Source organism: Triticum dicoccoides, chromosome 7A, assembly GCF_002162155.2.
Source record: "Triticum dicoccoides isolate Atlit2015 ecotype Zavitan chromosome 7A, WEW_v2.0, whole genome shotgun sequence".
In the NCBI taxonomy this organism is placed as follows: Eukaryota; Viridiplantae; Streptophyta; class Magnoliopsida; order Poales; family Poaceae; genus Triticum; species Triticum dicoccoides.
This window is the reverse complement of record NC_041392.1, coordinates 332,391,563-332,463,651: the sequence shown is the minus strand read 5'-3', so window position 1 is coordinate 332,463,651 and position 72,089 is coordinate 332,391,563.

The window sequence follows — 72,089 nt, the reverse complement described above, 5'->3', positions numbered from 1 at the left end:
TAGAGTATCTTTGTCATCAAGGCGATAGCACTTGTACTTGGGTTGGCTCCTGGCAATCCCAATCTTCACCTTCTTCACCATGGCATCAAGAAGTTGAGCCTCAGGAATCTGATCTTCCAAAGTAGGAGAGACTTGGAGGTTGGCAAGGAATCCTTGAGGAACAACTTGGATATTAAGTTTGCGGAAAGCTTCACAAAGATCCGGTTGGAAGGGCTTAAGAATCAAACTTTGTAGTAAGCCTTCCTGCTCAAAGCGTCAGCAATGACATTGGCCTTGCCTGGAGTATATTCAATACTCGGATTATACTCTTGAATTATTTCAACCCAACGAGTCTGCCTGAGGTTGAGGTTGGGCTGAGTGAAGATGTACTTGAGACTCTTATGAGCAGTGAAGATGTCCACTTTCCTTCCCAACAAGAGATGACTCCATGTTAAAAGAGCATGGACAACTGCCGCTAACTCGAGGTCATGCGTGGGGTAGTTCTTTTCGTTGGTCTTCAACTGGAGAGAGGTATATGCCACAACTTTCTTCTCTTGCATTAACACCGCACCGAGACCTTGATGGGAAGCATCACAGAAAACCTCGAATGGTTTGGATTCATCAGGAGGAGTCAGAACCGGAGCTGTGACTAACTTCTCTTTGAGGGTGTTGAAAGCGATGTCACATTCAGGCGTCCAGACATACCTCACATGATTTTGGAGAAGGTTGGAAAGAGGCTTCGCGATCTTAGAGAAATTCTCAATGAATCTTCGACAATAGCTTGCGAGCCCAAGAAAGCTGCGGAGCTACTTCACATTCTGAGGTGGTTCCCAATTCACAATTGCAGACACCTTCTCAGGATTAATAGCTATTCCCTTGGCGGAGATGATATGCCCAAGGTAGAGAACCTCATCGAGCAAAAACTCGCACTTTGAAAACTTCGCATAGAACTGATGTTCTCTGAGTTTGTCCAGCACCAATCTCAAGTGCTTGGCATGATCCTCTTTGTTCTTGGAAAAGACCAAAATGTCATCGAGATAGACCAAGACGAAGTCATTTGTGTTAGGGTTGAAGATGAAGTTCATCATGCGAGAGAATGTTGGAGGAGCGTTGACAAGGCCGAAAGACATGACAGTGTATTCATAAGAACCATAGCTTGTTCTAAATGTTGTCTTGGGGATATCTTGTTCACGAATGTGAATCTGATGATAGCCCATACAAAGGTCAAGCTTGGAGAATACTTGAGCACCCTTGAGTTGTTCGAAAAGCTCATTGACGTTGGGAAGTGGGTACTTGTTCTTTATGGTCTTCTTGTTCAATGGACGGTAGTCGACACAATGCCAGTCCGTGCCATCCTTCTTCTTGACAAAAAGAACACCACAACCCCAGGGAGAAGAACTTGGTTAGATCAGACCCATACGCTCTTGTTCATCGAGTTGTTTCTTTAGCTCCTTCAACTCTTTCGATCCAAGCTTGTAAGGACGTTTACAAACAGGTTCCGTGCCAGGCTCAAGATCAATGACGAATTCAACTGGCCGGTGAGGAGGCATTCCTGGAAGCTCTTTTGGAAAGACGTCTTGATATTCACAAACGACTGGAATCTGAGAGATGGCATCCAACTCGCCCTTCTCGTTGAGAGAAAACAGTTGAATGGTATCATCACGAGCGGCAAAGACGATCACATCCTCAGAGGAGTGTGTCAATTGAATCTTCCTGGCAGCACAATCAAGCTGAGCCTTGTGCTTAGAAAGCCAGTCCATGCCAAGAATTGGATCAATATCCGAGTCACCAAGAACAATTGGAGAGGATAGAAACTTATAGTCGCCCATCATGATAGAAACATCCGGGACGCAATTGTTAGATGTCATTTGCTTGCCCGGGGACACAATATTCAACGGGAAAGGAATCTTTTCGGTCACAAACTCATGCTTGGCAACAAAAGGTCTTGAAATGAAAGAAAGCGATGCACCGGTATCAAAAAGAACTTCTGCAGGAGTATCGTTAACAGGAAGGTTACCCATGATCACTTCTGAAGAGTCCTCTGCCTGAGCTGTGTTGATCATGTTGACCTTTGCAAACTTGGGATTATGCTTGACCACAGCATTACTGGCAGATCTCACAGGAGGAGGAGGTGGAAGGCGCCTTTGGTTGAAGCATTTGTTTGCATAGTGACCCTTCTGCTGACACTTGTTGCACGTAACCTTTGAGAGCGGGTGGTGATATGGAGCACTTGATCTTGGAGCATGAGACGAAGCTTTGTTCTGAAAGCCTGGGTTGGGTGGGTTGGAAGATCCATTGCCACCTTAGCTCTTCTGCTGATAAGGCTGACGGAACGGAGGAGGAGGAGGCAACCAGTACTTTTGCTGCTTAGCCGCCACTTGAGTTGAAGAAGAAGGAGTTGCATCCCTAACTCTCTTCTTGGAAGCATCGCACTTGGAAGCATCATACTTTTTCGGCTCAAAAAGCACGAGGGCTAGTTGCATATCTTCTCTGAGGCCACCTATGAACTGATAAATCATACTCTTCTCGTCAGGGATGTCTTGCTTGGCGAAGCGAGCGAGCCTCTGGAACATGATGTTGTATTGGTAAACAGACAAGCTGCCTTGCTTCAGATTGCGGAACTCCTCATGCTTACTCTCAACAACACTCTGAGGAATGTGGTGAGCTTTGAAGTCTTGGCGGAAATCATCCCAAGTAATCACACGACCTCCTCTGGAATCTTTGTATTGTTGATGCCACTCAGCAGCTTGGTCTTTGAATTGGAACGAAGCAAACTTGACAAAGTCCTCAGGCCTGACGTTGCTACACTCAAAATGTTTACAGATATCTACGAGCCAATCGTCAGCGTCTGTGGCCTCGACACAGTTACTGAAGGACTTCGGCTGGTTTGCGAGGAACTGGTTGAGGGTAGCAAAGTGAGATTGATTGTTGCCATGGCCTTGATTTCCTTGGTTGCGCTCTTGCAAGAGTTGCATAATCATCTGTGTGCTGGCATTGGTAGCGGCCATCACAGCTTGCCATGCCTCCGGAGGTGGAGGTGGTGGCGGAGGTTCCGGATTCTGACGCGTTGGAGGAGCCATCCTGAAGAGGGTGACATCCGTTAGCATCTTGAAACACATATATTCAAGCTGAATCAAATGGATCGAAATTGCAACATGTAGCCTTAACATTCGAACAAGAATGAACGAATGAATTCCAAATTAAATGATCACACTTCCATAAATTGAGAAGCCACTTAGATAGAGATAGATGAATAACACAACAAGGTATGGATATGAAAAAATAATTGGTAAGGATTACCCAATCACAAACCAAATATTTGCGGGAAGAAATACTAGAGCTACATGAATTCCCACGTATGAAACTCCTGAAACTTTCTGGTTATGCAATCAGGTGTTGGGGATACATGGGAAGCATAATATCTCACCCAAAACTAGCAAATCCTACATCCAGTTGTATCCATCCTTCAACACATAACCAAGAAACCTTTGGAAATCATTTACCTCAACCTTCGAAAAGCATCCGTTATACGAGTTATGGCAATACTCCCGAACTCCCGCCCCAGTACTGGGTGGCGTCGAGGTTATCTCACCAACAACTCCATAAAAGAGATTTTCGATGTCGGCGAAACTCAGGTATTCCAGAACTGCAACGATAAAATTGTGTCACACCCTAGCTAGTCATGCATTAGAGTGTTGCATCATGTTTACTCTTTCATCAGAAACCTGAAATGGGGATGACAGAACTCCCAAGTCCCCTCTGAAACCAACTAGGGTTTACTAAAAACTTTTTCAATGAACCTGAAATGCCCTTCTAAAATGCCCATCATTTTTGTCTTGGTTCAGAACCTCTGCCAAAAGTGGTGCACATTTTCCTAGGCCATCCTAGGGTTTTTGAATTAAATCATAAGTATTTGAATTTGGGCATTTAAAATTATATAAAATATTTAAATGCTCAAATAACTCCAAACTAAAGTGATTCATGTTGGAAATAATCCAACTATGGACCAGGAGTAGTTTGGTGATTTTAGGAGTAGCCTAAGTATTTTATTTAATTCAACAAAGTGGCAGAAATATTAATAAAAACAGAAAACAGAAAAAAAAATGGGAAAAGGCTTACCTGTCGCCCAGCACCGGCCCACCTGCCGGCCCAGCCCAGCACCGCGCCAGCGAGCTGCTTGCCGGCCAGGCAGGCAGGCAGGTGCTCGACGGCGAGCACCGCATGGGTGCCACGCACCTGCTCGCCGCCTCGCCGCCTCCCTCGCCCGGCTAACGCCGTGAATCGGCTTCCCTCTCTCCCCCGAACCTCCCAGACACCCCCTCTCCCCTCCAGCTCCTCCCCTTCGCTCTCCCACGCCATGGCCGACGCCATCGCCGCCACCCCCTCGCCGTAGCCACGCCCTCCGTCAACTCCACGCCGTGTCGCCGTGTCCAGGGGCTTCGCCGCCGTCCACTTCATCGAGCTAGCCGAGCCCCGTGTGCTCGAGCGGCCCGAGACCACCGCACCGACCTCGCTCGAGCTCGTCGTCGCCGGAGATCCCCTTCAACGCCGTCGCCGCCTCAGCTCGTCCCCGACCCTGCCGGTGGCCTCTACGGGAGCGCTGTGAGCCCAGCTATCTCTCCGACCCTCTCTCTCTCATTCCCGAGCCGTGTAGCCACCGCACGAAGATCACACGCACGCACCGCCGCGGATCTCGTCGCCGACGTGCTTCCGGCCATCCTCCGGCCAACCCGCGGTGTCCAACGCACTCACCACACTGCGTTAGGACCCAACCGTGCACTCCCCGCACATCACCGATCCCCCTAGCGACAAGTTCGACTTTGGCCGAACTCCGGTGGCCGCCAAAGTCGTCGCCGGCGCCAACTCCGGCCACCCCGACCCCAACGGACTCCACCAAGAGCTGCGGCTCGACCTCAGCTCCGCTCCGGTGCCCTCCGCGGCTCGTTTGGTTGCCGGAACGGCAAATATCACTTCCGCCGCCGCGTCGGGCTCGCCGGCGGCTAAACGCCGGTGCAGCCGACCCGGGTTTGACCACGGGTGGGCCCTGGTTGACTCCCCTGAGTCAATGACAGGTGGGGCCCAGCCCTGTTAATTAAACATGTTTAGTTTTAATTAAACTTTAATTAAAATAATCACCCTGACATGCGGGACCCACTGTCAGGTTTGACCCTGACGTGTTCCGTTGACCTGCTGATGTCACACTGACGTCAGGCTGACGCAATAATTGATTTTCTGGAATTATTCTAATATAGGAAATTCCAGAATATAATTTAAACTTCAAAAATTCATAACTTTTATTCTGTAACTCCAAATCAGACAAATTATATATGAAAAATGATCAGAAAAATCCAATCTATCCATCTGTACTATTTTCATGCATGATTAAACAAGTTAACTTGATGTTTAATGCAGAACAAGGAAAAGCACTTTAAAAGGCCATGTTTGAGTTTGAAATTTGAATCTTGATTCAAATTGGTGCAAACCCTTCTGGTCTTAGTTGCATTAGCCCAACACACTCATATTGCTATGTTTCATGCATGCATCATATTGTTGCACATTGTTTGGTGATGGTTGTGTATCGGTGTTCTTTGCGGAAGGATCTGCCTCCGAGGAGTACCGTGATTACCCTAACGAAGAACCGTATCAGTGCATCGAACCATCAGGCAAGCAACCAACCATTTGATCATATCGATACAATCCCATGTTCTCGCTCCTGCTCTCTTTTACTGCATTAAGACAACACGTTTCAAACTGCTGTATGCTACGGTAGTTGAACCCATTTCCTCTGCATGACCTGTCATTGCCACAGTAACTAGATGAAACCCACTAGCATGTGTAGGAGTTGATTGAGCCATATGTATGTGTTGTTCCTACCTTGCTATGCCTGCTATGCTTAGAGTCGTGTCAGGTCTGGTTCATCTGGGTGATGGGCTAGAGTGAAATGATTATGTCGGTAATGAGAGTGGTGTGGTGAACACGATTTGGTAAAGGTATCGATGAGAGGCCATGTAGGAGTACATGGCGGGTTGTTTCATTGAAGCCGACCTTAAGCACTGAGATCTGTATGTGTGATTTAAGATACAGCTACTACCATGCATTGGGCCCTGAAATATGACCCCCCTCGACTTCTTATTCACCCTAGCTCTCTGTCCAGGAGTTGCAAGTAGTTTCTGGTGTTTGTAGCCTACTGGAGGCCGCGGACAGCGCTGACCGTAGGGGTGGGCTGTGATGCGGTAGGTACGTGGCCGGGTGTACCGAATACCCGTTAGGTATTTCGGGAACCCTGTTCACATCGTTCGGGGCCGTATGGGAAACCTCGGCCGGACTCCCTGCGGATGGAACCTGGATAGGCGATAAACCTGGACTAGAGGCTTAGGTGTTTAGGTAGGTCGTGGTCTACACCCACGTCGGCTTTCGCTTGAAGTCTGCCGAGCACATGTCGTGTGCAGACGCTAAGTGGTGGAAACATGTATGAAGAAGTACACCCCTGCAGGGTTATCATGATCTATTCGAATAGCCGCGTCCGCGGTAAAGGACTACTTGGTTGCCTATACAGTTCATAGACAAGTAAATGAAAACTACTAAAAGCCTCAAGATAAGTGTGAGTGCCGAGGATGGCTCTTCCGTAGGAAGACGGAGGTGGATCCTCGGTAGTGTATTGAAGTGGTGATTAGTGGACTCGTGTGCGAAAAACCATTTCAAGTTGGAGTCTCGTAGGTTAGCCTAGCCAAGAGTCAAAGCTGGCTTGCTGCAATAACTCCACCAACCCTTCTTGATAATATGCATGTATGTAGGATCTGATGTAAGTCTTGCTGAGTACCTTTGTACTCATGTTGCTATAATTTACATTTTTACAGAAGATGCTGCAACCCCTTCTGATGGGTTCTACGTAGACGTTGACATCAACGAGTAGGCTAAAGGCCCAGGTGGTGATCCTGAGCTTGTGAAGGACCACGTAGTATAGCTAGGCTTTCCAAGCCTCTTTTACCTTTCTAGTTGTCTGTACTCAGACAAGTTACTTCCGCTGCTGGTTTGTATGACTGTATGACTTGAATGCTGGGTCGTGAGACCCGTACCTTTGTGTATGTTATGTATGGCTCTCTGAGCCTTAAATAAAGTACTTGTGTCGTAGAGTCATGTTGTGATGCCTTGTTGTATTTGCACATATCGAGCATATTGTGTGTATGATTGAAATGCTTGGTATGTGTGGGATCTGACTATCTAGTTGTTTATCTTTAGTAGCCTCTCTTACCGGGAAATGTCTCCTAGTGTTACCGCTGAGCCATGGTAGCTTGCTACTGCTCTGGAACACTTAGGCTGGCCGGCATGTGTCCTTCTTCGTTCCGGTGTCTGTCCCTTCGGGGAAATGTCACGCATTGAGTACCGGAGTCCTGTTAGCCCGCTACAGCCCGGTTTACCGGAGTCCTGCTAGCCCAGTGCTACAGCCCGGACCCACTTGCTGATGACCGACACGTTCAAAGCTGGGTCATGGATGCCTGTCCCTGTAAGTCTGTGCCACTTTGGGTTTACGACTAGTCATGTCAGCCCGGGCTCCTTATCACATGGATGCTAGCGACACTATCATATACGTGAGCCAAAAGGCGCAAACGGTCCCGGGCAAAGGTAAGGAGACACCCGTGGGGATACCGTGCGTGAGGCCGCAAAGTGATATGAGGTGTTACCGGCTAGATCGATGTGACATCGAGTCGGGGTCCTGACAGCGTTGGCATCAAAGCCGGACTGCCTGTAGGTTCTCCAAGCCAAACTGGTCGATGTTGAGTCTAGAAATTCTCTAGTTATATGTAGGGGAATTGTTTGTGGGTTGGAACGTAAGGCTCTTTTTACTCCTTTATCTTATGACATTCTGATCTGAGTCAGTCTATTCTTCCACCGGGGGTTAAGGAATTAGGATCTATTCTCTCTATCAGGATCACGCGTTACTAATCAGTAGTACCTTATAGGGTTGATGGATACAAGCCTAGTTCAATTCTACTATCACATTATTTTGCTAGGATGGACTCAGAACTTGATATGATGATGTTGAGTGTGTATGTAATCCTTTGTCAAATGTCTCAAAATCCTTCTTGAGCATTTACAACTGTTATGCTGCCGAAATTTTGCTAGAAATTCTAATGCCTTTGCATTATGATTGTGCTTTCAGATGGCCACTCGCGACCTCAATCAAGTGGTTCGCCTGACTCGATGCCTAGATGTACCCGGCCATACTGCCATGTTGGTCAGGGTAATGACTGAGGCTGGATACCGTTGGTATCCTGAGTACATGGTCGAAGAGCAATTCCGAGACTTTAATCAAAGCCAGTATCTCTGCACTGTCAGGATATTTCCATCTTATCCTGGGTCCACCGAGCCCCTTCACTGCTCCTATGGACTCGGGGTTACTATTGAGATGGCTGTGCAGGACGCCGCCTACTCTATGATGACCATCATGCGAGTCAGATCTGGTCTATTTTGGGACTCTGATTTCCGGTATATGCCAGGATCACTTCCAGGAGCACAAGGGTATCTCCAGGCTATCTATGCTGACCCCACCCAGGAGGATTCACGGACTCGCACCACTGCTGAGATGCTCGAGGATAAGGACCGTGAAAATCGGGCCTTGAGGTTAGAGCTCTTCAATACCCGTGCTGACCACTGGGCCACATTGACTCGGTTTGCACCGGCGGTGCAAGCCGGATATTCGGATATGCGCGATCTCTATCCTGTGAGATCTGCTCTGCCAGACGTGATGGGTTGGCGTGATGTAGGAGGCATCACCCCACCTCGCGGTCCCCGCAGGCCACCGTCTGTTGGTCCAAGACCTCATCCTAGTCCCTATGGTCCACAAGCTCCGCGAGATCGTCTGTTTCTGGATGATCATGTTGAGCTTCCAGGCTATGGAGGTGACTTCTACAAGGACTACTATGGATCGGTCTGAGTTAGTGGTAGTATCACTAGTTCACACTAGCTGTGTCGTCTATCGTTCCGCGTGACTCATGGGATATGACCTAGTTTGTACTTTCCGGAGGTGTAGAAAAATAATGTATAGGAGCTTGGAATGCCTCTAATGAGATGTAATCCTCTTTTCACCGTAATAGTACTTTGTTTGGTCTTGTACTAAACCCTGTATGGTGTGTATGACGATGGAATAACGAAGCAATCTCTGTATCTACCATGTCATACGGATGATCATCTTGCATTTCGAGTTATTCCTTACATGTTGTATCCTATGTCGGAATTTTATCATTCTGACTAAATCATTGTCTTGTTTACCTAGGATGGTCAACACGCGCACTAACCCTGCTCCTCAAGAGCAGGCCGAAGGCAGCGAAGTCAGGAATGCAAATCTGCCTCATCCTCCTTCCCTAGCCGAGGTTATGATGGAAGCCGAAAGAAACAAGCGGGAGACCAACCGTTTGTTGGAGCGTATTGAACAGAACACAGCACACCATCAGAGGACTAACGTGGTGTCACTCAGTGATTTTATCAAATTACATCCACCCACGTTCCACCACTCCGTCGAGCCTCTCGACGCTGATGACTGGCTTCGCAGTATCTCTCACAAGCTGCGTTCCGCGCTAGTAGCTGAGGCTGACAAGGTCACCTTTGCTGCATATCATCTTGAAGGCCCCGCCAGTCTATGGTGGGAAAATTATGGAGCTATGCGCCCAGCAGGCCATGTCACTACTTGGGCTGAATTCAGTGAGGCTTTCCGTGAACATCACATTCCGGAGGGTCTCATGGACCGTAAACGTGAGGAATTTTGCAATTTCACCCAAGGCCGACTCTCTGTGGATGCTTACAGCAGAGAGTTTGGTAACCTCGCACGATATGCAACTGAGGAAGTTTCTACTGATGCCAAGAAGCAAGCAAGGTTCCGTAAGGGGCTTAGTCCTGAGCTTCGCCGCGACCTCCGTCTGCATGAGTGCACATCTTTTCGGAAGCTTGTTAACAAGGCCATCAGTGCTGAAACTGGTCAGACTGATTATGACGCAACACGCAAGCATGGCCGTGACATGGGTTCCTCATCCGGTGCTGGTCCTCAGAAGCGCCGCGTGTGGGTGCCCAACACCGCCCTGCCACCCAGGTTCACACCGAGGCCATCTTTCCAGGCGCCTCGCCCCGTTCAACAGTCCGCACCAGCCAAGCCCTATGGGGGTCCAACCAACAATGCTCCTCCACGTACCAGTTCCGTGACTTGTTTCAAGTGTGGGGAATCTGGTCACTATATGCGTGAGTGTCCCCAGACCAACCCCAACCAATCTGCTAAAGCTGTTGGTCGTGGCAAGCCGACAGGGAAAGTGTTCCACGCCAAGCCGGCCACCGCCTCACGTGGCCATGTCAACTGTATCTCTGCCGAAGAAGCTCAAGAAGATCCCAACGTCGTTCTCAGTACGCTCCTTGTTAATTGCCACCCGGCATCTGTTCTTTTCGATACAGGAGCCTCTCATTCATTTATATCCGAGAACTATGCTCGTTTGCATAACATCGCATTCTGTGACATGCCAACCTCTATGGTAATTCAAACTCCGGGATCCAAATGGCAAACTTCTAGAGTAAGCCATGGAAATGAAATCCAAGTCGACAGACTAGTTTTCCTCGCATCTTTGATAGCCCTTAAATCTTCAGATATTAATATCATTTTGGGTATGGACTGGATGTCAGCTCATCAAGCCAAAATTGATTGCTTCTCTAGGACTGTTCAACTCACCCATCCTTCGAGGAAGATAGTCAATGTCTTGACCCGAATAGCCAAGCGACAGTTATATTCTCTTAACGCCAGCCCTTTGCCAGACCTTGAGGACGTTCCGGTAGTCCGTGACTTCCCGGATGTCTTCCCAGAGGAATTGCCGGGTGTTCCACCTGACAGGGATGTTGAGTTCGTAATAGACCTCATTCCAGGAACCGTTCCGATTGCTAGAAGACCCTATAAGATGGCACCACTAGAACTAGCCGAGCTTAAGAAACAACTCGATGAGTCCTTGAAAAAGGGTTTCATCCGACCTAGTTCATCTCCGTGGGCTTGCCCCGTCCTCTTCGTCAAGAAGAAGGATGGTACGGACCGGATGGTTGTAGATTATCGACCTGTCAATTTGGTCACAATCAAGAACAAATATCCGCTCCCTAGGATCAACGACCTGTATGATCAGCTCGCTGGATCCTCAGTCTTCTCCAAGATGGATTTGAGGTTGGGCTACCATCAAATCAAAATCAGAAACGGGGACATCCCTAAAACGGCCTTTGTTACTCGTTATGGGCAATACGAGTACACTGTCATGTCCTTCGGATTAACCAACGCTCCAGCCACCTTTTCTCGGTTAATGAACTCAATCTTCATGGAGTATTTGGATAAATTCGTCGTAGTTTATCTCGATGATATACTCATCTACTCTAAGAACGAGGAAGAACATGCCGAACATCTAAGGCTAGTGTTGAAGAAACTTCGAGAGCATCGCCTTTATGCCAAGTTTTCCAAATGTGAATTTTGGTTGTCAGAAGTGACCTATCTGGGTCATGTAATATCTGGTAAAGGTATTGCTGTTAACCCTGAGCGAGTTCAAGCTGTCCTTAATTGGACTCCACCTGAATCGGTCAAGCAAGTTCGGAGTTTTCTAGGCTTAGCGAGCTATTGTCGTCGCTTTGTCGAGAACTTCTCCAAAATTGCCAAACCTCTAACCGAACTCCTCAAGAAAGATAAAAAGTTCGAATGGACTCCACAATGTGAGCACAGCTTTCAGGAACTGAAAAGACGCCTGACTTCTGCTCCCGTACTGGTACCGCCAGACTTCTCCAAGGAATTTGTTATCTACTGCGACACCTCGCGACAAGGACTAGGCTGTATTCTCATGCAAGATCGACACGTAATTGCTTACGCTTCACGGCAATTGCACCCACATGAGGAGAATTATCCTACTCATGATTTAGAGCTTGCAGCTGTAGTCTATGCACTTAAAACCTGGCGACATTACCTCCTCGGTAATCGTTGCGAAATATTCACTGATCACCAAAGTCTGAAGTACATCTTCACCCAACCGGATTTGAATCTCAGGCAAAGACGTTGGGTCGAGTTGATCACAGATTTCGACTTAGGAATAACTTATACCCCAGGGAAAGCCAACGTCATGGCTGATGCGCTAAGTCGTAAATCTTATTGTAACAACCTGATGTTACAACAAAGTCAACCGCTTCTCCATGAGGAATTTCGGAAGCTTAACCTTCACATTGTTCCTCAAGGATTTCTTTCCACCTTGGTGGCGAAACCTACTCTTACGGATCAAATAATCGCTGCCCAAAAGCGAGATAAGGGAATATCTAAAATCAAGGAGAACATTGCTAGCGGAGGTGCTAGTTGTTTCTCCACAAATGATCATGGTGTTGTATATTTTGAGAACCGTTTAGTGGTTCCCAAGAACCAGCATCTACGGCAGTTGATCCTTAAGGAGGCTCATGAATCTCCTCTCACCATTCATCCCGGTAGTACCAAGATGTATCAGGACCTACGCCAGAGGTTCTGGTGGACTAGGATGAAGAGAGAAATTGCTCAATATATTGCTAATTGCGATGTCTGTCGTCGTGTAAAAGCAGAGCATCAACAGCCTGCTGGCACCCTTCAACCCTTAGCTATTCCTGAATGGAAATGGGATAAAATTGGTATGGATTTCATTACCGGGTTTCCCAGGACCAAGAGAGGGAATAATGCTATCTTCGTCGTTGTCGATCGTCTTTCCAAAGTAGCCCATTTCCTACCTGTTCGTGAGAGTATAACCGCTAGTCAATTGGCGGACTTATACATCTCCCGGATAGTGTCTCTCCATGGTGTTCCTTTGGAAATTAATTTGGATCGAGGAAGTCTTTTCACCTCTCGATTTTGGGAAAGTTTCCAAAATGCTATGGGAACCCGTCTCTCCTTTAGCACCGCTTTCCACCCTCAGTCGAGTGGTCAAGTGGAACGCGTCAACCAGATTCTAGAAGACATGCTTCGAGCCTCTGTTATCTCATTCGGAATGGATTGGGAGAAGTGCCTTCTATTTGCCGAATTCGCTTACAACAACAGCTATCAATCTAGCTTGGGTAAAGCCCCTTTTGAAGTTCTCTATGGACGACGGTGTCGAACACCCCTTAACTGGTCAGAGACCGGGGAAAGACAATTCTTTGGCCCGGATATGATTCAGGAAGCAGAAGAACAAGTTCGCATCGTTCGTGAAAAGTTGAAAACAGCCCAATCTCGTCAAAAGAGTCAATATGACCGAAAACATAAGGCTATGACTTTCGAGGTTAACGAGAAGGCTTATCTTCGGGTCACCCCTGGAACCCATCGTTTCGGTATTAAAGGCAAATTGGCTCCTCGTTACATTGGACCTTTTCGCATTCTCGCCAAACGAGGAGAAGTTGCCTACCAGTTGGAACTACCTCCGCACCTCTCCAGAGTCCACGATGTCTTCCACGTTTCTCAACTCAGGCGTTGCTTCTAGGATCCTATCCGTGGAGTGGACCACAAAACGCTTGATCTCCAAGATAATCTTACATATCGGGAGTACCCCATTCGTATCCTCGATCGGGCCGAGCGTACCACTCGACGTCATAATATCAAGTTTCTCAAAGTTCAATGGTCGCACCATTCTGAGGATGAAGCAACTTGGGAAAGGGAGGATCGTCTTCGACTCGAGTATCCCGCCTTCTTCCCGGGGGAACCCAAATCTCGGGACGAGATTCTTTTGAGTGGGGGTGAGTTGTCACACCCTAGCTAGTCATGCATTAGAGTGTTGCATCATGTTTACTCTTTCATCAGAAACCTGAAATGGGGATGACAGAACTCCCAAGTCCCCTCTGAAACCAACTAGGGTTTACTAAATACTTTTCCAATGAACCTGAAATGCCCTTCTAAAATGCCCATCATTTTTGTCTTGGTTCAGAACCTCTGCCAAATGTGGTGCACATTTTCCTAGGCCATCCTAGGGTTTTTGAATTAAATCATAAGTATTTGAATTTGGGCATTTAAAATTATATAAAATATTTAAATGCTCAAATAACTCCAAACTAAAATGTTTCATGTTGGAAATAATCCAACTATGGACCAGGAGTAGTTTGGTGATTTTAGGAGTAGCCTAAGTATTTTATTTAATTCAACAAAGTGGCAAAAGTATTAATAAAAACAGAAAACAGAAAAAAATGGGAAAAGGCTTACCTGTCGCCCAGCACCGGCCCACCTGCCGGCCCAGCCCAGCACCGCGCCAGCGAGCTGCTTGCCGGCCAGGCAGGCAGGCAGGTGCTCGACGGCGAGCACCGCATGGGTGCCACGCACCTGCTCGCCGCCTCGCCGCCTCCCTCGCCCGGCTAACGCCGTGAATCGGCTTCCCTCTCTCCCCCGAACCTCCCAGACACCCCCTCTCCCCTCCAGCTCCTCCCCTTCGCTCTCCCACGCCATGGCCGACGCCATCGCCGCCACCCCCTCGCCGTAGCCACGCCCTCCGTCAACCCCACGCCGTGCCGCCGTGTCCAGGAGCTTCGCCGCCGTCCACTTCATCGAGCTAGCCGAGCCCCGTGTGCTCGAGCGGCCCGAGACCACCGCACCGACCTCGCCCGAGCTCGCCGTCGCCGGAGATCCCCTTCAACGCCGTCGCCGCCTCAGCTCGTCCCCGACCCCGCCGGTGGCCTCTACGGGAGCGCTGTGAGCCCAGCTATCTCTCCGACCCTCTCTCTCTCTCATTCCCGAGCCGTGTAGCCACCGCACGAAGATCACACGCACGCACCGCCGCGGATCTCGTCGCCGACGTGCTTCCGGCCATCCTCCGGCCAACCCGCGGTGTCCAATGCACTCACCACACTGCGTTAGGACCCAACCGTGCACTCCCCGCACCTCACCGATCCCCCTAGCGACAAGTTTGACTTTGGCCGAACTCCGGTGGCCGCCAAAGTCGTCGCCGGCGCCAACTTCGGCCACCCTGACCCCAACGGACTCCACCAAGAGCTGCGGCTCGACCTCAGCTCCGCTCCGGTGCCCTCCGCGGCTCGTTTGGTTGCCGGAACGGCAAATATCACTTCCGCCGCCGCGTCGGGCTCGCCGGCGGCTAAACGCCGGTGCAGCCGACCCGGGTTTGACCACGGGTGGGCCCTGGTTGACTCCCCTGAGTCAATGACAGGTGGGGCCCAGCCCTGTTAATTAAACAGGTTTAGTTTTAATTAAACTTTAATTAAAATAATCACCCTGACATGCGGGACCCACTGTCAGGTTTGACCCTGACGTGTTCCGTTGACCTGCTGACGTCACACTGACGTCAGGCTGACGCAATAATTGATTTTCTGGAATTATTCTAATATAGGAAATTCCAGAATATAATTTAAACTTCAAAAATTCATAACTTTTATTCTGTAACTCCAAATCAGACAAATTATATATGAAAAATGATCAGAAAAATCCAATCTATCCATCTGTACTATTTTCATGCATGATTAAACAAGTTAACTTGATGTTTAATGCAGAACAAGGAAAAGCACTTTAAAAGGCCATGTTTGAGTTTCAAATTTGAATCTTGATTCAAATTGGTGCAAACCCTTCTGGTCTTAGTTGCATTAGCCCAACACACTCATATTGCTATGTTTCATGCATGCATCATATTGTTGCACATTGTTTGGTGATGGTTGTGTACCGGTGTTCTTTGCGGCAGGATCTGCCTCCGAGGAGTACCGTGATTACCCTAACGAAGAACCGTATCAGTGCATCGAACCATCAGGCAAGCAACCAACCATTTGATCATATCGATACAATCCCATGTTCTCGCTCCTGCTCTCTTTTACTGCATTAAGACAACATGTTTCAAACTGCTGTATGCTACGGTAGTTGAACCCATTTCCTCTGCATGACCTGTCATTGCCACAGTAACTAGATGAAACCCACTAGCATGTGTAGGAGTTGATTGAGCCATATGTATGTGTTGTTCCTACCTTGCTATGCCTGCTATGCTTAGAGTCGTGTCAGGTCTGGTTCATCTGGGTGATGGGCTAGAGTGAAATGATTATGTCGGTAATGAGAGTGGTGTGGTGAACACGATTTGGTAAAGGTATCGATGAGAGGCCATGTAGGAGTACATGGTGGGTTGTTTCATTGAAGCCGACCTTAAGCACTGAGATCTGTATGTGTGATTTAAGATACAGCTACTACCATGCATTGGGCCCTGAAATATGACCTCGCTCGACTTCTTATTCACCCTAGCTCTCTGTCCAGGAGTTGCAAGTAGTTTCTGGTGTTTGTAGCCTACTGGAGGCCGCGGACAGCGCTGACCGTAGGGGTGGGCTGTGATGCGGTAGGTACGTGGCCGGGTGTACCGAATACCCGTTAGGTATTTCGGGAACCCTGTTCACATCGTTCGGGGCCGTATGGGAAACCTCGGCCGGACTCCCTGCGGATGGAACCTGGATAGGCGATAAACCTGGACTAGAGGCTTAGGTGTTTAGGTAGGTCGTGGTCTACACCCACGTCGGCTTTCGCTTGAAGTCTACCGAGCACATGTCGTGTGCAGACGCTAAGTGGTGGAAACATGTATGTAGAAGTACACCCCTGCAGGGTTATCATGATCTATTCGAATAGCCGCGTCCGCGGTAAAGGACTACTTGGTTGCCTATACAGTTCATAGACAAGTAAATGAAAACTACTAAAAGCCTCAAGATAAGTGTGAGTGCCGAGGATGGCTCTTCCGTAGGAAGACGGAGGTGGATCCTCGGTAGTGTATTGAAGTGGTGATTAGTGGACTCGTGTGCGAAAAACCATTTCAAGTTGGAGTCTCGTAGGTTAGCCTAGCCAAGAGTCAAAGCTGGCTTGCTGCAATAACTCCACCAACCCTTCTTGATAATATGCATGTATGTAGGATCTGATGTAAGTCTTGCTGAGTACCTTTGTACTCATGTTGCTATAATTTACATTTTTACAGAAGACGCTGCAACCCCTTCTGATGGGTTCTACGTAGACGTTGACATCAACGAGTAGGCTAAAGGCCCAGGTGGTGATCCTGAGCTTGTGAAGGACCACGTAGTATAGCTAGGCTTTCCAAGCCTCTTTTACCTTTCTAGTTGTCTGTACTCAGCCAAGTTACTTCCGCTGCTGGTTTGTATGACTGTATGACTTGAATGCTGGGTCGTGAGACCCGTACCTTTGTGTATGTTATGTATGGCTCTCTGAGCCTTAAATAAAGTACTTGTGTCATAGAGTCATGTTGTGATGCCTTGTTGTATTTGCACATATCGAGCATATTGTGTGTATGATTGAAATGCTTGGTATGTGTGGGATCTGACTATCTAGTTGTTTATCTTTAGTAGCCTCTCTTACCGGGAAATGTCTCCTAGTGTTACCGCTGAGCCATGGTAGCTTGCTACTGCTCTGGAACACTTAGGCTGGCCGGCATGTGTCCTTCTTCGTTCCGGTGTCTGTCCCTTCGGGGAAATGTCACGCATTGAGTACCGGAGTCCTGTTAGCCCGCTACAGCCCGGTTTACCGGAGTCCTGCTAGCCCAGTGCTACAGCCCGGACCCACTTGCTGATGACCGACATGTTCGAAGCTGGGTCATGGATGCCTGTCCCTGTAAGTATGTGCCACTTTGGGTTTACGACTAGTCATGTCAGCCCGGGCTCCTTATCATATGGATGCTAGCGACACTATCATATACGTGAGCCAAAAGGCGCAAACGGTCCTGGGCAAAGGTAAGGCGACACCCGTGGGGATACCGTGCGTGAGGCCGCAAAGTGATATGAGGTGTTACCGGCTAGATCGATGTGACATCGAGTCGGGGTCCTGACAAATTGTGATGACAACACCTCGGAGCTCAACTCCCCGGGACACTGCCACAACCCCTAAATGTTAGGAGGCACCAAGAACAAATGTTCTCGTCACGAAACCATTGGAATGATTCCAAGATACCTGCGTGATCCTAAAAAAAATTTAGTGAAAATTTGAGAAGAGAAGAGTCAAAACTCTACGTCAGGATGCCTCACCAGAGCGATGAAGGGACTGAGGAGTAAAAAGAATCCTACTCTCCGATATATATAATCCTAAAAGACTCAAAACCTTTTTCTAGACTCAACAACGCCAGCGATTCGATCAAGCAGGGGGCTCCTAAGTCGGGGAAGGCTCCGATACCAACTTGTAACACCCATGATGCGGCTATATGTCACACGTGTCGGAGCACGACTTAGAGGCATAACCGCATTGTAGGCATGTCGCAAGAGGGGTAATCTTTACACGTCCCATATATTGAATAAGAAAGAGGTACAGAGTTGGCTTACAATCGCCACTTCACACAATACATAAATATAGCATTACATCATTCAAAATACAATCAAGGTCCGACTACGGAACCAATAAAGACAACCCCAAATGCATAAGATCCCCGATCGCCCCAACTGGGCTCCACTACTGATCTTCTGGAAAGGAAACATAGTAACGTCCTGAGTCCTCATCGAACTCCCACTTGAGTTCAGTCGCATCCCCTGGAATGGTATCATCGGCACCTGCATCTGGTTTTGGAAGTAATCTGTGAGTCACGGGGACTCAGCAATCTCAAACCCTCGCGATCAAGACTATTTAAGCTTATTGGTAGGCAAAGGTAGTGAGGTGGAGCTGCAGCAAGCACTAGCATATATGGTGGCTAAAATACGCAAATGAGAGCGAGAAGAGAAGGCAAAGCACGGTCGAGAAACTACAAAGATCAAGAAGTGATCCTAGAAATACATACGTTCAAGCATAACACGAGACCCTGTTCTCTTCCCGGACTCCACCGAAAAGAGACCATCACGGCTACACACATGGTTGATTCATTTTAGTTAAGTTAAGTGTCAGGTTTTCTACAACTGGATATTAACAAATTCCGATCTACCCATAAACGTGGGCACGGCTTTCAAAAGTTCAAAACCCTGCAGGGGTGTCCCAACTTAGCCCATCACAAGCTCTCATGGTCAACAAAGGATATTGCTTCTCCCAGGACGACCCGATCAAAGTCGGAATCCCGGTTACAAGACATATCAACAATTGTAAAACAAGACCAGCAAAGCCGCCCGATGTGCCGACAAATCCCGATAGGAGTCGCACGTATCTCATTCTCAGGGCACAATTGAAGAACACTACGTACAACTAAAACCAACCCTCAAGTTTCCCCGAGGTGTCGCTGCAAGTGGCTCTATTCTGGACCAACACTCAGAGGAGCACTGGCCCGGGGGTTTAAAATAAAGATGACCCTTGAGTCCGCGGAACCCAAGGAAAAAAAGGCTTAGGTGGAAAATGGTAAAACCAAGATTGGGCCTTGCTGGAGGAGTTTTATTCAAGGCGAACTGTCAAGAGGTTCCCATTATAACCCAACCGCGCAAGGAACACAAAATCAAGGAACATAACACCGGTATGACGGAAAACTAAGGCGGCAAGAGTGGAACAAAACGCCAGGCATAAGGCCGAGCCTTCCACCCTTTACCAAGTATATAGATGCATTAAAGTAAACAAGATATAATAATGATATCCCAACAATAATCATGTTCCAACAAGGAACAAACTCCAATCTTCACCTGCAACTAGCAACGCTATAAGAGGGGCTGAGCAAAGCGGTAACATAGCCAAACAACGGTTTGCTAGGACAAGGTGGGTTAGAGGTTTGACATGGCAATATGGGAGGCATGATATAGCAAGTGGTAGGTATCACGGCATAGGCATAGCAATAGAGTGAGCAACTAGCAAGCAAAGATAGAAGTGATTTCGAGGGTATGGTCATCTTGCCTGCAAAGTTCTCCGAGTTGACATAAGCTTGATCCTCGTAAGCGTACTCAACGGGTTCCTGATCACGTACTCGTCTCCCGGCTCTACCGAAGGCAAGAACACAAGCAAGGGAAACACAATCAACCATGGTGCAATGCGCAAGTAACATGATGCAAAACATGGCATGATATGCGGGATGCCATATGCAATGCATATGCGTGCTCCGGAAGGAAAAGATTGAACCAGGCCTCAACTTAGCAAACCAAGAGCGCCGCTGTAAATATGAGTTGATTTCGGTCAAAATCGATATAAAGATCGCCGGAATCGGATGCGCGGTTTGCAAATGGCGAGCAAAACAATAATGGCACTATTCTGCGATTAACAGCACGATGCCATATAAAATGCAACAAGAAACTAAGCTACTGCACTCTAACATAGCAAGAAAGCACATGGCAGTGATCTACTCAAGATGCTTGACAAAATATGAACACTGAGCTAAAGCTATAAACCACTAGAGCATGACTAAAACAGCATGGCAATAATGCAAAAACATGTCATTTTACATAGACATAGCAGAAACAGATTCAACATGGCATCTTTACAAGCTTGATTAACTCACTCCAAGGCATGTCATGGCATGGAACAAAATCTAGCATGAAGTAGACATGAAAATGAAGCTATCCACGTGCAAAGCAACCTCATGGCATGATTGAATTAAATCACACGAAAATGGCAAAACAAATTCATGATGTAAAATGACATGTTTATGAAATTTCTCAAATGCAGAAACTAATGCCACAACAGAATTGGTGGGATTTTTCTACCCCAAAAACATATATAATATGTTGGGGTTGCTGTAGAAAAATCATCACAAGTGCAATAAGTTAAAAACTGCCCTAAATGGAATAAGACAGAAATGGCACTTCCTTGTTTGGAATACGTCCAGAAATGGACTTGCCCGAAATGGATTGTTGCATATTTCCAGAAATGGGAATTCACTGGAGAAAAATATAAAGAAAAGGGACAAGGGCTGTATGTATGGCAGGTGGGGCCACCCTGTCATACTCAGACTTGCTTGCAAAAACAATGGTGATTTAAACCGCGCCCGCGGGGATCGAACCCGGGTGTCCCCGGTGCGGGCATGCATGGTTAACCACTGCGCTAGAGAGTGTGTGTGTGTGTGTTGAGATGGGCGCCTGGCTCCTTTTGAACCAGAACAAGAAGGTCGAGCCTTTGGCCATGGTTGCCCGATGCTGGAGGCGAGCGACAAACTAGGAGGCATGGTGATAACCCACAAGTATAGGGGATCGATTGTAGCCTCTTTCGATAAGTAAGAGTGTTGATCCCAACGAGGAGCTAAAGGTAGAACAAATATTCCCTCAAGTTCTATCGACCACCGATACAACTCTACGCACGCTTGATGTTCGCTTTACCGGAAACAAGTATGAAACTAGAAGTACTTTGTAGGTGTTTTTTGGTAAGCTTGCAAGGAAGTAAATAGCATGTAAATAAAAGCTAAGGGCTGTTTAGATAAAGGCACAACTAAATTAGTTTTAGTAAAGAGCTTTTGTCAACAAGAAGGTTATTTGTCCCTAGGCAATCGGTAACTAGACCGGTAATCATTATTGCAATTTTATTTGAGGGAGAGGCATAAGCTAACATACTTTCTCTACTTGGATCGTATGCACTTATGATAGGAACTCTAGCAAGCATCCGCAACTACTAAAGATTCATTAAGGTAAAACCCAACCATAGCATTAAAGTATCAAGTCCCCTTTATCCCATACGCAAACAACCTACTTACTCGGGTATGTGCTTCTGTCACTCATGCCACCCACCATAAGCAAATCATAAGCGTATTGCAAACCCTACATCGGGAATCCCTCACGCTTGCGCGTCACCGAGAGCACCATAGGACAGCACCAATAATAAAACATACAACTCAAACCAATCACGATCATCAAATAGCCATTAGGACAAAACAGATCTACTCAAACATCATAGGATAGCCATACATCATTGGGAAATAATATATAGCGTTGAGAACCTTTTTTAAGTAGAGATTAGAACGGGTAAGAGAGAGGTTACACCGCTGCATAGAGGGGGGAAGAGTTGGTGATGATGGCGGTGAAGTTGTTGGTGAAGATGGCGGTGATGGTGATGGCCCCGACAGCGCTCCAGCGCCACCGGAAGCAAGGGGGAGAGGGCCCCCTTCTTCTTCTTCTTCTTCCTTGACCTCCTCCCTAGATGGGAGAAGGGTTTCCCCTCTGGTCCTTGGCTCCAATGGCGTGCGAGGGGCGAGAGCCCCTCTGAGATTGGATCTATCTCTCTGTTTCTCTCTAGTTCTGCATTCTCCCATGCTCTGTTTCACCGTTTCACGTATATATGGAGATCCGTAACTCCGATTGGCCTGAAACCTTCGACGTGATTTTTTTCCGAATATTAGCTTTCTTGCGGCAAAAGAAGAGCGTCAACCGCCTTATGGTGGGCTCATGAGGGTAGGGGGTGCGCCCCCTGCCTCTTGACTACCTCGGGCACTGGTTCGCGTTGATTTTCCTTCCAGATTTTCCATATTTTCCAAAAATAAGCTCCGTCCATTTTTATCCCGTTTGGACTCCGTTTGATATGGATATTCTGTGAAACCAAAAACATGCAACAGACATGAACTGGCACTAGGCACTGGATAAATATGTTAGTCCCAAAAATAGTATAAAAAGTTGCCAAAAAGTATATGAAAGTTGAATAATATTGGCATGGAACAATCAAAAATTATAGATACGACAGAGACGTATCAGCATCCCCAAGCTTAATTCCTGCTCATCCTCGAGTAGGTAAATGATAAAAAAAGATAATTTTTGATGTGGAATGCTACCGAGCATAATCTTGATCATATGTCTAATCATGGCATGAATATTAAGACACGAGTGATTCAAAGCAATAGTCTATCCTTTGACATAAAAATAATAACACTTCAAGCATACCAACCAAGCAATTATGTCTTATTGAAATAACATAGCCAAAGAAAGCTCATCCCTACAAAATCATATAGTCTGGCTATGCTCCATCTTCACCACACAAAGCATTCACATCATGCACAACCCCGATGACAAGCCAAGCAATTGTTTCATACTTTTGACATTCTCAAACCTTTTCAACTTTCACGCAATACGTGAGCGTGAGCCATGGACATAGCACTATAGGTGGAATAAAATATGATGATGGGGGTTATGTGGAGAAGACAAAAAAGGAGAAAGTCTCACATCAACTAGGCGTATCAACGGGCTATGGAGATGCCCATTAATAGATATCAATGTGAGGAGTAGGGATTGCCATGGAACGAATGCACTAGAGCTATAAGTATATGAAAGCTCAAACTGAAACTAAGTGGGTGTGCATCCAACTTGCTTGCTCATGAAGACCTAGGGCATTTGAGGAAGCCCATCGTTGGAATATACAAGCCAAGTTCTATAATGAAAATTCCCACTAGTATATGAAAGTGATAACTCAAGAGACTCTCTATATGAAGAACATGGTGCTACTTTGAAGCACAAGTGTGGTAAAAGGATAGTAACATTGCCCCTTCTCTCTTTTTCTCTTTTTTTGTTTTCTCTTTTTTTTTCCTTTTTTTCTTTTTTTCTTTTTTGGGCCTTCTCTTTTTTATGGCCTTTCTCTTTTTTTCTTCCGGAGTCTCATCCTGACTTGTGGGGCAATCATAGTCTCCATCATCCTTTCCTCACTGGGGCAATGTCCTAATAATGATGACCATCACACTTTTATTTACTTACAACTCAATATTACAAGTCGATATTTAGAACAAAGATATGACTCTATATGAATGCCTCCGGTGGTGTACCGGGATGTGCAATGATCTAGCGTAGCAATGACATCAAAAAACGGGCAAGCCATGAAAACATCATGCTAGCTATCTTACGATCATGCAAAGCAATATGACGATGAATGCTCAAGTCATGTATATGATGATGATGGAAGTTGCATGGCAATATATCCCGGAATGGCTATGGAAATGCCATGATAGGTAGGTATGGTGGCTGTTTTGAGGAAGATATAATGAGTCTTATGTGTGACAGAGCGTATCGTATCACGGGGTTTGGATGCATCGGCGAAGTTTGCACCAACTCTCGAGGTGAGAAAGGGCAATGCACGGTACCAAAAAGGCTAGCAATGATGGAAGGGTGAGAGTGCGTATAATCCATGGACTCAACATTAGTCATAAAGAAGTCACATACTTATTGCAAAGATCTATTAGTCATCAAAACAAAGTACTACGCGCATGCTCCTAGGGGGGATAGATTGGTAGGAAAAGACCATCGCTCGTCCTCGACCGCCACTCATAAGGAAGACAATCAATAAACACCTCATGCTCCGACTTCGTTACATAACGGTTCACCATACGTGCTTGCTACGGGACTTGCAAACCTCAACACAAGTATTTCTCAATTTCAAAATTACTCGACTAGCATGACTCTAATATCACCACCTTTATATCGCAAAACTATTGCAAGGAATCAAACATATCATATTCAGCGATCTACAAGTTTATGTAGGATTTTATGACTAACCATGTGAATGACCAGTTCCTGTCATCTCTCTAAATAGATATAAGTGAAGGAAGAGAGTTTAATTCTTTTTACAAAAGATATGCCCACGCTCTAACAAATATAAGTGAAGCAAAAGAGCATCCTACAAATGGCGGTTGTCTAAGTGAAGAGAAACAGGCAATCCAAACTTCAAATGATATAAGTGAAGCACATGAAGCATTCTATAAAGCCATACTCAAAAGATATAAGTGAAGTGTAAAGAGCATTCTATAAATCAACCAAGGACTATCTCATACCAGCATGGTGCATAAAATAAAAATGAAAACTAAATGCAAAAGACGCTCCAAGATTACACATATCGCATGAACGAAACGAATCCGAAAACATACCGATACTTGTTGAAGAAAGAGGGGATGCCTTCCCAGCATCCCCAAGCTTAGATGCTTGAGTCTCCTTGAATATTTACTTGGGGTGCCTCGGGCATCCCCAAGCTTGAGCTCTTGCCTCTCTTCCTTCTTCTCACATCGAAACCTTCTCAATCATCGAACACTTCATCCAAACAAAACTCCAACAGAAAACTCGGTAAGATCCGTTAGTATAATAAAGCAAATCACTACTCTAGGTACTGTTTCAAACCAATTCATATTTTGTTTTTGCATTGTGCCTACTGTAATTTAACTTTTTCATGGCTTAATCCACTGATATAAATTGATAGTTTCATCAAAACAAACAAACTATGCATCAAAAACAGAATCTGTCTAAAATAGAACAGTCTGTAGGAATCTGAACATTCACCATACTTCTCATACTTGAAAACTTCTGCCAAAATTAGGTAAAATAAACAATTTGTACAGAAAGACAGTGCAAAAATAATCCGAACCATTTGACGTTCCAGTAAAAAATTAAAATTCACGCACTACAGCCAAAGTTTCTGTCCTGCACCGTACAAACAAACAAGCATTGTAAACTTCCTAAAGGCAAACCTTGGCACATTATTTTTATAATACAATGGAATTGTACAAGGGGATAATTATTTTTGTTGAAAATTTTCTGTAATCAAGATTCACAAAGTTTCCGTGAGCATGAACAAAGTTCAAGGCTAGCTCCCACTTCAACAATGCTTGTCTCTCTCACTTTCACTTTCCTTTTTGAAAAAGTTTTAGGTTCCCCTCTTTATTTTTGTTATTTTTAAACTATATAAAAGAACTCAATAGAAATAAATGACTCTCTAAAACTTCCGGGTTGTCTCCTTGGCAGTGCTTTCTTTAAAGCCATTAAGCTTGGCATATAGTGCTCAAGTAGTGAATCCACCCGGATCCCAAGGTATATCAAAGCCAATTTTAATTAGCAATGATTTGCAATTTAGTAGTGAGCACAAAGCAACATATATCATGTAATGACGAAGTCTAACTCAATTCCTATGCATCGGCATGTCATAAAAGAACAATTCATGCACACCTAGTAAAGGCCAATGCATAGTATAAACAGTTTCTTGCAATTTTATCATGTTGGAAACATAGAGAGGTGGAGATATAGTTCCTCTCTCATAATAATTACAAGTAGGATCAGCAAGCACATGCATATTATATCTATCAAAATCATCATGTGCAACGGTAGAAGGCAACCCATCAATGTAATCCTTAATAAGTGCAAACTTCTCCGATATAGTGTAATCGGGAGAATTCAAAAAGATAATAGGACTATCATGCGTGGGTGCAATAGCAACAATTTCATGTTTAACATAAGGAACTATAGCAAGTTCATCTCCATAAGCATCATTCATATTGGCATCTTGGCCACAAGCATAGCAAGCATCATCAAAAAGGGGTATTTCAAGAGAATCAATGGGATCATAACAGTCATCATAGCAATCATCCTTCGGTAAGCACGAAGGGGAATTAAACAATGTATGAGTTGAAGAGTTACTCTCATTAGAAGGTGGGCACGGGTGATCAATCCGCTCTTCCTCCTTTTGTTCTTCGCTCTCCTCCTCATCTTTTTCAATCAATGAGCTCACAGTTTCATCAATTTCTTCTTCCATAGACTCCTGCAAAATATTAGTATCTTCTTGGACAGCGGAGTATTCCTCAATATATAGTTTAACATAGGCATTAGAAGCATAATTCTCATAACAATATTCAAGTATGGCAAAATTTTCAGATTTATAAAGAGTAGCATCACACTTTTCAATCAACGAAGCAATTTCATAAGCACCCTTAAAAGCAACAAATTCTTCAATTTGTTGAACATCATAGTAATTATAAACACCCTTAGCATACGAAGATAACATTCCATTATCAATAAACTCACATTGGTAGGGAAGGTGTTTCTTAGGGTTTTCAGAACAACAAGTAAAATCATATTCCCAACATAAATTCCAAGCATAGCATTGCAAACGATGAATTTGACCCAATAGAATTTTCCCTTTTTCAGATATTCGGTGTCGCACATAACAAGCATGCTCATCTAAAGATTTTTCCCTCAACTAAGCTAGTTGGGGTTTCAGCACGAGCACATAGGGATCGAAGATGATCCAAGTAATAAGCTTCAGCAGTGTGATAGATTTTGAGTGGTTCTTCAACCATTGGTTCAGTAGGTACCACTAATTTTTTTTGGTATTTTTCGTTTCCTACCCATGACTAAAGATAGAAAACAACTAAGAACAGCAAATAAAAATTACTTAGTGATAAAGCAAACAAGCACACACGAGAATATTCACCCCACACTATTGCTCCCCGGCAACGGCGCCAAAAAAAAGTCTTGATAACCCACAAGTATAGGGGATCAATTGTAGCATCTTTCGATAAGTAAGAGTGTCGAACCCAACGAGGAGCTAAATTTAGAACAAATATTCCCTCAAGTTCTATCGACCAACGATACAACTCTACGCACGCTTGACGTTTGCTTTACCAGAAACAAGTATGAAACTAGAAGTACTTTGTAGGTGTTTTTGGGTAAGCTTGCAAGAAAGTAAAGAGCACGTAAATAAAAGCTAGGGACTATTTAGATAAAGACACAACTAAATTAGTTTTAGTAAAGAGCTTTTGTCAACAAGAAGGTTATTTGTCCCTAGGCAATCGATAACTAGACCGGTAATCATTTGCAATTTTTTTGAGGGAGAGGCATAAGCTAACATACTTTCTCTACTTGGATCATATGCACTTATGATTGGAACTCTAGCAAGCATCCGCAACTACTAAAGATTCATTAAGGTAAGACCCAACCATAGCATTAAAGTATCAAGTCCCCTTTATCCCATACGCTAGCAACCTACTTACTCGGGTCTGTGCTTCTGTCACTCACGCCACCCACCATAAGCAAATCATAAGCATATTGCAAACCCTACAGCGGGAATCTCTCACGCTTGCGCGACACAGAGGGCACCATAGGACATCACCAATAATAAAACATACAACTCAAACCAATCACGATCATCAAATAGCCATTAGGACAAAACAACTCAAACATCATTGGATAGCCATACATCATTGGGAAATAATATATAGCGTTGAGCACCATGTTTAAGTAGAGATTACAGCGGGTAAGAGAGAGGTTAAACCGCTTCATAGAGAGGGGAAGAGTTGGTGATGATGGCGGTGAAGTTGTTTGTAAAGATGGCGGTGATGGTGATGGCCCCGGCAGCGCTCCGGCGCCACCGGAAGCAAGGGGGAGAGGGCCCCCCTTCTTCTTCTTCTTCTTCCTTGACCTCCTCCCTAGATGGGAGAAGGGTTTCCACTCTGGTCCTTGGCTCCCATGGCGTGGGAGGGGCGAGAGCCCCTCCAAGATTGGATCTATCTCTCTGTTTCTCTCTGGTTCTGCGTTCTCCCATGCTCTATTTCACCATTTCGCGTATGTATGGAGATCCGTAACTCCGATTGGCCTGAAACCTTCGCCGTGATTTTTTTCTGAATATTAGCTTTATTGCGGCAAAAGAAGAGCATCAACTGCCTTATGGTGGGGTCACGAGGGTAGGGGCGCGCCCCCCTGCCTCGTGACCACCTCGGGCACTGGTTCGCGTTGATTTTCCTTCCAAATTTTCCATATTTTCCAAAAATAAGCTCCGTCCGTTTTTATCCCATTTGGACTCCGTTTGATATGGATATTCTGCGAAAGCAAAAACATGCAACAGACAGGAACTGGCACTGGGCACTAGATCAATATGTTAGTCCCAAAAATAGTATAAAAAGTTGCCAAAAAGTATATGAAAGTTGAATAATATTGGCATGGAACAATAAAAAATTATAGATACGACGGAGATGTATCACGTGGCTCACTGAGTAGTGCAACAACGGGCGTGCGGGAACATGTGGGGACTCCAGCGAGCAAGTGGAGGCAGCTCGCGAGTGAGCGAACACTCGAGCACGTGCTCGCGCTCGGCTCGGGGCCATGGCGAGGCATGCAGGGGAGAAAATGCATGGCAGCTGCGGCAAGGCACTATGGGGGTGCGTATGCGCAGCGAGGCACAACAGGCATCCGGAGCGAGGATGCACGGGGTTGGCAAGCTACAATAGCATCTTCACTAACAGTTCACACTACGCTGGAGCATCGAGACCATGGAGAGGCATGAAAAAAACGACGCCTGCGGTGAACTAGAGGGCGCGAGAAGAAGCATGGACGGAAAAGGGGTTTACCTAGCTCACCTAGGACACGGCAAGGTTGACGGAGATGAGCCGGCGGCGACGCGGTCGACCTCTGAACCTCGGCGCGAACTCTGGTCGCGCAGAAGATGGGAGCAACGGAGGAAGCCAGGCGCTGACTTGATGACTCCCTCGACGATGTAACGGACGCCGAGGACGACGGGGAAGGAGACGAACTTGAAGAAGGTGGCTGGAGGAGACAGGAGGGACGGTGACGACGACGAGCATGCTCTCAGCCACGCTTGGGGCTCACGGGGAAGGAGAAAAAGAGAGAAGGGGAAGACCCCTGGGTGGCGGCGGCGAAGGGGAAACCCTAGAAGAGTAGGTGTGGATGCCGAGGGGGGGTTATTATAGGGATGCGGTCACGGCGGGCTCGGCCACCGTGGCCATGGCGGACATTATGTAAAGCAGGGGAGGTGAGGTGGAAGAAAAGGGGGGGTGAGCGCTACAGCCTCCCTGCTGACAGGTAGGCCCTACGCTGCCGCGCGGGACGAGTGCAAGTGACGGTTGGGTCGGCTCGAGTGAGAAAGGAACCGGGGTGATTTGTGGGTTACCGCTGGGCTGCTGCTACTGCGTGGGCTGGGATGCAGGTGAGGGAGAGGCCCAAGCGGTGCGTTGTGGATGCTGCTGCTATAGCCTTTTCCCTTATGCAATTTCTTTAGACAGAAAGACAAAAGGAAAAGGCCAGGGACATAGAAGAAGAGTTTGGTAAGAATAAAAATATCCCCAAGCTCTTGGAATATTGCACAGTTTTACAAAATTGCTTTGGATATTTTTAGAGGCAGAAAAATAAAACAAGTTTGAATTTTATTCAAACTTGATGCATTTTTGAACCCAACCAAAACAATTCTAAAAGAGGTGAAATTTGGCAGGGAGGTTCTGGACATGTAGCAAGATTTATAGGGAGAAGATGAACATTTGTGGAGGCGGTCCAGATGGCACTTGCAAAAAGAAACAGAAAAGAAGGAGAGGTGGTGATGCATGGAGGTGGTCATGGATGGATCACACAAAAGCACATGCAACAACATATCATGCATGCATATCATGGAAATGCAAGTTGGCATAAGCACAACACAACTTAGATATGCACATGATGCAAACATATGATGGCAATAAGGAATATGAAAAGAAGCACAAATGCAATATGACAAGGTAAGGACGGCAATGAAATGAGTAGAACAACATAACAAAACAAAATGAGACCAAAAGATGGAACCCCGAATGGAATTGGATGGAGACCAACATGGATATATTGCCAAATATGGAAGTTCTACATCTGGGGTGTTACAAGAGAGAACTGGGAAACCTGGACGGATGCAAGTTTTTATAAACATGCAGATGAAATGCACATGATGACATGGAAAAGATGCAACACACAAGCGAATGGCATGGCAACGACGGCGAATGCTTAGAAGACACCTGGCGCATCGGACTCGGGGCGTCACAACTCTCCTCCACTAACAAGAGATCTCGTCCCGAGATCTTAGGAATGAGATGGAAGAAAAGTGGATAAGGTAAAACACGAGCTGAAGAGAGAAGAGGACAAACTCAAGAACACTCGAGTGGAAAAGAGGAACGACAAATATGACGAGAATCAAAAGCTCAAGGAATAAGATAGACTCTGAAACCACTCCGGTTAGAACAAGATAGAAAAGGAATAAGAACGAAAGAATTGTGATAACATCCCGGTTGGACATGGAAAGGAATAAAACATGAATTTGACAAGATGGAATGATACTTGATGAGAGGAACAACACAATGCCTCCGGAAGAATTGAAAGAGTGGAATGAAAAGAATGGAGAAGAAAATGATAACTTCTACAACAATTGAATTCGAAAAGCATCCTTACAAAGAAGGGTTGAACGAAGTTGTTGGAAATTCAACAACTAAAAGAATAAGCTTGTTGTGGGCTTATGGAAAACATCTCAAAATTATGAGGTGACAACCGGCCACAAACGGAAATGATTGAATAGCTGAGAAGAATGAAGAAATGCAAAACTCCACTTCAAAAGAATACGGAGAATTAATTGCACTTTGAGAAGCATGAGGAAAAGGTACTTGCGCTCCTCCAACAAGAATTTTGATGAACACTTGAACAATTTTGATGAACCATCATGAAGAACTCCGGTAACAAAAGGATGATGAGATAGAATTGAAGGATGAAACAAATAAGATTAAAGCCTTCCAGAGATTTGGATGGAGGTTCCGACAAGATGGCCGAGGAAACTTTGAACACCGGAAAAGAAAAATGGATGACTTAGAACCGAGAGATTATCCATCATGTACAATCTCCGAAGGAAGGAATCGCTTGACCACGATGAAATAAGAATAAGAATTACGTTATGCTTATCCTCCACCAATTAAATTGATGAGAAGCAATGGATTGCATACAACTTATTCGCGTTGGAAAAGATTAGTGGAGATATAGCGCAAGAGTTGAGAAAGTCTTCATGAACCACCGGTGGGACTGGAATGAATGAATTAATTGATACGATAGCAAAGGAGGAGGAATCATGAACGAACCATCGTAAGAACTGAAACGAAAGACGAAAAGAGAATGACTCTCCGGAAAGCATTACAGACGCACGAAGATACTTGAAGGAATTTAGAGACAAGAGAATGAAGAGATCGCGAACTAATTAAAGAATGCTTGAACGAAGCACCGGTAAAAATATGGGAACGAACGAAGCTGAAAGCTTGGAAGGAAGGAATCTTTTGAAATGGAAGCCTCTAGATAATCGAAACGGAAAAACAACTCCTGAAATACTCCGGATGGGTAAGAAAAGAATCGCATGATTGGAAACAAAATAAGATGATAGCAACAAGCTAGCACCATGAATCTCTGAGAGAACGGACAAGATTTAGGGAAAACTCTTCTTTGGTCTTCAAAGGTTGAGAACGACGATGAGGAACACCACCATGAATTGTTGAGATACTCCGGGAGAATGAAAAGTGAAGAGGTTGAACCAATAATGAAAATAATTTGGAATTGATCTTGGGAAATAAACTGACTGATGAAATCCATACTTATGTCATACTTCGAAAAGAATATGAGAATAACCCCAGGAAAATTAGAAGAGTCGGGTAAGATCCTGGGAAAAGACCTGTGGGTTAGGGCCCACTGAAAAGAAGCACCGTTGGAAAGGATTGTTTGAATGAGAAATGATGCACCGGAACGATTGAAAGACTTGAATCAGGTGACAACCTCAAAATAATTGAATGCAAACACGAATATTCTAAGATGTCTTGAGCACTCCGGAAGGATAAACTAGCGAGGGGCGAACGAGCAGGGGGAAATATTTCAGTCAAGGAAAAGAGTATGATCAACACCAAAAACTTGAATTGAGTCCACCAGAAAGAAAACGAGATGAACCATGATGAAGTTGACAAGAATTCACCGGTTGAAGTAATTGAGGAAAAAAAGAGGCTCCGCACAGATGAAATTGATGCTCGAATAGAGTCTCAGACTCTGGGAAGAAAAGGGATGGAGGGCGGGAAAAAACAAAGGCAACTTGGAAAGGGGAACCGACGAATAACTTGAAGAGAAAAGCACTGGTTGAAATAATTGAGGAAAGAATGCAAAGGCTTCACACGAGTAGGATGGATACTCGATTAAGGACTCCTGCTCCGAGAAGAAAAGGGTGGGTGGGTGTTAAAAAGAAAGACAACTTCATACAGGGGAACAACTTTGTTGAGAAAGAACTAAGGACTGATCTTGCAAAGACAAAGAGAGTTTAATCAACTCGAAGAGAAGTGCGCTGGTTGAAAGAGCTGACATTGTAACGAAAGAAAACTACTGTGTGATCGTAAAAAAAATTGAAGGAGAAGAGAAGTATATCAAAACACCTACGTTAAGATTTCTCACCAGAGCAACGAAGGGGCTGAGGAGTAAAAACAATTCCTACTCTCCGATATAACTAGACTCTGAAAAAGTGTTCTCCTAGACTCGACAATGGCCAACTACGAACAATTAAGGGGATCCTATGGTCGGTCGAGGCTCTGATACCAACTTGTCACAACCAATATGCGACTCTATCCTAAAGGAACCCGAAGGTCCCACCAAGGATAGAACCGCATATTGACATGCTTTTGCAAGGTGGATATCATTACATCGTACCATTACATAATAGTTGGGGATACATACAAAGCATACAAGTGCCACAATAATACATCACTACATCATACATAAGAACAACGTCCGACTACGGGAAACACAAATAGAAACTAAAACGAAATCTACCCTACTAGGCCATGCTGCCGACCAGAAACCTAACCCAAGATCGACGAAGACGAAGAACTCCAAGACAAGCAAACATCGCTCTCACATCAAGATCATCACATTACCTATACCTGCAACTGTTGTTGTAGTAATCTGTGAGACACGAGGACTCAACAATCCCATTACCATGGGTATCAAGACTAGCAAAGCTTAATGGGTATGGAAAGGATAAGTGGTGAGGTTGCAGCAAGCGACTAAGCAGTGTATGGTGGCTAACTTACGAATACAAGAATAAGACAAGAAACTACGCAAACGGTCGCAAACTAGTAATAATCAAGAAGTGATCCTGAACAACTTATGTTCAAACATAACCCAACTCTGTTCTCCTCTCGAATTTCCCCGAAAAGAGACAATCACGGTTACACACGCGGTTGGTGTATTTTAATTGAGTTTACTTCAAGTGCTCTACAACCAAATATTAACAAATTCCCATATGCCAGATAACTGCTGGCACAGCTCTCGAAATTTAAACCTGGCAGGGCTGTCCCAACTTAGCCCATGACAAGCTCACGATCCGCGGAGACAATCCTCCATCGCGGGAACCCTCCGATCAGACTCGGAATCCCGGTGCACAAGACATCTCGACAATGGTAAAACAAGTCCAGCAACACCTCCCGACGTGCCGACACCCTGATAGTAGCCGCGCGTATCTCGTCTCAGGCCACGATGGATGAGCTACACGTACAGGTGCCAAAATACCCCAAGTTTCCAAGGGGCGGCCCCGCATAGTGCTCTAGTTTAGGACCAACACCATCGGCACTGGCCCCCTGCATGTATAAAGAATCCTCGGGTTCATGACGCCCTATGCCAATTAATTATTTAGTTCAAGTTTTATTATGGAAAAAGTTAAACCAATGTTGGGCCTTGCTAGAAGAGTTTTATTCAAAATAAACTGTTGAGAGGGGCCCATATACCCTCACCGTGTTAGGGACACAAAATCAAGGAACATAACACAGGTATGACGGAAACTAGAGCGGCAAGAGTGGAACAAAACACCAGGCATAAGGCCGAGTGTCGGTGTCAAAACCCGCGGATCTCGGGTAGGGGGTCCCGAACTATGCGTCTAGGTCGGATGGTAATAGGAGGCAAGGGACACGAAGTTTTACCCAGGTTCGGGCCCTCTTGATGGAGGTAAAACCCTACGTCCTACTTGATTAATATTGATGATATGGGTAGTACAAGAGTAGATCTACCACGAGATCGGAGAGGCTAAACCCTAGAAGCTAGCCTATGGTATGATTGTTGTTGTGTATGTTGTCCTATGGACTAAAACCCTCCGGTTTATATAGACACCGGAGAGGGTTAGGGTTACACAAAGTCAGTTACAATGGTAGGAGATCTACATATCCGTATCGCCAAGCTTGCCTTCCACGCCAAGGAAAGTCCCTTCCGGACACGGGACGAAGTCTTCAATCTTGTATCTTCATAGTCCAGGAGTCCGGCTGAAGGTATAGTCCGGCCATCCGGACACCCCCTAATCCAGGACTCCCTCAGTAGCCCTTGAACCAGGCTTCAATGACGACGAGTCCGGCGCACAGATTGTCTTCGGCATTGCAAGGCGGGTTCCTCCTCCAAATACATCATAGAAGATTTTGAACACAAAGATAGTGTCCGGCTCTGCAAAATAAGTTTCCACATAGTGCCATAGAGAGAATAATATCTACACAACTCTAATCTGCTGACGTATTCCGTAGTGTGACACACCATGGCCAAGCCTTTATCCGAGTCGTTTCATTATCCCACCTTAGTGTGTCATGCGAGGCGGTTTCCTTGGCACGTCCTGTTAAAGCAGAGATCGTGTCCCCTTATTCCAGGATTCTCATCAATACGGGCCTGGGTAACCCAACCACGCCATTGATTACAGTGCTTGGAGATAAGCGAGTTTACCAGGCTGGTGGGGACACGTAGTTGTGTCCACCCATATAAGGGGATAAGGATCCACCTTTTCACCTACGCCTTCTTCCTCCCTTGCTTATCCATTCTCGCGCACTCGAGCTCCAGCGCCCAAGTCCGCACTCCCCACCTCAACCTTCTCTAGCCATGTCTGGAGCGGGAGGCAAGTGGATGGTCTCCTCCGTCACGGAGGGACACATCAAAAAACTGAGGAAGGCCGGATACCTATCTAATGACATCGTGTTCCGGCTTCCCAAAAAGGGGCAGCTCCTCCCCACCCCAAGGCCCCATGAGAGGGTAGTGTTCCTTCCCCACTTCCTCCGCGGACTGGGCTTTCCGATCCACCCATTTGTCCGGCGACTCATGTTCTACTACGGCCTGGATTTCCATGATCTGGCCCCAAACTTCATCCTCAACATCTTGGCGTTTATCGTCGTGTGCGAGGCTTTCCTCTGCATCTGCCCCCATTTCGGCCTTTGGCTCAAGACTTTCAACGTCAAGCCGAAGGTGGTGCGCGACAACCAGGCGGAGTGCGGAGGCCGGAGGGTCCAAGAAGGGGAAAACCCTTCCTCCGGACTACTCCACCGACGCCGACAACAGCGGAGGGGAGTGGCCGCTCAGGGCCAAGTCCCTGGCAAAATCGTAAGTATCCGGATACCAGAGTCATTCATAGTATTCGTTTATTGCACAGCTTTCCCTTATGTCGAATATGTTTATGCAGCCCACCCAAAGACCAGCTCGACGCGTCGTCAAGCGGCTCACTGGACTCATCGGATGTGAACTCGCTTCCGACGGCTTCCTCCCCCCGCCCTACGAACGACACCGAAGTGTTGTCCCAACAGGTTCCAAGCCGGGAGGAGGTGGTCCTGGAGGCGCCGCAAGGCGACCTCCCGGACTCCAGGAGTAAAGGGGATGAAACCCCCCAGGGCTCCAAGTCCGGCTCTAGGCTGGACACCGCTCCGGAACCTTCAAAGGTTCCAGAGTCCGGTGGGGGACCTCCTTCCAAGAGGAGCAAGCCCACCGTGCCGGTGACCCCCATCCAACCGGAGGCACCGGACAATCTGTTGGAGGCGCTCCAAGGCGCCTCCATCGACAAGGAGCACCGCATCATTATGAGTGCGGTGGTCCAGAAGGTTTAGTCCGCCAAGAGCGGACTGACTGAAGCTTGTACTAGCCTTTTAACAGGCTTTGAGGTAAGTAAAGAATGTGTAAATAATATTACCGCATAGACAGTAGCCCCTGATGCTCTGTTTGGCGTTCGGGAAGAAAAGCCGAATAGAGGATCAAATAAAATTCGCAGGAGTCTAACAAAAAGGAGTCAATATGCGTATGCAGGCTTAAGCAGAACCTCGAGCGGTCCGAGCAAGAGCTTGGGCGTGCCAAGAAGCAGCTCGAGGACAATGAAGGTAAGAAATACCAAGTTTAAATATACATAAAAAGGTGCAATTGCAAAAAATGACAGGATTATCGTGGCTATTGTAGGGGCCACGTTTGAGGTGGCGACCCTTAAGCAAGCGCTAGTCGAGGCCAAGAAGAGGGCGGCCACGGAGCGCACTGAGCGGGAGAAGTACGAGGCCCAGGTTGGCAAGGTGCAGCAAGAGCTCCAGGTTCTCATGAAAAAACATGAGAGTTTGGAGCTTGACTCAAAGACGCGAGCGTCCGAGCTCGCGGCGGCTATTGAAAATGCCAAGTCTGCCAAGGCCAAATCCCATAAGACCCTCCAGGAGTTGGATGAGGTGAAGAAGATAGCGGCGTGTAAGGCATTATTTATGCAAAGCAAACACATAAACGTGAGTTACTTGTTACTTACCCGAATTCGGAGCTCTCCAGAAGCATTCGTACATCTTCCCAGGAGTGTGTCTGATGCCACCGCATTCTATCGAGCTGAGGAGGGAAGCTCGACAGAGAAGGTGTTCTGGTCTCAGTATGCTGAGGCCGGACACCCCGTGCCCCTGAGTGACCAGCTGAAGCAACTGGTTGAGCTCCACAAGGCGGCCGAACAGGCCATGAAGGGCCTCATAGTTCGGCTATGGCCTGGGGAGGCTCTGCCTGGGAGCTATTTCGGGCTGGTGCGGCGGCTGGTGGAGGCCCGTCCAAGGCTCGAAGTCATCAAGCGCTCCGTCTGCATTGAAGGTGCCCGTAGGGCCCTTGCCCGTGCTAAGGTGCACTGGGGCAAGCTGGATGCTAAGAAGCTTGTGAAGGACGGGCCACCGCCGGGGAAAGAGCATCGCAAGCCTGAGAATTATTGTAAGGATGTTCTGAAGGGTGCCTGCCTTGTGGCGGATGAATGTTCTAGGGATGTAATTTTTGAGTGAAACTTGCTCCTTTTGTCCTATGCGCTGAAAACTTGTTCATATGCGCTAAGCAATGCTGTTGGAATTTAAAATATTACCTTCTGTGTGGCTGTTTATCAATTCTGAGAGATGGTGAGTCGTCGGCTTCTGCCCCCATGCCGCTAGTGTTGGGGTGTTCGGGGATAAACCTGAGCGCTCTTTTTCCTATGTTTGGGTCCTTCGGGGGAGGCGCTCAGCCCAACGAACAAGGCAATCGGACTATAATGCGTGAACACTCTCACTTAGCCATAGAATTCTATAATTTTAAATTTCGGCGAAGCCCCTGGTATTCGGAAGACCGAGTTCGGGGCGCTATCCACGCCTTGGCCGGACGGAGCCGACTCCTCGCCCTAAGCGGCATAAGTCTTTAAGGACTCGAAAAAACCTCTTGAACAGAGACCAGCTCTCACTTCATCATGACAATCAGTTTTAGCTTTCTCCACTGAGGTGATCGACCCAGCTCAACTAGGTCACAATCGCAGTGGTTCTCCTAGTGCTACCTTAGCCGATATAGCGGAACGTAAGGCACCAAAACATAGGAGCCGGGCAAACCTAACTGTTGACCCAAGACATGATTCGGAGCCGATGCATATAATGCTATAAGTTCGGGGTGCCACACTTGTTAAAGTGTTTGGACTTCTCACACCATTTTGAGGGGTACTGAAGCCCCTGGCGTATTTTGGCCGTACCAAAGTGTATGGGTGCAACATGTCGTTAAGGAATATATAAAAAAAGAGTAATGCAAAAATAGACAAAAGGTATGCATTGTTTATTAAAGAGGGTTGCGATCAAAGCAGAACGATACAAATAATGCGATAAGCAAAAGGTTGGACTATTTAACATGTCCGTTCCAGGGGCAAGCTGCGGAATAGTATGTGAAACAGGTATACTGCTCGTGATAGAGACCACCTGGGAGTTCCGTAATGCGGCGTGGCTTGTCTGCTTCCTTGGTTCTTGCATCGTTTGTGCAACAATTGAACTCCCGAACAGGCCTTCCGAAGAGTGGAGACCTAAAAGTAAGAGAAAATTAAAAAATCGGCAGCCCCTGGTGCGGTTTAAGCCGTGTTTCGGGCGTGCCGTGATGGTACCCCTCCCCCTGTACCCATGGTATTTCTAGAGCGTAGTTATGTACGCGCAGAACTGGTGTCGCCTTTTTGTGAGGGCTGGGGTTGGGGCCGCATTGCTACGCCTGCTCGGATCGTGCCAGGTGGTCTTGTTATAGGTTACTCCGGGCGCGCTTGACGGTGTCTGGTCGTTTAATGGCCGGACTGGAGAACTGCCTGGAGAGGCTGCTTTGTACTTCTGCTGCAAGGGCCACCGTGTGCTCCTCCGTTCGGAGGGAGCGTTCGGTGTTTCCATTGATTGTAATTACTCCTCGAGGGCCTGGCATTTTGAGCTTAAGGTATACATAGTGCGGTACTGCATTGAGCTTGGCGAATGCGGTTCGCCCGAGCAGTGCATGATAGCCACTGCTGAATGGGATTATGTCGAAGATTAACTCCTCGCTTCGGAAATTATCCAGAGATCTGAAGACCACTTCAAGTGTGCCTGAGCCTGTACAGTTGGCCTCTACACCTGGTATTACGCCTTTAAAGGTCGTTTTGGTTGGCTTAATCCTCGATGGATCTATGCCCATTTTCTGCACTGTATCCTGGTAAAGCAGGTTCAGGCTGCTGCCGCCATCCATAAGGATTCTAGTGAGATGAAATCTGTCAATAATTGGGTCTAGAACCAATGCGGTGAATCTGCCATGACGGATGCTAGTGGGATGGTCCCTTCGATCAAAGGTGATCGGGCAGGAGGACCATGGGTTGAACTTTGGGGCAACTGGCTCTACCGCGTATACGTCCCTTAATGCGCGCTTCCGCTCCCTTTTGGGGACGTGGGTTGCGTATATCATGTTCACCGTCCGCACTTGTGGGGGAAAACCCTTCTGTCCACTGTTGTTCGGCGGCCGGGGCTCCTCGTCGTCGTCGCTGTGCAGCCCATTGTCTTCATTTTCGGCATTTAACTTGCTTGCCTGCTTCAACACCCAACAATCCCTGTTGGTGTGATTGGCCGGCTTTTCGGGGGTGCCATGTATCTGGCACAAGCGGTCGAGTATTCGGTCCAAACTGGACGGGCCCCTAGGATTCCTTTTGAATGGCTTTTTCCGCTGACCGGATTTAGAGCCTCTGAATCCGGCATTATCTGCCGTATCCTCAACATTTTCGCCGTTAATGCGGTGCTTCTGCTTGTTGCGACGCGACCTGCCACTACTGTCCCTGGTATCCGAATTACCAGGGTTCTTGGTCATATTGTTGCTACGAGCAAGCCAGCTGTCTTCTCCCGCGCAAAAGCGGGTCATGAGTGTCGTGAGTGCTGCCATAGACTTCGGCTTTTCCTGTCCAAGGTGCCGGGCAAGCCAATCGTCACGGATATTGTGCTTGAAGGCTGCTAGGGCCTCAGCGTCCGGACAGTCGACTATTTGATTTTTCTTTGTTAGGAACCGTGTCCAGAATTGCCTGGCCGATTCATCTGGCTGCTGAATTACGTGACTTAGGTCATCGGCGTCTGGGGGTCGCACATAAGTGCCCTGGAAATTGTCGAGGAATGCGGCTTCCAGGTCCTCCCGACAACTGATTGATCCTGTTGGCAAGCTGTTAAGCCAATGCCGAGGTGGTCCATTAAGCTTGTGTGGGAGGTATTTGATGGTGTGTAAATCATCGCCGCGGGCCATGTGGATATGAAGGAGATAATCCTCGATCCATACCGCAGGATCTGTTGTGCCATCATATGATTCGATGTTTACGGGTTTGAAACCCTCGGGGATTTGATGATCCATTGCTTCGTCTGTGCAGCATAGTGGGTGTGCGGCGCCTTTGTACTGGGCTATGTCACGGCGTAGCTCCAATGAGCATTGTCTACTGTGTTTGGCCTTGCCGAATTTGTGGCCGGCGTGACGGTTACCGTCTCGAGTCGTGGGGCGCCCACGCGATCTGTAGATCGATCTTGTTTGCCTTGCCTTGTCCTCCAACATATCTCGCAAGTCCGGCACATTTTCCCGTGCCTTGGTACGGGGTGCGACTTGAGTGGAGGGCCGAGAGGCCTCTCTGTCGCGGCCACGAGGTGGCCGATCGGCCGTATCGAGTGCAGGTGATGTAGGTTTAAGTGCTTCCTCCTCTAATCGGGGTAGCAACCTGCGCTTTGGGTAGCTCTTGGAGGGGCATTCGAGTTTATGCTCTTCGGCCGCAAGGACTTCAGTCCATCTGTCGACTAGCAAATCTTGGTTAGCTCTAAGCTGTTGCTGTTTTTTATTGAGGCTTCTTGCCGTGGCCATAAGCCTGCGTTGAAAACGCTCTTGCTCGACGGGATCCTCTGACACGACGAATTCGTCGTCGTCGAGGCTTGCCTCGTCTTCGGAGGGAGGCATATAATTATCGTCCTCGACCTCTCTGTCTGCCGCTCTCTCATGAGGGCTGGTTTCTCCATCCTCCTATGCTAAATCTTGCTGGAGGGGGTTTTCTTTGGCACTTTCCGAAGTATTATTATCTCCCGTGCTGGAATCACCGTATTTGTTTTGGCGGGATTTTGAGTGGCGCCGCTGACGTCGGCGCTTAGGCTGTTTCTTGGAGTGGTCATCCTCCGTTGTTCCATCGCCATCTCCTTCTTTTGGGGTGTCCACCATGTATATGTCATGTGACGAGGTGGCTTTCCAGGTCCTGATAGGCGATGGTTCTTCATCATCTCCTTCATTGGCGTCCATACGATCGATGTCTTCGGAGTCGAAGTCGAGCATGTTGGTTAAATCGTCGACAATGGCTACAAAGTGGGTGGTGGGTGGGCTTTGAATTTCTTCATCGTCCGTACCCCAACCTTGCTGACCGTAGTCCGGCCAGGGCTCTCCTGATAAAGAGAGAGACTCTAGTGACTTCAGAATATCGCTGAAAGGCGAGTGCTGAAAGATGTCCGCGGCAATAAACTCCATGATCGGCGCCCAATCGGATTCGATCGGCAGGGGCGCGGAGGGTTTGGAGTCCGGAGAGGAGTCCGGCTCCTTGGAGTCACGAGTCTGGCGGAGTGCGGGGCTGGTGTTAGGCTCAATCGCCATTGGGATCGCAGCCCCCGAGGTGGCGTCCAACCGCCCATCCTCGTCGGCGCAGTTGGCTCTGAATTAAGGGTCGAAGCCGAGGCGGGTGCGGCCTCCAGGGCACTGTTCGGCGGCAGAGCTAGATCATGCTCGTCGGGACAGTGCGGCGCGCTCGGCAGTGACTCAAATCCATTGAAGATCAAGTCCCCGCGGATGTCAGCCGTGTAGTTTAAACTTCCAAATCTGACCTGACGGCCAGGGGCGTAGCTTTCGATCTGCTCCAGATGGCCAAATGAATTGGCCCGCAGTGCGAAGCCGCCGAAGACGAAGATCTGTCCGGGGAGGAAGGTCTCAACCTGGACTGCATCGCTATTGATGATCGTAGGAGCCATCGAGCCTGACGGCGACGACACAGAGGAACTCTCAATGAAAGCACCAATGTCAGTGTCAAAACCGGCGGATCTCGGGTAGGGGGTCCCGAACTGTGCGTCTAGGCCAGATGGTAACAGGAGGCAAGGGACACGAAGTTTTACCCAGGTTCGGGCCCTCTCGATGGAGGTAAAACCCTACGTCCTGCTTGATTAATATTGATGATATGGGTAGTACAAGAGTAGATCTACCACGAGATCGGAGAGGCTAAACCCTAGAAGCTAGCCTATGGTATGATTGTTGTTGTGTATGTTGTCCTACGGACTAAAACTCTCCGGTTTATATAGACACCAGAGAGGGTTAGGGTTACACAAAGTCGGTTACAATGGTAGGAGATCTACATATCCGTATCGCCAAGCTTGCCTTCCACGCCAAGGAAAGTCCCTTCCGGACACAGGATGAAGTCTTCAATCTTGAATCTTCATAGTCCAGGAGTCCGGCTGAAGGTATAGTCCGGCCATCCGGACACCCCCTAATCCAGGACTCCCTCACCGAGCCTTCCACCCTTTACCAAGTATATATGTGCATTAATTAAATAAGAGATATTGTGATATCCCATGATATCCATGATATCCATGTCCCATCATGGAATAACCTGCAGCTAGCAATGCTATAAGAGGGGTTGAGCAAAGCGGTAACATAGCCAAACAACGTTTTTCTAGGAAGGGTGAAAAGGTTAGGGCTATCATGGTAATTTGGGAGGCTTGAAGAACAAGTGGTAGGTAGCGCGACATAATTATAGCATCTAGACAACTAGCATAGCAAAGATAGTAGTGAGATCCAATGTGACGGTCATCTTGTCTGAAATCCCACTAGGAGGAAGAATGAGTCAATGAAGAATACGATCCCACGTAGTCGAACAAATCCTCACAATCGCAACGAAACAGGAACTATCGAGAAGGAGCACAACCGGAAAGAAGCAAACAACATGGTGAACAGACAACACATGAACATGACATGATGCTCGACCAAATGTGATGCATGACAAGGCTACATGATGCTACTCATGGCAAGAGATGATGCATACAAGAACAACACATCAAAGCAAGTTTAAATGAGGCCGGAGACATCATACAACAATTCCGGAAACTCCCCATATGCAAATTTCGAAATTGGTCCAGATCTGAATAAATCATTGAGTTAAAGTTGTTAAACAGCAAGTTAAGATGCACCAAGATGATCTACACGGTTTTATAGTCAAGTTACATATAAAGTTCGTTTAATTCGGAGCTACGGCCTAGAAGATATAAGCAAAACAAATTAAACATGGCATTGATGCAAATGCAAGCGAAACAACATCACAAACACTCCAAAACATGGATGTAACAAGGTAACATGAAACTGCATGCAATTCTAAGCAAGTTTCATATAGAGCATGCTCCAAACGGAGCCACAGTTCAACACATACACATGCAACAAGTTCAAACACGATCTGCCCAAAACAGCAACTAAGCACTTTGTAATCAAGGAAAGAACATGCTACACGAAACATACGGACACAAACTTGATATGCACTCAAAGTACAGATTACATGCTTCAATTATCATCAAGGTTCGGGTTCATAGGCCTCAGTATTAAACCAATATGATCAAATCAAGAAGCAACTTAATAACACAGATTATGACTTAGTGAAAAACAGGGCATACATGTGAGCAGAAATAACATGTTGACATGTTAGAGGCATGAAACAATGATGAGTGCAAGATCATGACAAAAGAGCATAGCATTAAAGTACAGGATGCCGAAATGGACAACGGAGAGAACTGGGAAACCCGGACGGATGCAAGTTTTTAAAAACATGCAGATGAAATGCACATGATGACATGGCAAAGATGCAACATGCAAGCGAATGACATGGCAACGACGGCAAATGACTGGAAGACACCTAGCGCATCGGAATCGGGGCATCACAGTCGTGGGGTGAGTTTATTTCATTGGGACTGTGTGTTTGAGATAACATCACGGATAGTCCGGACAACCACATTTCTTCCTCACATACGGGCATTCTACTAGTCAATGTAGTAGGAGAACCGAGCAACACTATGTAAATGGTACTTCCACACAAAGAACAAATACTTGCAACCCGACGCGTAGGAGGGGTTATCAATCCCGCCTTGGTAAAAAGATATATAAATTTGTATGAGTTTGGGTGAATAGAGATCGATAAAATGCAAAATAAAATAAGTAAAGAAAAAGTGCAGCAAGGTATTTTTAGGTTTTTGGAATAACAGATCTGAAAATAAATGCAGCAAAAAATAGATCAGAAAGCAAATATGATAAAAGATAGACCCGGGGGCCGTAGGTTTCACTAGTGGCTTCTCTCGAGAAAATAACACACGGTGGGTAAACAAATTACCATTGGGCAATTGATAGAAGAACAAATAATTATGACAATATCCAAGGCAATGATCAATATATAGGCATCATGTCCAAGATTAGTAGACTGACTCCTGCCTGCATATACTACTATTACTCCACACATCGACCGCTATCTAGCATGCATCTAGTGTATTAAGTTCATGAAGAAATAGAGTAATGCAATAGGAAAGATGACATGATGTAGACAAGATCTATCCATGTAGGAATATACCCCATCTTGTTATCCTTAATAGCAATGATACATGAGTGCCTTACTGCCCCTTATATCACTTGGAGAGGACATCACAAGATCGAACCCATCACAAAGCACCTCTTCCCATTGCAAGAAAAATCAATCTAGTTGGCCTAACTAAACCAAAGATTTGGAGAATAAATATGAGGCTATAAATAATCATGCATATAAGAGATCAAGGAAGACTCAAATAATATTCATGGATAAAAATCTGATCATAAACTCAAACTTCTTCAGATCCCAACAAACAGACCGCAAAAAGTCGTTACACCAAATAGATATCCAAGAGACCATTGTATTGAGAATCAAAAAGAGAGAAGAAGACATCTAGCTACTTCCTATGGACCAGTAGGTCTATGGTGAACTACTCACACATCATCGGAGGTCAAGCCGGTAGTCGGGTCGGGTTTGACCGGGTCGAGCTCTACCTTACCCATGCCCGAATAGCTAACGGGCATAGATGCAAACCCGTGACCCTACCCACAGGCACATGATCAGACCCACACCCGAACCCGGTGGGTAACTCTACCCGATGGGTTACCCATCGGGTGGCTGTACACTGCACAACAGAGGCCATTTTCAGCCACCGGCTTAGAATTTCCTTTAATTCTTTATTGTTACTTTGCACCCAACAGGTTGCTCCCGACAGTTCTGAAGGGAACATTGGCAATGCATGAGCCTTCTCCATAGGCCTATGTACTATTATATAGGTGGATATGCACCTTGCACATGCTTTGATAGGCGAGGAGGTAATAAAACGCTGGCAAGTTGTGGCATTTGTGTCGTACATGCAAGACATGATACGAGCTACATGGGTTGGCTTGTTTGTCGGCCTTGCATGTGCTAGCTTTGGAGGCCCATCTTAGGTTGACATTGGGGTTGCTTGCCTACTACGCTAGCGGTCAATTTTGTACATGCATGGTACTCTAGTAACATTCTGTTATTTATAGTCCGTACTATATAGTGAGGCAATATTCACAGGAAGCAAGATTATGGTCAAGGTCATGCAAAATAATATTATAATCAATTATTAATATTAATCGAGCGACCCATGGGTAACCCGCGGGCATAAACTCATACCCATACCCTACCCATTACTAAGTGGGTTACCCATGGGCGGAGAGCACGACCCATACCCTACCCATTCGGGTCGGGTGACCATGGGATGCCATACCCATGGGTCGAATTACCGAGTTGAATCGGAGGAGCACCAATGAGGATGATGAACCCCTCCATGATCGTGTTCCCCTCCAGCGGACTGCCGAAAAAGGGCTCTAGATTGGATCTCGTGGTTCTAGAACATGCGGCGACTGGAATTGTGTTTCATTGACTCCCCTAGGGTTTCTGGAATATTTGGGTACTTATAGAGCTAAGAGGCGGTGGTGGAGACCCCCGTGGGCCCCACAACCCATCAAGCCGTGCCGGGGGCCTCTGGTGCGGACTGGTGTCTTGTGGGTCCCATGAGCCTCCCCCAGGCGCTTCCTTGGCTCCCAAGTTGTCTTATGGTCCAAAAAAATCTCCAAAAGGTTTTGCTGCGTTTGGACTCAATTTGGTACAGATATTCAGCAAAGTAAAAAACAAGCAAAAACAACTGGCACTAGGCACTATGTCAATAGGTTAGTCCCAAAAATGATATAAAGTTGCTGTAAAATGATTGTAAAACATCCAAGAATGATAATATAACAACATGGAACAATTAAAAATTATAGATACATTGGAGACGTATCACGCCCCACTAGCACACTCCAAGCCCTTGTTGCCCCTCTCTCTCCCGTGAGTGAATTGCAAAAAACATCGACACTTCAGGCTAGGTTTGCAGGAACCACACATATATGAAATTGCACCAAAAACACTATTTTTTCATAATTTTTTGCAAAAAGACAATGGTTGCTTGTTTGGTCCGTTTTAAGTGTGTTTATCACAAGGGGGCCCGCATCCGTCGACGTGGCAGCACTGTTCACATGGCAACGCCGTTAGACGGTGTTACACGCCACTGGCGCACCGGTTCGAGCCGGGCCGCTTAGTCTTTGAGCCGTTCCTCGCCCGGTCCGCTCCTCTCCCACTCTTTTCCTTCCCCGCACTCTCTCCTCTTAGTCATGGTGACAGATGGCGGAGCAGGCGGCGACTGCCGCGGGTCTGCCGGCATTGGAGACGATGGTCCACCTGTGGGAGATATATGCGGGAGCTCAAACCCTAGCTAGCCGTCAGATACGAGCAGCCCCAACCAGAGCCCCCAGCACTATCTCGAATATGTGGCGGCAAGATCTTGGGCCAGGGCAGTGAAGGAGAATCCGACGGAGAGTCACCGGATTTCCTCGTCATTCGGCGGCGTCTAGTGAGTTTCCTCTTCCCTCTTCCCTGTTCCCTCTTCATGTAGATCGATTCTAGGGTTAGGGTTAGGTTTTTTGGCAGTGTTAATTGGTGCTCTCTTAATTGTGATTTAGTTGTGGTTGATTTGTCATCACTGTTAATGATGTAGTTTAGTGCTCTGTTGATGATGTAGTGGTTATGATGTAGGAGACAGAGTAGTTAACAGAGTAGCTAATTGATGATGTAGTCAGTAGAGTAGTTAGCAGGATATTAATTTGTTGAAAGAGTAGTTGATAGTGGTTGACAGTTGACAGTGGTTTTCATACTGTCAACTTCTCCATTGTTTGACAGTGGTTTTTAATAGTGAAGTTGGCTGGTTTTCAAAACTTCACAGTGGTTTTCAGATGGTGCTTGTGGTTTTCAGAGTGTACTATACTGTATTTTAGCAATCATAGTGTTGATTACTCTGTTTTAGTGCTCTGTTTTAGGAATTGTGAATTTTTATTTACAGTACATTGGTGCTCTGTTTTAGTGCTCTGTTAATTAAGCTATTTTAATTATTTGTGTGTAGTTTGAACGATGATGTTTGGGAAGTTAGAATGCACTTCCATGACAGAGACAACTTGGAGAGATCAGTTTGCGTTTCAGACATAACATATTATAATTTGGTTGCCCTAATAGAGACAAAGGGATATGGGATGAATGATTTCATGTATTTTGTGAGGGATCCTGGTGTGGTGATTACAAGAATGGATGAAATTTGTGATGATGATAAGGTGGATGAAATTCTTGACCATATTGCTAACAATGATCAGAATGTAGTGAACTTGATAGTGGTTAGGGGCACTAATCCAAGACCTGCAGATTTGAACTCAAGCTATCTGGTTGAGGAGCAGGTTCCTTTGAGCCATATAGGAGAGAACCCTGTGTATGTAGTAAATCCTGTTGGTGTTCTCCCAAGATCACCAATAAAATGTAAAATCCAGAGTCAGCCAGAGCCATTGCAGTTCTACACCACACAGTAGAGCACAAACCATGATATGGATACAGATGCTTCCATGGATCAATGCAATGCAGCAGATCAGGATGAACTGGAGACATTAATGGAGTTGAAGAGGAGAACAAAGATTGCCAAATTTAGGAAACATAAGATTGCAACTGAGCATGTAAATAAGGTTAAGCAGAAGCTACTAATTCTTCTAACTGAAGATGATTCAGATCTGGATGGAGATGAGGACTATCTTCAGAGGCTTAATGAGATGAGGAAGCAAAGAGAGGATCCACTCATTCATTTTGATGGAGACATTGATGTGGATGAAGTGTATGAGGAAGATGAGGAAGGGTGGCATGTGGAGGTGGAGCAAGAGGAGCAGGTGCACCAAGAGGAGCAGGTGGAGCAAGATGAGCCAGTGGAGCAGCAAGAGGTGCCTACAAAAAAGAAGAAAGCTAGAAAAGGGCCAACAGAGAGGTCACATTCTAGCTTGGAACAGAGATTTGAGGATGTTTGGGCACCATCATTAGATGAGGAGGCATATCTTGGTGTTTTGAAGCAGGAATATGGTGATGGAGCTGAGGAAGTACAATTTGTTCTGCCCAATGGAAGGAAGAGCATATCAGTGAGATCTTTGCCAAGGATCTGGTATAGTGAGGAGAGAGAGAACCCAGAGGAGCAATTTTGCAGAAAACTTTGTTTCCTCAATGTGTATTAGTTTAGGAGAGCAATTCAAATATTGCACATAACTCAGAATAGGAATTATGAGTTCCACAAAAACTGCAATGATAGCATCATAGTTGTGTGCACAAATGCAAAATGCCCTTTCTTTATTGCAGTTTTTGTTGTTGCAAATGAGACTACTTTTTGCATAAGGAAGGCAAATTTTGTGCACACATGCCCAGCAGTAGGAGAGAACACCAAGGTGACTGCAAATAGGGTTGCACACCAGTGTGAGGCAATGATGAGAGTTGATATTGGCACACCAGTCACCACAATAATGCAGACACCAAAGAAGAAATATGGAATAGAGATGTCCACCCGTATGGCCTACAGGGCTAGGAAGCAAGCATTGAAGGTTGTCCAAGGAGATTAGAGAGGACAATACACTAGAATAAGAGATTATTTGCAGGCTGTGTTGGATACAAACCCAGGCTCTAGATGTGTTCTGACTACTAGGCATCTGCCAGAGCACCCAAGCAAAAACCCTAGGTTTCATGTCCTCTTTTTTGTCTAAGTGCTTGCAAAGAAGGGTTTTTGAATGGATGCAGGCCATTCATAGGTACATTTCATTTACTAAGTTGTGAATTGTTTATGTGCTCACATTACATACACTATCTTCTCACAATTGTCAGCTTTGCAGGGGTAGATGGGTTTTTTATCAAGCTGTCAACAGGTCAACAGATCCTTGCTGCAACAGGAAGGGATGGGAACAATAATATCTGCCCTATAGCATTTGGAGTTGTTGACAAAGAGGACAAAGACAGCTGGACCTGGTTCTTAACACAGTTTAAAGAATAATAATGGTGAAGTATTTGCTAGATATGTTGGCACTAACTGCAGGAACGGTCCTCCTATGAAGAAAATCTGGGTTCCCAAAAGGTGCCTTGAAAGTCTTCAGTTGAATGTCATCATGACACCACCTGTGAAGAATAGGAACCCCAGATCAAATTCTTCATATGGATCCAAATCCTCATATGGACCACATTCTTCACATGGATCAAAGTCCTCATATGAACATCATTGTGCTAACACCTCTTTTCGTAGGGAGAGGCTAAGGGTTATGGATATGTGCATTATTCTTTAAATCATTATGTTCATAAATCCTTGAAGAATTTCTCTGCTTATGCATATGCTTATCCTAACCCCTCTTATGTGAAACGAAGTGGATTGGCATCGATGCCACCTTTCTCTTATGGAGTTCGCAGAATGATGAACTCTTTACCACCTCTTCAGATGTGGGTGGTGAAGAAAAAGAACTAATCTCTTATGCAGGGTCAGGTCTCCAGACGAACCTTAACATCTGAAGAACTTACTGGAGACCTGAATATACTTGAAAGGACGCAAGCTAATCATGAAGAAATGAATTTTCATTTCTCACGTCCTCATACTACTTTACCTATTCTATCGCTTGATGAAATTGATCTGATGAATTTGATATCATATTCTTCACTGATGAAGTATATGAGTTTGTAAGTTGCACTAATTCATCTGCAGGATGATCAACCCAAAGCCACTGAGTGGGTCCTCGATAGTAGATGTACAAATCACATGACTGGTGACAGGAGCTTATTGATGGACACTGCTTTATCTCCAACGCATTTGAAGCATATCACCTATGCTGACAAAGGCAAAAGCAAGGTATTGGGTCTAGGTAAGGTTCAATCTCGAAGGATCGACACATGGACAAAGTCATGCTTGTCGTGTCCTTAGGGTTCAACTTCATGTCGGTCTTAATGCTTTGTGATCTTGATATGGTTGTTGTATTTGGCAAGTATCGTTGTGTTGTGATCATGGAAGCTGACAATTCCAAAGTCTTCGAAGGCTTCAGGAGAGGAGGTTTGTATATTGTTGATTTCTCTACAGGACCACAACCTGCCACATGTCTACTTGCAAAAGCTTCAGAAGGCTAGCTATGGCATCGATGACTTGGTCATGCTGGTATGAGGAACTTGCACACGCTCACGAAGAAGAAGCATGTCATTGGCATCGAGGGTGTCAAATTCCTCAAGGACTATTTGTGTGGAGCTTGTGAAGCCGGAAAGATGACTAAGGCCAAGCATCCCTCAAAGACCATCATGACTACCACCCGTCCATTTGAATTGCTTCACATGGATCTCTTTGGCCCTACTCATTATGCCACATTTACTAATGCTACATCTTTATATGGCTTTGTCATTGTTGATGACTATTCTCGTTGTACATGGGTTCATATCATCACTTACAAAACTGAAGTGCGGGAAGTCTTCAAATGATTTTCCTCGGGGGCTTCAACCAACTTTGGTGTGAAGATCAAGCACATCAGAAGTGACAATGGAACTGAGTTCAAGAACACTGGTCTTGATGATTATCTTGATGAACTTGGTATTACTCATGAGTTATCTGCTCCTTATACTCCTCAGCAGAATGGCGTCGTGGATCGCAAGAACAGGACTCTTGTTGAGATGGCTCACACTATGCTTGATGATTACAAGATGCCTTCTCGCTTCTGGCCTGAGGCAATTGATATTGCGTGCCACATCATCAACAGGGTATATCTTCACAAATTCTCCAGAAAGATCTCATATGAACTCCTCATGGACAAGAAACCCAATGTGAGTTATTTCAAAGTCTTCGATGCTAAATGTTGGATTAGAGATCCTCATTACAATTCTAAATTTGCACCGAAAGCATATGAAGGTTTTATGCTTGGTTATGGTAAGGACTCGCACACCTACAGAGTCTTCAACACCTATCACCACAAGGTTGTTGAAACTGTAGATGTGCGGTTCGATGAAACTAATGGCTAACAAAGAGAGCACCTACCTCCTGTGCTAGATGAAATACCACCTCAGGAATACATTAAGTTCAAGGCTACTGAGGATGTCATTCCTACCAAAGAATCCGCTGAAGAAGTCATTCCAGAACGTGAAGAACATCATGCTGGTGCACCTGAAAAAAATGGCTCTGAATAAAATGCTGAGCAAATTCCTCATTGTCAACCAGCTAATCCTTGCGTTGCTAATGAAGTGCAGATTGAGAGAATCATCAACGACATCAAAGCACCAGGTCCTCTCACACGCTCAAAAGCTTCACATTTGTCTAACTTTTGTGGGCACTTTGGTTTCGTCTCTATCACGGAGCCCACTAAGGTAGATGAAGCATTTCTGGAGCCTGAGTGGACTCAAGCGATGCAAGAGGAATTACATCAGTTCGAGCTCAACAATGTGTGGGAACTTGTCAAGCGACCAGACCCTCGCAAGCACAATATCATCGACACAAAATGGATCTACCGCAACAAGCAAGATGAAAATGGCCTTGTGGTGAGGAATAAGGCATGGTTGGTAGCTCAGGTCTACACACAGGTTGAGGGAATTGATTTCGAAGAAACTTTTGCACCTATTGATAGACTTGAAGCTATTCGCATATTACTTGCTTATGCTAACCATCATAATATCATCTTATATCGAATGTATGTGAAAAGTGCATTCTTCAATGGTAAGCTTGAGGAAGAAGTATATGTTGCTCAACCCCCAGGTTTTGAAGATCCAAAGCATCCTGACAAAGTCTTCAGACTCAATATGGCCCTCTATGGCCTCAAGCAGGCCCCTCGGGCGTGATATGCCACTTTGAAGGAATTCCTCATGATGATGAATTATTCGTGTGTCAAATATATGTTGATGATATCATTTTTTGTTGTACTGACCAATGTTACAGTGATGAATTTACCTATATGATGAGTGAAGAATATCAAATGTCTATGATGGGAGAATTGAAATTCTTTTTAGGTCTTCAGATTCATCAACAACGAAACGGCATCTTCGTATCTCAGGAGAAATACCTCAATGATGTGTTGAGGAAATTCGGCATGCAAGATTGCAAAGGCGTCGAAATCCCTATGCCCACAAACGGCCATCTATGCACTAATGAAAATGGTATTGACTTCGACCAAAAGGTATACCACTCCATGATTGGCTCCTTATTGTATTTATGTGTATCTAGGCCAGATATTTTGCTTAGTGTTTGCATGTGTGCCCGTTTTCAAGCTACACCGAAGGAATCACACCATAAGGCTGTGAAGCATATTCTTCGATATCTAGCTCACACTCCAACACTTGGATTATGGTATCCCAAGGGCTCGGCTTTTGATCTCATTGGATATTCAGATTCTGACTATGCTGGTGATCGTGTGGACCGCAAGTCAACATCAGGAACATGCCATTTCCTCAGACGATCCTTGGTCTATTGGTCGTCGAAGAAACAGAACTGCATATCACTTTCTACTGCTAAAGCTGAGTACATTGATGCTGGTTCGTGCTGTGCTCAATTGCTATGGATGAAGCAAACTCTCAAGGACTATGGCATCAATGTGAAGAATGTGCCACTCTATTATGACAATGAGAGTGCTATCAAGATTTCTCATAACCCAGTTCAGCACTCGAAGACAAAGCACATTTAGATCCGTCATCATTTTCTTCGTGATCATGTGTTGAAGGGCGATATCTCCATCGAGCATGTGAAAACTGAAGAACAGCTAGCCGATATCTTCACAAAGCCCTTGGATGAGAAGAGATTTAGCAAATTGTGGTGTGTGCTAAATATCTTAGAATCTTAAAATGTCCTTTGAAAAGGACACTCGTCCTAACACGTATGCAAATTGATGACTTAGATGTGCAACACACAAAGTAACATTTTTCTTCAATCAATGAAGACTAACCCTCTAAGTGTGACGAAATTAATGAAGTATTTGATTCTCAAAGCCCTACGACCATTGTACACGGCGTCTGAAATCAACATTCTTATACGGTGGGTCACGCCACCAACAAAAGTTGAAAATCTTCAATTCGAGTTTTTCACCAGTCTTGAAATTCCTTAGTTGATTTCTTCAACTTTGCAATGTCTTCACTCTCTCCAATGTTTTTCTTCATTGACTATACATATTATATATGAGTTTATGTCCTCTACATCATTCACTTATAGCTATTTCTTCAAGTTGATCTTTCTGCTAAGTGAATGTGATCGGACCCTTCCCCCTCTATGCTATACTCAACCCAGTCTGTTCACAAATTCTTCATGTGCGTTCTATTTGAAACACGTTCAAAATCTTCACTGTGTCCTTGTCAGCTGAAGAATTTGCGAACGAAATTTTAAAATATTCTAATATGAATTTTTTGGCTGTTGCCGCCTAAACCATTCCACATCCCAAGATAATACTTATCTATTCACCCATGATTACTCACGATCTCCACCTCTCTGTATGTGGGTGACACATGTCACAAGGATGACAAAGGTCAGGGGCACGTTCATCCATTTTCCTCGGGCGAGCAGTTTTTCACCGTGGCTATAAATACCTTCTTCCCTTCCCCAGTCTGTTTTTACTCTGCTCGACCTCACTCCCTCGCTCGAGCTCTCAAAACCTAGCGTCGCGCTACTTCCATCGTCGCCGGTGAGGAAGAGCTTCGCTGCCTCGACCTCGTCGCCGTCATACTCGCACCGGCCGCGGATTTCTTCACTCCGCCGCTGCCGTAGCTGTCTTCCTCTGCCAAGTTAGGGCGTGGAAGATCTGTACTGATGAACTTCCAATCCAAATTCCCAGTTCGTCGTGTTCTTCATCAAGGGTAATTAAAAGTCACTTTTACTGCCCTTATTGCTTCTAGTGATTTCTTCAAAATCTTCAAAAGGTGTTTATTCTTGAATCTTCACACTCTGAACACCTCATACAAACATTTGTTCTTGATCTATTTCCCTAAGCCATGTTTTTTCTTCAAGATTACTCAATTGTGTGGATTTTCAATCTATACAACTCTGGAACTTAAGACAAAGAACACTTAGTGAAATTCCTCAAGACTCATCTGGTCAAATTCCTCAAACTTGTTCTTATTTGCAAAAACTTCTGAGAACGCATATGACCTCTCCATATTCTTCGCACCTATACTCTATTCACAGGTACTCATGTCCGCTACTGGATCACTAGGTTCTCATCAACTTATTCATTTGCACCGTTCCTCGAAGAAAGACTACATACCTCTTCAAAGAACTAAATAGTTCAAAATCCTCAGCTGAAGAAAATGGCAGATGGCAAGAAACCTCAGAAGGGAGGCAAGAAATTGGAAGTCAACACTGCTTTAGAAATCCCAGATGATATCTATGTTGGATACTGCATGCCCGCTGAGGAAACAAAGAATGAGCGCAAAGTGCGCATTTAGAAAATTGAGAGGAGATGGGCCATAGAATGGAGGGAATATTGCTATGTCACTCCCAAGTACATGAAGAAATTCGCTGTACACCCTCCATACCCAAGATCTCCATTGGCACCAGGCCAAGTTGATGATCCCTCTAGCATCAGACGAGGTGAGGAATTTCTCACTGAATGGGCAAGCGTCAAGCTAAACTGGCCAAAATGGCAAAAGAGGCAGTGAAGAAATTCAATGAAGATACTGTTGCTGCCTCTAATGAGGCCTTTGCTAGCAAGCCCAATAAGGCTATGCCTAAGAAGCCCGCACATAAGACAAGTGCTTCTTCTTCAATGCCCTCATGGCCAAGATCCTCAGCTATGCCCTCAAGTCCCAGTTCTGCAAAGCCCTCAAGGCCAATTCCTCAAGCTGCCCTAGTTCCTCAAGCTTCAAAACCCTCAGATCCTCCAGCAAAGTCCTCAGCACCTGTGCATATCGCCTCGTGTCAAAGGACCATATGCAAATCAATTGCCTCGGGAGCCTCTACAAGTTCTTTAGCTCCTCCGCATTCCTCAACAGGCCCCACATTGCTGAAGACTAAGGCCACTTTTGGACGAGGCACTAGACCAAGTCCTCACAAGAAGCAGGTCGCCTTCCAAGTACCGTCCATTGATGACGAAGCTGATGATGTTGAACTCGCTGAAATCATTAGAGACAGCAGAGGGCCGCTAGAGCCAAAGGCACAAATGTGCCATTGATGTTGGATCCCAAGCTGATCCTTGAGTATATTGATCTCTGGCACAAGGATCCTAACAAACCTTTGCCTGACTTCAATCTCACTCCTGGCCAAAGTCACATGCTGACCGCCTTCATTGGCGAAGAAAAGTGGAAATTTGAGAAGGCCAGGCAGTTGAATAAAGCGCAATACAAGAAGGAGCATTTTCTGAAGAAAAATGTTGTCAACATGACAACTGATGAACTTGTGGCTATCCAAACTGAGATCAAAGGACTCAGTGATGAATTCAACATATACCACACAGACTGTCTTGGATCCAAAGTCAGATTTGTGAAGTTGGCTGAGAAATTTAGTTCAAAAGCTGAATCTCCTCAAGTGAAGCATCTGCTCAGCCCACTGATGAAAATCAGGCTGCTGATGAAACTGCTATTACCAGGGCTGATGACTCCATTCTAGCCTCTAATGAAACTGCCAGGGCAACCACTAGTGTTGCGCCTGAAGAACAAGCCAGGCCAACTCAAGCTTCAACCGATGTGCCTGAAGAAACTAAAAATGCTAGGGCAACTGCATCAGTTGCGCCTGAGGTTACTGAACCCATTTCCTCTGCTCCTCCTACACCAATACCAAGTCTAGTTCTTCCTTCTACATCACAAGCGAAGAAAACCAAGGCTGCGGAGCAAGCAGTAGTGAAGAGAAGGAAAGCATCTGCTCCATCAGATTCTTCAGCACCGAAGAAGATGAAGACATTTACAAGATCTTTTGAGAACCCAATCGATGCTGTTCCAGTTTCAAGCATGCCATCGAAGGAACTCGTTCCCTTTGGTGAGGATTATGAAATCCCAAGCGGATTTGATGAAGATGTTCCTTCTGCTGCTTCTTTAGAGCAGTTGGACGAAGAAATTGAAGCGGATGATATCCTTCAACCCCAGTCATCTCCTCGCCTATGCCTCAGTTCACAGCTAAAGAGGCAGGCATTGAAGAATTGAATGAAGATGAAGACGTGGACATTGGGTGCTCCACTCCAGTGTTGAATGATGATTATTGGGATAGTCAGCACCCCAACTCCCCTCTCTTCACGTCACTGCAAAAAGTCCCTCAGTCCCCAGTGCACACTAAAGTTCAAATGGGTTCTGCAGATCATCACTCCACTCCTTCCATTCATGAAGAAATTTTAGCCACTAGTGCTGATGTTAATGTTGATGAAGAATTGAAGACCCAGGCTGCTACTGAAGCAGAAACTGAAATTCCTCAGCCTGTGGTTCTGGAGAATGTGATTCCTGAGGCTGTGATGACTTTGACTAACACTCCTTAGCCCAAGCCGAAGAATCCCTTCTCCAAGAAGCAAAAATTCAAGGTTGATGACTTCTTTCATGAGCATGTATTCTTCACAGATTACAATCCATATGACACTGCTCGTCTGTGAAGGAAGGGTTTCTGGACTGCAAGCGAAGCCAACTTCTATTCTTCACTGCTTTTCGATAAGGACAAAGTATTTGATCATGCGCATATTCCTCATGTGGACATGGAATCACTACCTTGCTTCACACCAGTCCTCAGTGTTCTTCATGAAGCTGGGCTGCTGAAATTCTACACCGACATCATAGACTGGAATGAAGAGTTAATTCTTCAGTTCTACACGACGCTGCACATCGCAGAAAAATGCTGAAGATGTGAATTCTTGGGTGTTGGACTGGATGACCGATAACACTCACTTCAAAGCACCGGCCTCTGAATTGCTTCATGCCCTGCCTGTCAGTCCTCCCCTTGAAGGTGCACAACTAATCTATCATGAACCTAAGCTTTCAGATCACTACATGCAAGTGCTGATGAAACCGCTGAAGCCTGGTCAAGCCCCAAGGACCAAAATCCTCGTGATGGAATTGTTGTATGTGCCACGAACTGTCTATCACATTCTGACCAAGACGTTGAGTCTAATCAAAGCCACGCTTGAATGAAGAAGAGGTCATTGGCATCATGAAGAATCTGCTTTTCAATATCATCCATGGAGTTCCAATCAACTACCATGATTTCTTCATGAGAACTCTAGCAAATGTTGCATTATTGCCTTTTGAGTTGAAGCCTTACGCTCCTTGGATTATCAGATTCCTTAGATCAAGGTCTTTAATCAATTACAAGGCTGATTTGCAGAATCACGTCAGCTATTTGCCGTCCATTGAAGTCTTCAAGCGACTTATTTCCTCATTTGATGAGAAGGGAAAGGAACCTACTATTATCGATGAAGGCATTCGTCCAATGGATGGTCAGTTCCGCAAAGCTGCATCTTACTCCACCAATGATGACTCTGCTACTCATGACTCTGCCGCAAATGCTTCAAAGTAGCATCCTGGAGCCACAGCTCCAAGGGTATTGACTAATCGTGAGCTTCTCCTCATTCTTCACCAGAAGGTCGATCGCAACCACAAATGGGTCAAGCGTCAGTTTGGTTCAATTCTTCAGAACATGACCATCACTCAGAATTCAGTGAAGAAGCATCATTACTACCACCATGAAGTATTTGATCGCGCCTGGGCTGTTCTGTCTCATCTCTACGGTGAAGATGATCTCAACAAGATGGGCTTCAAGCAGGACTTTGGCTGGTCTCAGCCACCTTCGAAGAAATTCAAGAAGGTCAAAGTTCCTGACTTGTTGGCCAGCTCTTATTCTTCATCGCGCGAGTCGGATGAGCATGAAGATTTGGACGACACTACGGCATGCCCTACTTCAACAACTGACCCCAACAACGCTGGTGCTCCTCCATCAACGCAGTGATGATATTCTTCTGGGGCGTTAGTCCTCACTTTTCATCCCTTTTGGGCATTCGATGACAAAGGGAGAGAAATTTTGAGTTAATCTTCAAGCGGGTCTATTTATATGGGCGTTTTTTGCTAAGTTACAACTCTCGTTCTTCTGCAGATTTATTGGATCGAGTTGTAAACTTAAGTCCGATAGTAGTCTGATACTTTTGCTATGTTCTTCTACATGCTATTTCCTCATGTATGATAACGCACGCATGCTGAATTGCATCAGCCATATATTTCATCATGCATTTCAAATTCTTCACATCATATGTTAAATGCTTATATGAATTACAAGGTATAGGGGGAGATCTCCATGATTCTACTCCTCAAATGTGCATTGCTTCAAAAGAAAATTCCTCACTATGCGCATCTTTAGGGGGAGTTCTTCTATATCAATATCAGTATTTACAATTCGTATGTTTATCCCCGTTGAAAACTTAACCTATATTGTCATCAATCACCAAAAAGTTGGAGATTGTAAGTGCATCGAGTGCCCCTTAGTGATTTTTGTGTATTGAAGACTTATAGGTTAAGGGACTAATGCATTTGTGAGTGTACACATGACTATAAGTCTATTAGGAGTTCCATATTTACAAAGAAAGTCAACCCCTAAAAATGAATGTCTTCAACTGAAGACCTTGGATTTCTGAAGACTTTGAAGGTGAATAAATTGGTGTGACCATGAAGACTTGATATTCATGCGAGGAACCTGAAGCGTGAATACTTTTGTTTTCATAGTTTCATTTTCTCTTTCTTGAGTCATAGGAAACACCGTACTATTAAAGGGGGTCAAGGTAAAACTAAGGAAAATTTTCCAGGTGATGCTCAACTCAAAATCCTACACCTACCAATCCATTCGAGTGAAGCCATTGGAAATCTCATATAGTTCAGTCAATTTCTTCAGTGATAGAGACGAAGATCTTCTGGTCTCTGAGGAATTTGTCCTTACTGAGGAGTTAGGAATTTGCTAGTGCGGATTGCTAACAAGTGAGGAACATGGTAGCCCTAAGGAATTTAAACCTCAAATTTCCGACCATTGTTGTGCTATGCGCCAGCTGTCCCAAAATATCTTATCCACCTAACGGTCATATCATTGAAGGGAATTTATGTCTTATAATGTCGGGCTGCTCCCTAGGATATAAATAACCGCCCCTACAACCACTATCTGGTTGGCTGCTCCGTGAGAAACTAACACTTGTCATTGAGAGCATCCCATCCTCCGAGGACTTTGAGCGAAAATCATCAAGAGAGGAAAAACCCAAAACCCCAAACCAAACACCTACAAACCCAATGTGATTGAGCATCACTGAAGAGATTGTTCCTATGTGGAACCGACGCTTGGTACCTTTGAGGACTGTGCATCCTTCAGACGGTTAGGCGTCGTGGTCTAGAGCATCCAAGAGGAAATTGTGTATCATCGGGTGACCGAGTTTGTGAAGGTTTGGAAGTCACCTAAATACTTACCACAAGTGATTGGATGAGGTCTGTGTGACCTTAGTTCAAGGAGAATGCGGTGAGGACAGTGTGTCCGGGACGGTGTGTCCTCAGGTTTAAATACCTAGCTGCTCTAACCAGACGTACCACTGTCCTAGTAGTTGGAACTTGTCTACCAAATCATTGTCTTCTCCGAGCTAACTGGTTCTATTTACTCAACCCTTCTATTTCCTCATTACTGTGATGTGTACCTGTTCATATCTGTTTGAAGGCTTTGACTGAATACTTTCTCAATTTCCTCAGTTCAATTTCCTCAGTCTGGTTGTCTTTATTCCGTTTTATCCTGTGCTTACGCTTTCTGTACTCTGTGTTTGTTTTCTATTCATCAGGATGTCCATGATTGTGTTATGTCATCTCTGCGTCTGAGTACTTATTCCGCTGCAAGTAGTTCTTCGCTAGGAATTTCCTCACCCTGAAATTCCTCAGTGAAGAAATCATAAAAATCGCATATTCACCCCCTCTAGTCGACTTAATACACTTTCACATACATATGTAAAATTAGAAATGACATAGAGCTCCCACTAAACTTCTTGTATCACATTATTTCAAATCATACTTATGACTTGAAATATTTATATCATGTCGGTATTCCTGACAAAACTTTTCAGTTGTATCTTATATACATCCTTTTTGAAACTTCTTTTCAAAAAATAGTCTTGTTTGTTATAAATAACATCGTCATTGTAACCCATTTATACTTTTAGTATTGCTACTAAAATGAAGATTCAACAATATCAACTCCTCCTTTTCTACAAAACTCTTTTGTAAAATTTTCTTTTAGGATCACTATCCATGAACATTCAGAGATCCATTTACACACCTTCTGAAGGTTTCATTAAGTTCAAAACTTGTTCCTTTTATATGAACTTCACTTTGGATTCTAATGATTTAAGTAATACCTCTCTAGTTGGGTGCCATCACTGCTTCCTCATAGTGTGCAGGTTTTCATCTTTTGATAAGATGAAATATTCAGTAGATTCGATGATTTTTTCGTGACCTTTGCATTTTGTTACAGTCTTAATTGAAGCTTGTACATCTTATGTAGTATATTCTTTGCTTAGTTTTGCAGATAAACTATTCCAGAACCTTTTCTGGTTTAATCTTGTTTTAATCTTGAGCCGAAGATTCAATAATCTTAATAAACTGTATTATCCTCCAACTTACTTGAGAAAACCTTTTCTCGATAAACACATATTTTGACAAACATTTTGTCTTTTGAATTTTTGTGAGAGGAACACAAAACCTACAATCAAGCATTGGTTTAAAATATTCTATAACTCTTTATAGTTTTATCATCCTTTTAGATGGTGCATCTGTTTAGTGCATATTTTGTTGTTTCACACTCATATCCGGAAAATCTTAATAAGAGTAGATCGGTAATAATAATTCCATGATTATTCAATCACTTGCTAAACTTATTATTTAGATATATTTCTTCGTGATAGAAGAATTTTGTTTACCTTTTTTCGTAATGATATTATACCTTCATCCTGAATTCCTTTGAACTATTTCAAGTATTTCAGTCCTTATGTTTTATCAAGTCACATTTACTCATAACTTTGATGAAGTATAAGTATTCACCACGCCCTGTTACATCCGTCAAACTTTATACATCATAATATATTTTGTCATTTCAAACAAAAGACTTTTATACTTCATCTTATGAAGACTTAATTATCCGATATAACCAAGCAGTGCCACACACAAGTGGTTTATTAGTCTTCTCAATACGTTTAGCTTTAATGTTGTAGATCACAAACTTCAAAATTCATCATGAATAAACCAACACAAAAATAGAGGTTTAATGAAATCCATATTCCCATAATAATCCAAATAATAGTTGTTTTAAATCTGATAAGAATATCCATCGCATAACCCATAGGATAATTCATTACATAACTCTGAAGCAAAATAACTATTATTTTAGTTCTAAAATAAATCTTGAAGATTAACTAAAGACATAACTTTTATGGTCTTCCACTAGCGATCCTATCACCATCCCCGACTTGTACCACGACTTCATTTCTTCTCTCCTTGTGAGCTTTCTATAGTCCCTGTGTCAGTTTGCAAAATGAGAGCAACTGATCAGCGTCAAATACTTATCACATATAGAAAATTACAAGTGGAATAACATTAAAGTTGTATAACAATTATACCTTTTTCGGAAGAACCATTCTTCTTATTCACCAAATACTTCTTACAGATACACTTCTGATACGTCCATTTTGCATCATGCTTTTATATTAATATTAATTGCATTATGGGTTGTTATTACACATTATGGTACAATACTTATGCCTTTTCTCTCTTATTTTACAAGATTTACATGAAGAGGGAGAATGCAGGCAACTGAAATTCTGGACCAGAAAGGAGCAAATCTGAGAGACCTATTCTGCACAATTCCAAAAGTCCTAAAAAGTTACAAAGAATTATTTTGGAATATATATAAAATATTGGGCGGAGCAAATACCAGAGGGGACCCACCAGGAGGCCACAAGCCTGGGGGCGTGCCCTACCCCTTGGTCGCGCCCCTATGGCTTGTGGGCCACCTGACAGGCCTCCGGTTCCCATCTTCTGCTATATGATGTCTTTTGACCTGGAAAAAAAATCAGAAGAGAGATTCGGGGATGAAGCACCACCGTATCGAGGCGGAACCTAGGCAGAAGCAATCTAGGGCTCCGGCGGAGCTGTTCTGCTGGGGAAACTTCCCTCTCGGAGGGGGAAATTGGAACCATCGTCATCACCAACGATGCTCTCATCAAGAGGGGGTCAATCTCCATCAACATCTTCACCAACACCATCTTCTCTCAAACCCTAGTTCATCTCTTGTACCCGTTCTTTGTCTCAAAACCTCGGATTTGTACCTATGGGTTGCTAGTAGTGTTGATTACTCCTTGTAGCTGATGCTAGTTGGTTTATCCGGTGGAAGATCATCTGTCCTGATCCTTAATACCATTCAATACCCCTCTGATTATGAACATGAATATGCTTTGTGAGTAGTTACGTTTGTTCCTGGGGACATGAGAGAAGTCTTGGTATAAGTAATCATGTGAATTTGGTATTCGTTCGATATTTTGATGAGATGTATGTTGTCTCTCCTCTAGTGGTGTTATGTGAACGTCGACTACAGGAAACTTCACCATGATTTTGGCCTAGGGGAAGGAATTGGCAAGTAATAAGTAGATGATGGGTTGCTAGAGTGATAGAAGCTTAAACTCTAGTTTATGCGTTGCTTCATAAGGAGCTGATTTGGATCCACATGTTTCATGCTATGGTTAGATTTATCTTAATTCTTCTTTCGTAGTTGTGGATGCTTGCGAGAGGGGTTAATCATAAGTGGGAGGATTGTCCAAGTAAGGACAACACCCAAGCACCGCCACCCACATATCAAATTATCAAAGTAACGAACGCGAATCATATCAGCATGATGAAAACTAACTTGACAATAATTCCCATGTGTCCTCGGGAGCGCTTTGCTTAATATAAGAATTTGTCCAGGCTTGTCCTTTGCTAAAAAAGGATTGGGCCACCTTGCTGCACATTAGTTACTTTTGTTACTTGTTACCCGTTATGAATTATCTTATCACACAACAATCTGTTACCGATAATTTCAGTGCTTCTAGAGAATACCTTGCTGAAAACCGCTTGTTATTTCCTTCTGCTCCTCGTTGGGTTCAACAGTCTTACTTATCGAAAGGACTACGATACATCCCCTATACTTGTGGGTCATCAAGACTCTTTTCCAGTGCCATTCACAGGGAGTGATGTGTCTTTGGTAAGGAAACATTTATTACGTGCGGGAATTTACTGTCACTTGTCACTATGGAAAATAATCCTTTGTGGGGTGAGGGAGTCCTGGACTAAGGGGTCCTCGGGCGTCCGGCCTGTTAGCCGTGGGCCAGACTGGTGGGCTGTGAAGATACGAAGACCGAAAACTGCACCCGTGTCCGGATAGGACTCTCCTTGGCGTGGAAGGCAAGCTTGGCAACTAGATATGTAGATTCCTTTCTTTGTAACCGACCTTGTGTCACCTTAGATCCTACCGGTGTCTGTATAAACCGAATGACTTAGTCCGGAGGAGACACATTATCATAACCATACAAGCTAGGCCTCTAGGGTTTAGCTATTAAGATCCCGTGGTAGATCAACTCTTGTAATACTCATATTCATCAAGATCAATCAAGCAGGGTATTACCTCCATAGAGAGGGCCCGAACCTGGGTAAAACATTGTGTTCCCTGTCTCATGTTACCTTCGACCTTAGATGCACAGTTTGAGACCCCCTACCCGAGATCCGCCGGTTTTGACACCGGCATTGGTGCTTTCATTGAGAGTTCCACGGTGCCATCGTCAAAAGGGTTGATGGCTCGACTTATCGTCAAGGAAACTATCACCTCCGGAGGAGCTCTGGCCTCAGACTAAACCCTTCGGCTGGGCGGTTTTATCATGACCGCCCGCTCGGCCCTTGAGTCGACGATGATGACCTCTCGAGTCATCGAAAATCGCCTTTGCATTGATTCTGAATAAGCCAAACGGATGGATCCGGCGGAGTTATCGCCTTTAAACGAACTCCTAGATCGCACTGCCGCCTTGGGGGTCGCTACAGACTATGATCAGATTGGGATTAAACCCGACCAGAGAGAAATTAAATGTCCACCGATCACCCACCAGATAGCGGTAGTCGAGGAGCAAGATAACTCTTATTCTATATTGAGGACGAACTATGCTCGGATCTCTGACCTCGAGAAGCTGGACACCCACCAGCGGAAAGACACGCCTTGTCCTCCGAACATAGAATCGGACGACAAGCTTCAAAAATCAGTTGATATCCCGAAGCTCGAACCACTAAGTCTGGAAGATCTTCGGACTCCGGACCCTAAATTGGGTCAGGGTTCGGATTTAATTCCACCCACCCACCCAGACATAAGTGCTCTCTTGAGCACGCAGCAGCAATCTCAGGAAATGTTCCACCACTTTTGGGCCAGATTCCTCCTTGTTAAAAACAAGATCAAAGATTGTTGCGACGAAGATGTGATCTCAGCGTTTCGCAACAATTGCACGGACGAGGCAATCCTCAACGCCATCAACCGCCGTCACATATTACGCTTTCCTGACTTGGCAACTATCATGCAGAAGTACAGAGCAATGGAAAGCGCCTGGAAAACTCAGGCAGCACGATGGGGACCAGCAGTCCCCACTCAACCCCTCGTTCAGACAAAAAGAGCACACCCTCATGGCACGCTGGGACAAATGTTAAAGAAAGACAAGCCCGTTATGGGGCGCGGAACAGTTCTGGAAGGATGGGTCGACGGGCCATGCAAAATACACACAACACCGGATAGCATAACAACCCACAGCCTTAGAGCATGTTGGATACTCCGGCAGGTGACCATGAGCGATGAAGATATCCTCACCAGGAATACCCCAGAGCAACACCCCCAGAAGACGACAACCTCAAAGTATTGACGGTCTTCGAGACATTCGCCTCAAACAATAGGCGCAAAAGGGCACTCCATGAACTCGCCGAAGTCTGCCAGATTTCAACAATAAACCCTTGGAATGACACAGTGATAACCTTTAATGTTGGTGACGAGCCAAAATACAGGACAGTCCGAGCACCAGCCGCCTTGGTCCTTAGCCCAATTGTGGACGGCTTTCGGCTCACCAAGGTTCTCATGGACGGCAGCAGGGGACTAAACCTCATCTATGAGGATACAATACAAAAAATGGAAATAGATAGGAGCCGCATCGAGCAAAGCAACACGACCTTTCGAGGAATCATTCCCAGTCAGGAGGCACGGTGTGCGGGGAAAATCACACTCGAGGTGGTATTCGGCACACCGGAGAACTATCGGTCCGAAGAAATAACCTTCCAAGTGGCCCCTTTCAAGAGTGGATATCACGCCCTCTTAGGGTGAGATGCATTTACGCGCTTCCAAGCGGTACCCCATTATGGATACATGAAGCTTAAGATGCCTAGGCCCAACGGTATAATCACTCTAGCTAGTGATCCAGACATAACACTCTACGTCGTGAATAAAACCGCATCCCTGGCCCTCGAGGCATTATCTGAAGCCCTCGCGGCCGAAGAATTAACCGCGCTGCGCTCCACTATGGACAGGGATGATGTGGTCCTAGACAAACGACCCAAATCCACCTCCTTCAAACCAGCAAAAGAAATAGTCAAATTCCAAGTCCATCCAACAGACCCCAAGAAGACATCATCCATTGGAGCACAACTAGACCCAATGGTTGACGCCACGCTACGAGAGTTCCTACGCAAGAATTGGGATATATTCGCCTGGCGCCCTTCTGATATGCTAGGAATCCCACGCGAGTTGGCCGAACACAGCCTCAATATATTGAAGGGATATAAACCGGTCAAGCAAACACTGCGGCGCTTTTCCAAACCCAAATGTCAAGCTATGGGGGAGGAGCTAGCCAAGCTAATCTAGGTAGGATTCATTAGAGAAATAAAACATACGGACTGGCTGGCAAACCTGGTGATGGTACCAAAGAAGGACAGGTACTGGTGCCCGTGCGTCGATTTCAAAGACCTCGACAAGGCTTGCCCTAAGGATCCCTTCCCCCTCCCTGCATTGACCAGATCATTGATGCTACTACAGGACACGACTCATTATGCTTCCTTGACGCATATTCCGGATACAATCAAATTAAAATGAAGGAGTCCGATCAAGCTGCAACAAAGTTCATCACCCCATATGGGCCAATCTGGTTCAACACCATGCCTTTTGGACTCAAGATGGCGACGCCACTTATCAACGCATGATCCATACATGCCTGGAGAAACAAATCGGAAAGACAGTTGAAGCCTATGTGGATGATGTCATAATCAATACAAGGCACGTCGAAACTCTAATAGACGACCTACGCCTCACATTTGACAACCTCCGCGCATATGACATTAAGCTCAATTCAGAAAAGTGTGTTTTTGGCGTCCCCGCGGGAAAGCTGCTGGGCTTCATCGTTTCCAATAGAGGAATTGAAGCAAATCCAGCCAAAATCTGAGCTCTCTTACAATTGGTATGCCAACAGACCTTAAACAAGTCCAAAAACTCGCGGGTTGCATGGCAGCTCTAAGCCGCTTTATCTCCAGATTGGGAGAAAAGGCACTGCCACTCTATTGCCTTCTACGGCAAACCGATCGCTTCGAGTGGACGGACGCGGCAACAGCCGGACTGGAAGAACTAAAAATCCTTCTAGCGAGCAACCCAATCCTGGCCGCACCAAACGTCGGCGAACCCATGTTGCTATACATATCGGCAACACATCAGGTGGTCAGCGCCGTACAAGTCATTGAACAAGAACAAGACGAACACAAATTCCCGCTTCAGAAGATAGTATACTTCGTATCCACTGTCCTTACACCATGCAAATCCTGGTACCCCCATTATCAAAAGATAGAATACGCGGTCTTCATGGCATCCTGAAAGCTACGACACTACTTCCAGGAGTGTTCGATCATGGTGGCTTCTGAAGTACCACTCAATGACACAATAAACAACTGCGATGCCACGTGCCGGATTGCCAAATGGGCGATTGAGCTCCTCCCATTTTACATTACATATAAACCAGGTCAAGCTATTAAATCCCAAGTACTGGCTGACTTCGTCGCCGAATGGACAGAGGCCGAACTCCCTAAAGAGTACGACACATATTCCAATTGGGTTATGTATTTCGATGGCTCCAAAATGCTGGCAGGACTAGGAGCGGGCGTCGTTTTAACGTCCCCTACTGGAGACGTCATTCTGTACGTACTCCAAATACTATACACAGACTCCAATAATGCAGCCGAATACGAGGCCTTATTGCATGGTCTCCCGATGGCTGTCTCCATGGGCATACAGCGCCTGGAAGTGCGCGGGAACTCAAACCTCGCAATATCTCAAATAAATGGAGACTTCGATGCCAAAGACCCGAAGATGGTAGCTTATCATAGCGCCATCCAAAAAATGTTGGCTCGGTTCGAGGGACTCGAGTTCCATCATGTGGCCTGAGAAACTAATCAAGCGGCGGACGATCTTGCTCGCATAGGCGGTAAGGGCGACCCCATCCCACCTAACATTTTTCTGGAAAAGATTTTTAAGCCATCCGTGGTGTGGCAGGGGGAGGGCGGCAACACCAGTCCGGATCCGAACACAACCCCAGATTCCGAACACACTGATATCGTCGGAGGCTCAACCACCGAAATAACACCATTGGCCCATCTCATTATGGCAGTCATCGCCCAATGGACCGAGCCATTCCTGGCCTACCATAATAAGAAGGAGCTTCCCGAGGATCAGAATGAGGCCCGCTGCATTGTCTAGCGTTCGAAGGCCTACAAGGTTCATGACAGAGAGCTCTATAAGAAAAGCGCTACTGGAGTCCTTCAAAGATGTATCTCTGAAGAGGAGGGGCGACAGCTTCTGGCTGAGATTCATGCAGGTCTCGGCGGGCACCACGTTGCAGCTCGGACCCTTGTTAGCAAGGCCTTCCATACAGGGTTTTATTGGCCGACGGCCCGAGCAGATGCACAGGACCTTGTCCAACGTTGCGTCGGATGCCAACTCTTCCCCAACGAAAGCCATATGCCCCCACTGCCCTACCAACAACCCCCATCACTTGGCCATTTGCGGTCTGGGGACTCGATATGGTCGGACCCATTAAAGGAGGAAGCCATAAGAGAAAGTATATGCTGGTCATGGTAGACAAATTTACTAATTGAATAGAGGCCAAACCAGTCAAAATGGCCGAGGCGGGGCCGGTAATAGATTTCATATCCGGCATGGAACACCGTTATGGTGTTCCACACAGCATCATCACCGATAATGGCTCTAATTTCACAGTCGATGAAGTGAAAACTTGGTGTGCTAATCTGGGCATTAAGCTCGATTACGCCTCTGTCTACCACCCGCAGACAAACAGTCAAGTCAAACGGGCTAATGGTCTTATTATGAGCGGCATCAAACATAGACTAGTGCGGTCTTTGAAAGAATCAGACAAGCACTGGGTGGAGGAACTTGACTCCGTACTCTGGGGGCTGCGGACCACGCCCAACCGCACTACTGGATATAACATTTCTTCATGGTGTACGGTGCGGAAGCAGTGTTACCCTGCGACATTATTCATGACTCACCTCAAGTGAGCATGTACGAAGAGAGAGAGGCCGAGCTTGATCGGCAGGACAACTTAGATGCCCTAGAGGAGGAGCGCGACGTCGCAAAAGCCCGTTCTGCATTTTATCAACAGCAAGCTCGCAGGTATCAAAGCAAAGAAGTGCGGGCCAAGATTTATAATGTTGGTGAACTCGTTCTATGCCTGCCAGAGAAGAAAAAGGACAAACTCAAGCCCAAGTGGGAGGGTCCCTTCATCATTGGCGAAGTTCTCACCAGAGGAGCGTACCGCCTGCGTGATGCGTCAGCAATCACCTAGAGCCGAACCCCTGGAATGCGGTCAGGCTCCGACAATTCTATGCCTAGCGCCGAACTCTGTGTTCGTCTCCTTCCTCCTGTTATTAACGTTATTTTTTCTCTCTTTTCGCTTTTTCTCTCTTTTCGTTTGGATCTTTAGCCCTACGGCTTTAGTACGGCTAGACCATGCTCCCCTGATGCGTACATCTCCAAATATGTACATCCATTATACCTGGGGGCTTCTTGTACAAAAGCTTGCTACTATTCTTTGAGCATCATGCTCACCACATATGTGTTCTTCCCATATGTACCTTTTCTTCGCCATTATATGCATCGGTATGACTTAAGTTTTGGCCAAGCTGGGTTGCATGGCTCCTGTGCTTATGCCCTACGTTCCCGTTAGTTCAGCTAGGGCATAAAGGGAGCACCTCTGCGATTGTTACTACTGGGTCATCCGGATGTGTACCTCAGACTGGGTGAAGCCAAAAGCTAGCGTTCTTAAGAGAATATTCGGTCGGTGAATTAAAGACGTTTTCGCACTCACTCCATTGTGAAACCCCAGAAGTTACTTTCTCTATGATTTTTTCAATCACACTTCATACATGCACATTAAATGCATGCACACCCAGGGAAAGGAACCCTTAACGAAACTATTCTCTCTGGAAGATGTTTCTTACATAATGTAATATAACATAACTAGCCGGATACACATTGTCTGTTCAAGCAACTATGACCCCTACGCCTGCTTCCCATGCATACCCCGGTTTATTTTACCGCTAGGGTATTCGGTAACACTACGCACCTTCGGGTCCAGAGGTCGAAGCGAAAAGGTCGGCCATGACAATTGTTTTCACAATCCATCTAGAAGGAAAGTACATAATTACATAGGACTTAAAGACTTCCTCCTCTATACCGTCCAACATGCGGTCTAACTTACAATCCTATTGGGAATATCTCGTGGCCACCTCTACTTGGTCATATACTAAATTAACGGGAATTTCTTCCTCATTTGACCCTAGGGTCCGACCCGGGCCATGTGATTCGGATCCAGCTTGGTATACCGCATTTTTACCATGGCCCATGCCTCTCGCGCACCCTCTCAGTAGGCCGATATCTTCCATAGTCAGATACGTCGCCGCGCTCCCTTGAACTTCTCTACAAGCTTCTCCATACTCCCTGGAGGGGAGGCGGATGGCCATAAGGCCTAGGCTACACTCTGCATTGCCTGTCGAGCTTGCTCGTGTAACTGCGACAACCCTTGCAGAAGATCACTTGATGATCCGAACACCTCCTCTTCGGGAATTCCCATCAACATACCTGCAATCACAGCCATTTCAGCTAACTGTACCCCCAAACTGTTACAAGATAAATTCGGCCACATACTGAATATGCCGCCTCGCAGCTTTTTGTTCTCGTTCATGGAGTCGGCTAGCTGGGCTCGCACATCTTTCAGTTCTTCGCCCAGTTTGGTGTTTGAATCCTGGAGTTTGTTTTTCTCCTCTCTGACTCGGGTCAGAACGCGCTCGCCTGCGGCATGTTGTCTCTTTGCCTTTTTTCGCTCATTTGAGCGGCCTTGAGTTCCTCTCCCAATTGGTCCAGTGACCCTGTTATGAGACAAGAAGCAGTTGTAATACATCTGGCGTATAATTTTTTGTTTCTCGATGGAGGGAAATATTACCAGAGGACGCCTTCTTGAACTTTTCTAGTTCAGTGGTAGCAGCAGTTAGCTGTGTCCGGCACTACTCCATCTCTTGGGTAAGAAGGTCGTTGTTCTCCGTAAGAACCTGGTTATACAACGATCCTTAAAACATTTGTCCCAACTACTTCAAGTCTCGTAGGCTACGGGCACATGGTTATCAAATTCGGACAAGGTAAACTTACCTGCACATCTTTCAAATGTTGCTCGGTGGCTCTGTTAAGCCCATCTCGGGCAGCTTGGATGTATGCATCAGCCGAGCTGAAGGCACCGAACGCCTCTATTGAGAAGCGGGGATTTCATAAAATGGCCCTCCGGCGCCGGTGATTCATGGCGCTCTCCACTCCCGAATTGGTGATGGACATATTTTCTGAACCCTCAGCAGAAGGACAGTCCAGAGCCACTCCCATATCAGCCCCATCTCTTCGGCTGGGACCGAATCTTGGTGATTAGGAGTACGACTGGTCGGGTCCCCGGACACAGTCCATCAAACCTTTTCCCTGATAAAAAGTGAGCATATAAGTCACAGTTGGACGCGACTGCTAAAAAGAGCATAGTTGCAAACCCATACCTCTTCAAGGAAGGCCCGACCGTATCTCTATTTACCTTCCTCTTTGAAGGCCTGCCCGACGCGGGAGGCGTTCTCTCTGGATATGGCCCCGGGGCAGCACGACGCGCCAAATGCCTCCCCTTCTAGGCACAGGATGGTGCGGTGAGTGAGGAAGAATGAGAAAACCCTCTCGGACAATGTGTCTCCCGATTACTTACGTGCGAAACAGGAAGGAGGCCGGGGTAATCGGCGATGATGGGTACATCCATGCCGTCATAGCTCGTCTGATAGAAAACTCCATCTTTGAGCTCCACGAATATGTCCGGATCTTCCTCATATCCGGGGTCAAGATCCCGATTGTGATTCTCCGGCTGAGGGGCAGGGTCATCAATCCCCGCGGCAGCCTTTTGCCATACCTCTCATGAATGAATAAGATACCGCCCTTCAAAAATAATTCAGGGAGAGGAGTCGAATAGTGGAGTTAGAGCTTACCTAGCTAGGAGAATTGTACATGGAAAACCCATCTCGATTTTGGAGGCAGGTGAAGTCCTCCTGCTCCCCTTTATACAGTCCGGCCAATATTTTGGCCAGAGCAGCGGGAGTCTTCAGGCCCTTCCGACCGCAGCGGGAGGCGTCGCCTTCCCCATTGTAATGCCACATGGGTAGCCCTGTATATTGGAGTGGTTGGACCCCCCGCGTTATGGAGACCGCCATT